Source organism: Diadema antillarum, unplaced genomic scaffold (genome assembly GCF_040938485.1).
Source record: "Diadema antillarum isolate AM-2024a unplaced genomic scaffold, OU_Dant_1.0 scf00000098, whole genome shotgun sequence".
In the NCBI taxonomy this organism is placed as follows: Eukaryota; Metazoa; Echinodermata; class Echinoidea; order Diadematoida; family Diadematidae; genus Diadema; species Diadema antillarum.
Window position 1 is genome coordinate 2,161,811 of NW_027270987.1, and position 72,089 is coordinate 2,233,899.

A 72,089-nucleotide genomic window follows, 5' to 3' on the forward strand; every position below is an offset into this window, starting at 1 on the left:
AGTTTTATTTGAACATATAGAAATATACATATATATATATATATATATATATATATATATATATATCGCATATAATTAAGAAAACCTGTGCCAAAGAATTTAAGGAAAGATATGTGATACTAACAGATGCCGTATACTGTATATATAATGCATATGAGTGTTGGGAGAGAAAATGAAGATCATACAATGAATCCCTCTCTAGGTCTTGAGGTTGATGAGAAAGGGGGATTGAAGGCATTGTTTACCATTTGCAGAAGAATAAAAAATCCAGCTTTAGTGCTTCAAAATAGTTCTAAAATGTGAGTTAGGGATTGAAATAACTAATGTAAAAATGTTAATCAGTGTGATCAAGTTTTAAGTATTGTTAAATATACAAAATGTTAACAATAGATAAAATAGAATATTCCCAGACTAAGCCGTCTACATTTATGGTTTAGTGAGAAAAATAGTGACATCTCCTTATATTTTAGGCTTTACTGCAAAATCTTCATAAGGTAGAATGTTTTGTGATACAACTGTTCTACACATATGCATCAAATGTGGTAAGTCGAACATTTTTGCAAATCACTGCTCCCAATGGTAAACAATACCTTTAAGATACACCATAGTGGTGAAAAACTGATATTACCGCAGTCGGCAAGGTGTCTTTGAAATCATTGCATTCTTCATTACGTGAGACAGATCTGGAATTCCGATAAGTGAGCAGGGAATCAAATCAAATCGTAAGTAATTCATCTCGACATGAGAACGATCACAATAATATCGGAAAGACACGATTCAGTAACATTGGTGTTGAGCGAGACTTATTCTCAAAATTGCGAATATAGGTCCCAACATGGCTATCTTTCGTAGTGGGTTAGCTACAAAAGCATCTCACTTGAAAATAGGCCTACTTCCTACAATAGGGATCTCACCTTATCAAAATTTCTTGATCGTGTTTTCCTCTTCAATGACCAAGGAATTGCCGGTCGAGACACATTCGTATTAAAACATGAGATGCGAGAATCGCTTAATTTGGTGATGAGACCATTGTTTAGGTCGAGTAGGGAACCCAAAGCAAGTCTTTTTACGTTGTACGGGGACGTTCCACCAATTAATTTCTATACACAAAATACCACAATGACGTAAATGTGCATTGCAGACACGACTTTACTACTTAGCCCCAGTCTGTTTCTTTGTAGGAAGCTGACAAAATTTGTATGCAAGCCATGCAGTCGTGCAAATTTACACAATTCTAAGACTTATCAGAATGTGCTCATAGACAATAGAGAAGATTACATTTTGGAACTACATATGGGTATAATATTTCCTTACACAACTCGTTTGCAGTGACCAACTTAATCGTTCGCAGTTACTCCCAGTTGATTATGATACTTGTTAGAAACACTTAATTGAAATTTCATAAGAAAACCAGAAAAATTTACTTTAGAGTCGCTATGTTTACAATCAAACGAAAGTTGACTTCAGAGAATACTATTTTGCAAGTACGGTTAATACGAATCCCTTAAAGATGGCCCTTCCCTTTTGCATTCCTTCCCAAATAGCACAGAACATGATATATTCCCCCAGAATGACAAGACTATTGTAAATCTATAACATTTCTGTGATATTTGAAGGTTGCTAGCCGTTAAGATTCAAATAATGCACCAAACGCTCACCGTAACGTATTCTGTGTACTAGGCACAGCTGCATACATTAATCCTCTTGTGGCTGTAATATGGTACTTATACTTCGAACAACAGATATGCATGTTAAAGCTGTCTGAAAAGAAGAATTCACTAGCTTCTCTTACTTTGTTATCAATGCCAAATAACAACACACCACTTACATGAACTGCATGTACAACTAAGTGCATCACACATGTCTGTAAAACTAGACTAGTAGTTTACATTTGTAATTTTTTCGTAGTACGAAAAAATTATTCGAATCTTAACGGCCAATCTAACTAAACAAATAAAGACCCTCTTGAGTTCAAAATTTACAGGATGTTTCCAAATAGTTTTTTCTTCAATACCCAAGTGTTCTCACCAATTTTTCAAAAATTTGCATGCAAAAGGGATTGGCTGTCTTTTAGACCAACAATCGAAAGGCTCAAAGATAATTTTTCTTCTCAGGTTTTCTCGACCTAAGGATTAGTCTTATCACTCGGACATAACCGTCTCCACAAGGTAAGCTATTAATCTTCACTGTCAATAATTTATTTATGCCTGTTATTTAACAAAATCATTTGGTTAAGTCCTGATGACGCGTTGCGCTGGAGCTATTTTCTATGTGTCAAATGAGATTTACATATATATGATCTATTGGATCTTCAATTCTTCTTGAACTGTTTGAATAAAGATACCGTGACGCCCATGACTACTTTTTCGTACTGTAGAGTATTTACTCGAGGTTGGTGGAATAGGGCTATAATTCATATTATATAGCGTCTATCGATCGGTAGCAACTATACGCGTAGGCCTAAACAGTGCTAAACGGATTATTTGTTTTTTACTCTATTTGTTTGATCTCCAAAGAAATCAAATTTCTTTGATCCTTTTTAATGAAAAGGAATCGTGAGGATCATTAAATTAATTGAAGGTAAGGTTTGATATATCTTTCCTGTCAAACCAAGCTGATGCAGAGTCCGGTTCGATTCTATTATCCCAACACTTCTTATCTTTCATCGGGTTCTTTTGATTAAACTTGATATATCACATGTCCAATGTGTCCAATATTTTTCTTTTTGTGAAAACTTTTTAACACTACAATATGAACAAGCGATAAAACAATGTGTTGTGTTCGCTTTAACTGGAAAAAGTCATCAGCTTTAATTCTATGTATTTTGCAAATGAAAATACTGTAGTTCAAAATAGGATATCTGTGTTAGTTTTCTGTTGTAATGTCTGAACCGCTAAATGGGATAGAATTCCTCATATGTATGACAATTGATACATTATCACGTGATCAAACACGTGGTGTCAGAGAAGAATGACTGCAGAATGAAACAAACACATCGGCTGCAAAATACCCACTTGTCATATCACCGAGGATTATGATTATCCCTAGCCAAAGGGTTCCACCACTTCCCCGGATATGCACTGATACATCAACGGGCCTGCGGCAGAGAAATAACAAACATGTGAGCAGTTTTATTCGCTGGCGATTTCACTTTAGAATCTGCCTAATTCCTTTAATCAAAAACAACAACAACAAACCAACACAAAAACAAACAAACAAATCATAAACAAAATGTCATTATTGTTTTTATTGGATGATCATCAATTCTTAACAAACCATACACAATACATTGATCTTTAACGTAATGGTTTCGTGTTTCTTTGAAGTTGATAACGTGTCTGTGTTTATTCCATTCTGAAGGTTTTTTTTTTGGGGGGGGGGGTGGTGAGAGAACACTAATAACAACACCATACAAAATGCTTATAAATGCCTCAATTTTTCTTATTCTTATACTTATCACCACGTGATTGTCCGATGCATAATGTTCCACCATTCTCATTCATTGTTATTTTCAGATTTTGTATTTGGAGAGCAAGAGTTCACTTTTGTCTTAGACGTCTGCGCTGCGGGAGACGTTCTATTAAAATGTGATTTCTGCATTTTCAATCGGAGATTGAAGCATAAAAGGAAGAATAGCACAAAGGCAATGATTTCCATCAGAGAGGCATTTATATCTCCCCTGACAACATCTGAAATCTGTTCAATCGATCACGGGGAAGGCAAAAATAGGGTTTGTTTCTATCAATTTACAAATGCTGACATGTTAAATGAGCGCGTGCGTCAGCATGTTTGTGAAATATTGGAGGCATGGGTACGACGAGTGATTGAGGGAATCAAAAGTTTCGAACTTACAAGCCTTGAAACAGGGTTCATAGTTGTATGAGAATTTGTAATAACAAGGCTCATTCTGATGATAATCAGAAGACAATGATTTTAGCATAATCATGCTAATAATAGCAATATCATAGTTCAAGCGGTAATGATAAAAATTTTATAGTAATATGCGTCATAAACACACCGACATATCTGTCAACAAAAAACACACCTACACATTTGCCTATAAACAGGCACTGGCATTTTGAAATCAGCAGTCCTGTTGTTTGTTTGGAATTGACCTTTGGTGTATATTATAGTTACTTCGGTAATATTCATAGAGTTGGGCTCTTGATAAACATGGATACTATCGTTCATTCATCAAATTTGAAACCTATCGTAGAAAGGATCATCAGTCTTCATACTTTCCCTGCACTCTTAATTCATATTATCATCGTGAATATCGACATGCCACAGATGATTATTCTCAAAGTAAAAATCTAAAGGCATGCATTTGCAATCCGGTAGTTTACTGGTTTCTCCCACATATCTTCAATTACATACTTTTACAAAGAAAAAAACTCCTCTTCATTAAAGAAACTCATCATCTAAATGCAAGTGACCTTCAAAAGGTATACAAGATCTGCGGTTTGCTTTAAAGAAAAAAATGATTCTAGCCAAGAAAATAACTTGTTGGATGCGGTCGATCGGGACCAATCCTTCTTGAAATGTGAATTGCAGTTAAATTGAATTTATTTCTCATATTCCACAACAAAATTCGATATATAACACTGAAAAAAAAAACCAACAACACACACACACCAAAACCATCCCAATACAGTACGGACCAGAGAAACTTATAACAAAAGCAGATGCAATGATACAACAACCTGTAATTAACATCAGTTATTAAGGTTAAATAAAGCCCGGTGCTTCTAAGTACTAGTCGAGTGGGTCCTTCGTGTATAGATTGAATAGTAAAGAACAAACTTCTTGTAACATGAATTATCCATAAAGATAAGGATAAAGATGTTAAATCCTTTCCTATAATTATACAATAACTGAAAGCTACCAACGACCAAAGGTGGAAAAAGAAAAAAAAAAAGAACTAGAAAGTACCACGATTTCGAAGATAACTGTGATGTATAAAAGAAGAAGAAAAAGCAAACAAACAAACAAACAAACCTGGTCGGGGAAGGGACTTTGTTTTTTTATGAACTCAAGAACGAGAGGATTATTCGCTTGAAAATTGTAAAATATATGCTGGACCTTTTGTGGGAAATATTTTGACAGTCAGAACATTACGCAAGTGTAGTAAGTGGCGGAAAGCGGTTGCGATTGCCATGGTAAAATACTGACTTCACGAAGTCTAACTACATCCTTACATTTTGTAATGATTTCAGATATTAATTTTCGACTAGCTTTAGTTTTCCAAAGTGTTGCTCCAGCCAGGACTCTGATAGTGCACTACCAGTTGTGGACCACTACCAATACAGGTTGCTGGATTAATAGAGATACAACTGTAGTGTATCAGCTGCCAATGTTGAATTCTGCTCACGGTGGTCGCTGGTTATTAAAGGCATTATTTACCATTTGCAGATAAAGCAAAATTCATCTTTAGTGATTCAAAACAGTTCTAAAATATGAGGTAGGAATCGAAACAACCAATGTGAAAAGTTGAATCAGTATAATCAATGTTGAGTATTGTTAAATATGCGAAAATGTGAATAATAGTTCTAATAAAAAAAATAATGTTTCTAGACTAAACCGTCTAAAGTTATGGTTTAGTATAATAGGGGAAATAGTGATATCTCCTTATAGTTTATGCTTTATTACAATTTTTTACATGGTAGGATGTTTCGTGATGCAATTGACCTACACATATGTATCAATATCTCGAACATCTTTTAAATCATTGCTTCCAATGGTAAAGCAGCTTTAAGCAGCACATCGTCCTATAGCGAATCTTATAACGTTTATTTTCTGAGAGGATGTCATAACGCTATAGTAAAGCCGGTTAGTATTAGTTGATATTATGTGTGAATGAAGTTGATCTTTGAAAATTGAATTGGAGTTGCGTATTACTGAAAACGGAAAATCATGACTTCAAAGGAGTGTATTACATTTTCTCTGTAGTTGTGGAGAGACAATGCTTTCATCTTTAACCCACTGGCATAATAAATGTTGATTAGAAACAAGTAGCACCAGTACTTCTCAACCTCTTCTAACCCGAGACCCACTTTGGCTCCTGCAATCTTTTTATTTTTCTACTTCTTCTTCTTCTTCTTTATTTGAGGCCCAGTTAGATCGAATATACGAATCTTTTTAGATTCATTTTTGTCGACATCGCGACCCAGCTGTGGGCCACGGCCGCACGAGCGAGATGAACACTCTAAATGTTCAAGGACCTCATGGACTGATATTACAAAATTTTGAACACGCAGAGTGAATCGACAGTAGCTATGATGACATGTTTTCACCGTGCAAGTCAAAGTCGACTACTTCGGAGCATTAAGTTGTTCTGTTTTTTTACTGCCTGGTTTTACTAAATATATTCAACATAGAAAGGATGGGACTGACAAATTAAAGGGCACTGGAAAACGCAGTATTGTTGTGTGTTGTTTTTTTTTTTTTCATATTGGATCTTGATACATAGCACAAAATGAAATTAGCCGGGAAATGAGAACTGCAAGACTTTATCACCTGAGAAGATTAAAACTGTAGAAGATTGGTAAAAGAAAAGAATGGAGACTGGTCAGCTCAAAGGGACTGGAGGAGGTACGGACTACGGGATTAAAACAAAACAAAACAAAACAAAAACAAAACAAACAAAAACCAAAAAATTAAATAAACTAGAATTGGATCAGGAAATATATCAGGATATATCAGGATCAAATAACCTATATCAGGGGCCCCTTGCATAAAAGTTACTATTATGGTAACTTTGCCATCCAATGGTAACTTCCATGGAATTCTTGATTTTGATTGGCTGTTGAGTGTTGTTGCCATGGTAGTTACCATTGGATGGCAAAGTTACCATAATAGTAACTTTTATGCAACGGGCCCCAGGAAATCGGGATGAAGAAGATACCATATAACAGACCTCCCAACCTTTCTGACTAAAAAATAGGGATGATTTGGCTCAAAAGTAGGAAAGAAAGAGCAGTTCTCGTGTGTAGTAAAATTATCCTGAAAAAAAAAGGAATCTCCTGTTGAAACAAGAGCTGGGAATGGTCAAAATTTAGATACTCCAAGTTCAGTATGCTTGGGAGGTCTGCATATAATGTTATTTGACTATACCTGTTACATTAATGTGAATATGATTTCACTTCACATTTATGTAAGATCGAGGTGGGCCAATTTTCACAAAATTCTTCATGTGCCATGTGCCAAGACGAAACGCGCAAATTCTCGGCACGTGCGTTTTTTCGGAATCGCTGTCATTGAAGTATGCTACGGACTCTGAACTCTCGCTTTCAACGGATTATGTGACATAGATGACTTGAAAAATAGACCAAGTACTAAATAAAAGGGCCAGTCATCATATCCGACCTTCAGGTTTAGCATAAGTGCTCGATGTGTGTTATAAAACAACAAAGAGGCATAGCTGCGTGGAATGTAGGAAATTGTGAAGAGATTAACGTGAATAAAAGAGGAAAGAAATAAAAAAATATGTAAACACAGCAGAAGATTGAAGGGAGATAAACCTAGATAAATAATCTTTGGAACGTTCATCTCCAAATGTACAAAATATTTTCCAGTCATCTCCTGGAATGCCGTGTTTATTCAACTGCAGAGCAACATCTACGGATTTTGTTTGCTTGTGTTTTCTCCGGATGATCGTTTGAAGAACCCCTCTTTGACAGTCCAGCGATAACACGCGAGATATTGGACCGTCAACTTAAAGAGCACCTTGCTGTTGACTAGTCCTGGAGAGATGGAGTGGCATATTTGCAATTTTTAACATACTCTGATACCGCTCTACTTGTAACATTGTTTTCAAAACTGTCAAGTGCTAGCAATTCCGGGAAATGTCGAGCAACCAGTGGCTTGTAAAGTGGGCAAGATTGCCACGGGGCTCCATACGAGGATGTTACGATTTGCCCCCCTTGTGTGGTTTATGGCATACTGGAAATTCAAGTGCGACAAAAACTGAGGAGGCAGGGCCATCTGTCCTGGCACCGTCAAGCCGTGGGTATACGGAACAAACGAACCAAAGTAGGCCCAAGGTTTGGTACACATGATAATTATATTTGCAAGTATTGCTTTGTTATGATTTGTAAGGATGATGAATATAACTATGCCCCCACACACAAACGCATACGCACAGACGAACACCATCAACTTCATCTATTTATCAAAAAAAAAAAAAAATCCCATTAATCAAGGACATAGTTTTCCATGAATATCACAATAACTTGATAATGAATTCGTAATAATTTACCAAAGTATTAAAGAAAGATTCATCCACAAATTTTGTTGATCTCCCACCGTGGTCATTGAGTTGTAATATAGACTGAAATTGCATCGCGGAGAATATTCCATGAAGGTGTTCTTCAAAACCTTTCACTCTGCAATCTGAAGGTCAGGCATAATTACAATCAATGACTAAAATTAAACCGTGAATATTGCTACCTGTGGAAATTTTATATTTTTTTTATTTGATCTGATTTACTTATTCACCGTAAATTCATGCAAAAAGAGTACAGTGGAAGTATGACAAGCAATATACAAACATATAATCAACAGAGTAGTACATAATTAAAAAAAAGTAGAGATATATTAAAAGGAAAAAGGAAGAAAGAAAATAAAACAAGCAATGAATATGTAAGAAAGGATCGTTCATTCAGCTCTGTCTACGAAGATATGGCTGTTCTTCCATGAGATCCTAACATGAAATTAATATTGGAATTAAAAAAAAAATCAAATTGTAAAACTTAATTCATCGTTGATAACAGAAAAAGTGTGTATTGGCTGAACTATAAAAGTATAAACTAATATTACAGAGGGATTATAAAACAATATCGAACACTGATTTGAACTTACTAGCAAATGAGGCAGGGCTAAAAAAAGATCTTTTTTTTAATTATAGAGGAAGAAGATTACTTCATTGCACGGCAACCCTATAATAGAATGTCCTTTAACTGTTTTCTGTCATAGGTTTTGGTAATGCTAAGTTACCGGTTGAACTGAGTGAATAATTAAATTGACAATATTGAAATTGATCTTTAAAATACATAGGTACATAAGCATTTAATGCCGTAAAAACCATGGTGTTGAAATGGCAAAAGCTCCGAGCTGCTAATGACTTCCAGCCTAGACGTGCATGCAGATCTCTGACTGACATGTGTCTATACGGACTTATGAATATTCCTAATTGAAGCATGTGTAATAACATTGTATGTTTAGCACTGGCTGCACCGTATATAATATCTCCTTAATCAAACATAGGAAGAATAATTGCATTATAATTTTTTTTTAGATTGGATGAATTGATTGTATGTCACAATCGGGATAACCGTACCAAATTACTTATTCGAGTGCACATTTTGTCAATATGGAGGTTCCATTTTAGACATGGATCTAAGATCATGCCAAGATATTTCGTGGATTGTACCTGAAGAATTCATTACATTTTTTAACATCATGTCAGAGCCGAAAAACACACAATCAGTTTTATCTTAATTAAAGGGACTGTTCAGTTCTGGTTGAGATGAGGATTCAGCTTGTAACGTCTTGCGAGATGTTAAGAAACCACTCTATAAATGTTAGAAAGCATACAATTCTAAGGGGAATCAAAAGTTTATTTGCTGAAAATCGGTTTTGAAATCATTGAGATATCTAAAAACAAGGAAAAACAAAGAGATCCAAATGAAAATTGTGCTTTTTTTGATATCTCAGCCATTTCAAGACCAATTTTCATCAAATAAACGCTGAATCCTTCTTGAAATTATATGCTCTTTCATATTTTATAAGAGTTTCCTCATTATCTCACTAAAAAAAATGCTATAAACCTGAATCCTCGCCTCAACCAGTACTGTATAGTCCCTCTAAGACTCAGCTTAGATTTACACAACCTAATCAAGATTTTCTGTAGCTCAGACTTCAAAACAGACTCGATCGTAGTGATGTCTGTATGTGAGAAATAAATTACAGTGTCATCAGCGTATAAATGTATTGGACAAAAATTTACACGCTGAACTATGTTATCAATATGATAAACAGGAGTGGGCCCAAAATCGACTCTTGCGGAATACCGTAATCTATATCTGTTTATACTGATGTTGATGAGTGAAGTGAGTGAAGAGTGTATACATTATTCGGCGATCAGTTACTGTAAGTATAACTAGTGAACCATAGCAAACAGCTCTCAGCTACACCTATAGAACATAGCTAAATTTGATACCACGTATTCTTGTTTCTTTGTTTGCTTGTTTTTTTTTATGCAAAACTTTGTAGACCCAATGATGAAAGCGAAAATAATGAAATGAATTGAAATTGAATTAAATAAATTGTGTTGCAAAGGTAGCAATAAGTAATGTATGAAATTAACGCTGTATCAAAAAGTAATTGTTGATGAGATAGGATGTCGCAAATGGAGGGAACTGCTAAAAAGCTTAGTTTATATATTGCAGTCCCCTCACAAACAGTCACACATACATACACACACACGCACACACACACACACACACACACACACATACACACACATCTACCCCATATTGTGTCTATGCTTCGCTTGCTACTCATTAAAGGGGAAACCCAGCCCACAAATAAGTTAGTCTGATAAAAAAGAGTAAAACCTTACGAATTCAAAGGTTTAAATTTTACTGAAATCGCATGAAAAATAAGGAAGTTATTCAAATTTGAAGTTTTGCTTATTTTTGCAAAACAGTTCTTGTACAGTGGATATGAATATGCAAATGCGTGAGCTGATCATGTCATAACCTCACAATTTTCCATTGATCGTGTACAAAAAATGACGAAAATTCAATATTTCTGTCATTGAAGTCTAAAACATGATGTTATTCCTGGTTGAATAACTTCAGAACAGTGATCAGTTAGATATATCAGGAATTGATCCTCGGGCATAATTGTGTTTGAATGAAAAACGGGAAATTCCAAAATTTCATGTACAAACTATATAACAAGATGTGAGGGGATGACATGCTCACTTTGTCATTTGCATATTCATATTGACCGTGAATTCAAGAACTGTTTCCTGAAAAATTAGCGAAACTTAAAGATGTCATAGCTTCCTTATTTTTCACCCGATTTCGCTCAAAATTTTACCATTGCACTCGTAATACTTTACGCTTTCTTATTAGTTTAACTTATCTTTGGACTGGATTTCCCCTTTAAAAGGGTTGGAACACCAAGATGCGCTGTGGATGTGCCGCATTCAGGAAAACGCAGAAGTAAGTTGGGGAAGAGAAGATGGCAACTTGAGGAGAGTGGGAACAGAGGAAATTCATTACAGAAGTTGACAAAATGATCTTTGCAGCTCAGAAAATGCTTTGGGCCAGTCAGGAAGAGACAATTTATGTGTGAATAGAGAAAAATTGTATATATCGACTGATATGTCAACAGAGATGATCCTCAGATGTTATGGATGAGCCTCTTCAAAACCTATTTACGTTGCAATTCCGAGCGCAGGCATGAATATACTCAATGACTACAAATCAAGTCATAAATCATGCTGCCGGCTGGGATTTTCTTGAATTGTTTGCAATGTACAGACATCTCTTCAATCGTTATGCATCGAGTATTGCATATGATTCGTATTTGTCTTTCGTACAAGGTGCAATCAACACTGATCATGATATGTGCATATTGGCAGTGAGTATAATAAGGGGGTCTAACTTTTACCTTTATGACCATGTATTGATTGTAGCAATGACCCCCCCCCCCCCCCCCCCCCCCCTTCCCTGCAGAGTAAGAAAAGCACAGTTTGCTTTGTGTCCATGTTCTGGTAAGTCTGTAAGCTATCCGGATTATACTTCAAATAGCTACAGAAGACGAGGGGACTATGTGGTTGTCACGGTGATTATTGGAATCAACTTAAACTCTCTAAATCTAGAATAAGATGTTAAGTGAGGATGTTGTAATATCGTTGCTGTTGTTGTTGTTGTCGTGTGTGTTTGTGTGCGTTTGCAGTTGTACCATCTTTTTAAAGTTTCATTAATAATTTTGTCATGACAGTTAGCTGTTGGTGATCAGCGAAATCAATTTGAAAGATTATATTACGCATGATATTTGCAGAGAAAAGATGGCAATCACTTATAAGTTCGCCTGTCTTGATAGTCACTTAATTTCTACTACATTGTATATGAAGGATAGACAGAGCTGGGTTGGTCTGTATGATTTCAGAATGAAATAGAAAATAGGCTATGTAAATAATTATGTGAAATTTGACCACAATAGTCATATTCGTCCGTTGAGTTTTTAAAGTTCTGTCAGTCGTTAAAACGTAGTACTAATTCTTCTATTATTCTGAATGCACATGACTTCAATTCAGTGTACTTCCATCTTTTGTTTTGCATTCGCTTATCAGTACTGAGCACAAACCCACAAACAAATATATATACCAGACAATCTGACTTCAAAACGATCAGTACAAGAGGCTCCAGGCAAAAGTGTACCAACATGAGCAAGCTGTATAGTTCTTGCGGAATGTATGTCGTGTATGTTAAAGGTGACAATGGCTAAAGGGAAACTACTGTGTGGGTGTGTGACGAATGAGAAGTTGCGAAGCTGATGAGAGGTAGCTTTAGGAATAGAGTGATAATGTTCAAAAATTATTGGTGTGGACATGATTGAGTGTAACAATCATCTAGCTCGCGCATGAAGTAAGCTGCCAGGTATATATTCACAATTCGCATGGAACATGCAGCATAGATACCCTATATCTCATAGCATTTCTGCCATTCCTTACCGATTATGATAAAACCATAACAACATGATTATAGAGAAAGGTCATGGGGAAAGCATTTTTTTTTCTTTTTTTGCTGTTGCTGTTGTTGTTGTTGTTCAAGGCACAACATCTATAATGATATCCGTTTTTTGAGGAATAAGTTGTGCTGGAGGTAAACGTTCGCGGAGTTCTGCATAACAAGAAATAGGTCAGCATTTCTTCCTTCCTTACCGGGATTCATGGATCGCTAATATTCCAAGATGCCGATAGGAAATTCTTCAGTCTACGGAAAATTGAATGGATAATATATTCTTTTCTTTTTAATCGTGGGGTGTTTTTCCTATAATATTTATCTATTTTGTCTTTTTTTTCAAATAAAGTGTTATTTTTTGCATATCTTGCAAATACCGCGGTTTTTACAGCAATAAGCTTCTGCTATTTTATGCCTCTCTCCGTCTTGCATAGTTTCACCTCCAGCGAGGAAACAACCTGCCATGAAAAATGAATGATGTCTTGTGGGACGATTATGTAGAGTTGAAGTCACGTTCACCACGTGTGGAAGATCCCGTAGTGCACCACGCTCTATAAAGCGATGGCTTGTCGTCTGCGGCTTTTTGCCATTTCCGGCATCACCATGTGATCACTGGTACATCTTTGTGCCAAGTGTCTTTTACTTGACGGGAGCTTCTTCATGAAAAAGTTACAGGCATATTTCTAGTTCCGGTAGCGTCTTCTCATGCTTTCCATATTTCATCAGGTCAGAATAACAAATCGATGCGCGCACAAGGTATAGTCCCCGAGGTTAAAAGGCAAGTCTTTGTATGGTGACAGCATAGAGTAGAATAGGAATCAGCTTTCCCTTTCACTCTATCTGTCTCTCTTCCTCTATCTTTCTTTCCATCAATCTGGGCGTCTGTCCTCACTATTCTTACTTGACATTCTTCCTTTTGAATGACTGAATGGGTGCTTTTGAGGAGGAAACGATGAATACGAACAACGGTTACCTCTGTTTTAGTCTCTTCGAATTGAGTTGGTCTCCCAAAGCATAAGACGTTGGACTCCGAACTCAACCATCCATCCATGCATCTATATTTCCCTGTCTAGTTATTCTTCTTCGTTTTTTCTGAGATAGCAGAGACATGATTTCTACTTTTGCTGACAAGTGTGATCGTTTCCTCCCATTCGAGCCTTTTCCCCACCCTCCACCCTCTACAGTCGTATTTAGATATAATTTCCACAGCTTTACCCATTTTTGAACATGATGGACGCCGCTGTTTGAGAAGACGAAGATGATAACCTGCGACGATACGTTGAGACATGTCCATGACTGAAAGAAAAAAGATCACACATTTGGTTTCGATGCTCATCTCTTAAACCATGTAGGGATGTAAAAAGTTTCAGAACATTAACTCACTCTGCGACAAAACGATTTTTCGGATCCAAACCAATGCCAACGCGGCGGTCAACCTGTTCTACCAGGATACCACTTGCTGCTGGATCTAGATGAGGATATATTTGTTTATGACTCTTTCTACGTTTTGCACGTGAAGGCAGTAGGGGAGCCCCTCAAACGCCCTTAAATCCAACTACGCCTACGTGATGTTATGTAGTCTCTTCCACCATCTTCCCCTATTTTACCGGGACGCCGACATCTTTGGCATAGATGCCACATCGAAGAGAATCGCTCGTGGCCTTAATCATAAATTGTCCTACATTACAAAGTAAAAGAGAACAGAACTGAACACAGAAGAACAAGATGGTACAAAACAACACCAACGATATGAACCCTCTGATGTGACGTCATAATTTACTCTTTATGATCACAAATTGGCAGTGATCTTTATGATCAGAAATTGGCACGGTACACCTTGGGAGGGGGTATTTCGATGACGAAATCATGAAAGCTTAACCTTATCCAATATGCTGATGGTGACTCAATGAAAGATTGAATATCCCTGAAAACGAATAGAAAATATACTAAAAACAAAAAGAGCAGCAGAATGTCGGTAAAGAGTTGATATGAGGAATAACAATCACCAGTCACTCTATAACTGGTACCTGGAAACATTTCAAAAAATACAAATTATTTCACAATACGTCACACAATACCATATGCCATTCTCAAACAACAGGAATTAGAATCGGAGAGCAACAAATAACTAGCATGTTACTGTATACAGTCCACCGTAATAGAACTCAATGTGGTCAGTTAGCTGCTATAGAGCTACAAATATAGAGTAAAATTACAATATATCCCAATCTCTGCGTAAATTAGGAGTGCTTTCTAAGCTACCAAAATTTCACGTTGACTTTATGTATATATATATATGCATATAGTATTTTATATATATATATATATAATCAAAATCAAAGAAATAGCAGTCAAAATACAATCAAAATAAGACAAAACTATGAAAGTTGTGGAATTCAAAGATGCACAAATTCTCACGATATAATTAATTATAATATGGGTTCAAGAATGTAGCCAATTGGAAGCGCTGAAATGAGTCACATGTGCGTGCATTAATTTTTACTATCATGCACGGCCTTGCAAAAAAGCGTAAAGTCACTGACGTCACAATGTTTACACTAGCAGTGCGCACTTAATCAGTTGTTACAAGTGCATCGCGCGCTACCATACGCGCTGTCAATCCTGTAAACAATTTCTCGTTCGGGCTGCCAGCCGGCCTTTCTTGTGCACAACAATCATGTGGCGTACGTATAGACGTCTACGCTAATACGTACAGTACTTACGTGTGCGGGATTTCCGAGTGCGACGTGCGTAAATGTTTGGGACGAACATCCTCGGACGTCTTGACCCACAAAGGTACGTGAAAAACGCTGACAAATGCTGTTAGTTTTTGAATTTTCGACCCATTTTATAAAACAAATGATGCACAGGATTATTTCGTGGCGTTAGTGGAGGCGTAGCTCACTCTCGGGTATTTACAATGTAGTGCAACATGCACTCGGCTTCGCCTCGTGCATGTTTCACAATTGTAAATACCCTCGAGTGCACTATACGCCTACACTAACGCACTCTATCCTGTGCATCATTTGTATAATGGCTCACATCGACATAATACAAGTGTCCCATGTACACTTGGTATTTTTCTTCTTTTTTACATGAACTTATGAAGAACGAATTGTATTTTTTACTTCAAATTGTTCTTAGCTGGCCAATTACTGACAAGCTAGGCTTCCATATACAAAGGAAATGAAGACAAAATTGATGCTGTCTTCACCGTCTCTTATTTGCACATCTTTGTGACAGGTTTTTTTTTTTTTTTTTTGAATCGTTATGAACAATAAAAATACCCATAGCATTGTACTTTTTGGCAAGGTTTTATTTTAGTGACATTACTGTACTCATTGCATTTACGTGGAACATGGAATGGAGGTGGGGTTTTTTTTCTCTATAAAAGTGCCGAACATAAAAGTACACAGGCAAGAACCAAATTTGGTTTGTCTGATTTTGTATCGCTGGCACTGATGGAAGAAACAGCTTGCAAAAGGTAAGGCGGCCCTCAGAGAACACCTCTGTCCTGCTATTTTTAGCTTCGAAGTGTGTCAAATGTTTTCTGATCACCTTGTCCCAAAAGGACCTGCAGGGTGCCACCAGCTTCTCCTTATGCCCATTTGATACACGCTTGATGACTTCGATACAGCGATGCCAATTATAATTACTAACTATATGATGCCAGAGGTTCTGAGAGTAATTTCAATTATCACTCTCCAGCTAAATCACATTACGCGCTGATCAGATTATCATAAGCTTTCTAAAGCCATTTTGCTGTATTCAAAATATGATATAATTACTGCATGTTATGCTTTTGACGGACCGTTCACTCTCTTAACTTTTCGCTGATGTCTGGATCTTCACCAGATTCAACAAATGCGATGGATTGCATGGTATTATTTTTCGAGTGGAATTTTCACTTCTCTAGCATAGTGAAAGAGCATTTTGACTTACCCTTTTCAGAAAGCAGGGGAATGATATTAAGCCTTAACATAATTATGTCAGTATACAAGTCGAGGGAATGTGTACTTCTCATCGAAACAAATGAAATTTTGTTGAATTTTCTTTAAACAAATTATTTTCTTTATATCGTACGTTCTTCATTTGTGACGTCACAAACTAAAGTAGTCTTCTCACTTAAGGATTGCTGCACTAAAAATTTAAAACATCCCTAATCTTTTTTATTTTCATCACATTTATGTCATGTGGTTTGCTAGAAATAATAGATAGTCTTATATCTATAAGATCCGCGGTTCCCTCTTTACCGTTTTTATGTCAATCATTTTTATGAGCTTTGCCCACTATTAATCTTTAAGTCCTTACACAATTATCATAATGGTATATAAACTGAAGAAGATCAGGTAGGAGTCCTGACTCAAATAAGCAATTTTGAAATAAAAGAAAAGGAGCGTGGGTATTCAACCTATATTTTCTTTTGGTATTCATCCTATATTTTCTTTAATCTTGCAATTACCACAATTTAGTTTGAAAAAAAGCTCTTCATTAGCTATCCATATGACAAGCTTGTGCAGTTTTCAGAGTTACTTTAGTCTACCTACATAATGGATTTACGCAGCTTTGCATTTTGATCGAATACGCTTGGTTTAAATCAAGGACTTGTGACAGGCTGTAATCAATCATGTAAGTACCCCCACAGCCACTTCACGATTTTCGTTTGTTTATTCATTTGTTGATTTATTCATGTATTCAGTCTTATTAAAAAACAGGGTAAAGCTCAAGGGCGTACTTTAAGACTACTCTTTTTACACAAAGAATTTGTATTCACATTTAAACCTTCAAGGACAAATACATTTCACGTTACATGATAATGGTAATGTGGTATAAATAATACTTATATAAAACTCGCTGGGGGAAACCGTAAAGAAAGAAAAAATAAAAAATAAAAGGAAAAAGTACATGTAGGGCCTACATCGATTAAGAAAAGGGAAAAAAGCAATACGTAACCGAAATATGATGAAATGGAGGGGGGGGGGCGGGGAGATGACTTCACCCCCATCATGCCTTTGCTGTCGTATTCTCTGAGAAAGAGATGACTAGGGGAGGACTGGCCTCGACTAGCATGCTTGCTATTGCTGGTTCTTTTTTACCCGCTGTAATGTTTTTTAAATGTTGATTATTTCCTGATTGTTATTTTTCATTTCATTTTATTTAATTATTTATGCACGGCAACAAGATTCAGCCAATGGCTGTCTTACAACATGTCCGTGCACGGATAAAACACATAGAAATATAGATGTTATTGTTAAGTAAATAATTTATATGTCATTTCTTTTCGTTTTATTTCATAATGGAACTTAGATTCAAATTAAAAAAAAAAATGTTTAGGTAAGAACATACTTAGGTTATCAAACTGTATGTAAGGTATTGTTTACTATAAATTTATATTTCAAAGAAAATTGTCAGTTGTTTTGGATAAAACTAACACAATTTAACAAAATTTAGATTTAGGCCATCTGAAGAACAATAAGACAAAATACATTATATCTATGAAGTCTTAATATGCAGTATACACCTGTAAAGTGAACGAATACAATTCAACAGTGATAGGGTCATAGATCGAAATTTGGCCTTGAGTCTTTGGAGAGATGTTGCAGTTCGAGCAACAGTCGGAACAAGTTAATTTGTTGAAAATAGTTTGAGCTATTGATGATAAATGGTTGGGTATGAAGCGAGGTTGTCGTGTGTACTGTTAAGGTCAGTAACTTGTCCTGTATACTGGTTACACTTCATAGTCAGGGTCAATGTCCTAATTCTTATCAGTATTCTCCCACACATATATCTTGTACAGATTGAATATCCTTTGTCCTAAAGTCATAAAGTGGAGGGCTTAGTTAGCCCCTATGTGTTAACGGAACCAAGACACACACGTAAAGCTCAGTGTTGGTGCCTAGAATAAAGCAGTAATTGTAGCCTTTTTCTCATCTACTATACTGACCATGCAAGAACCTATCCCTTGTCCTCCCCTAGTAGCTAGACATTATATGATGTCACCCCTTTGTAATAGTCTCAACTTTATGTCTCTTTGTCCTATTGTTGTAGCCATGCCTCCCTCCAATTACCACCCTATTGCCCGATTGTACCTGTATTAGTTTCTCATTTAATCTCTTCTATGACCATGGAAGTAGCCAACTGGTTAATTGTTTGTAGAATTGGCTGGGAATGATGCCAAGCTAAAACTCCTGTTTGGGAGTGAGTCTGAATTCGGTCCTCCTGAAGTCAAGACGCCAATAAATGTTCTCTCTGTAACTGCAATGATTTTATGTTGGTGTGATTGATTCATTGACTCTTGTTGGAAACGCAACAGTACTGACAGGTAGCATATGCAGTGCGTATCAAAAAAAAAAAAAGGTAATCCAACTTTGGAGGGCTACCATTTCATACATGTCAGGTATGGAGAGCACAATGTTGTGAGGAAAAGAACTCTTCTTCTTTCCATTGATACCTAAATATGTCGATGAAATGTCATGCATGACTGAGCACATACACTTTCACGACAATAATGACAAATTGCATTTTTTTTCAAAGTTTGAGTGTCACATGAGGTTTGCCCAAATGCGAAGTGAAAAGTGACATTCGCTAAAGAATGTGCAGGTGTTTCAATACGTTAATTACCGAAAGATCAACGACTTTATTGATCAAATTCAATTTCAACAGAATCTCGTTGGGAATAAGATCCTACGTAGCAAATTTCATTGGAACCAACCCAAATCAACATCCAATGTACATTAAAAGTATAAGAAAAGTGTATTTTCCACAGATTGTCAGCTATATTTCAAAGTGCCTTTCCTATTTTCAAAACTTTACTTTTTAATTTTATTTTAACTGAATCTGAATACGAGAACAACCTTTGTTAAATCAACACACAAACGATATTGTGTCTGTTCTTAAAGGTTGGTCTACAATTCAATAGATATATCATATCCACATTTAATTGCCTTACATGTAACAAAACAATTCAAACATGAATATCATTTTCCCCATTTTTCCATTTTCAATTCAATGAATCAAAATTAACAAACTTCCCTCTTAATCTAAATGATCATGAATGAAAATTATTGCTTTTTTAAACGAAAATTGATAAAAGAAAATACTTGTATCATCAATTAGTATTCGATTGTTTTTCCATAATGGTTGACAAGGTATTTTCGTGCATATCATAGATTGCCGCCTAGACTGGCTAGACCACGGCAGCAACACACCTTTCCGAACTATCATCTATTTGACCTTTCTCTTTTGACTTTCTCTCCAGATCGTTGAACTTTTTCTGATGGAAATCACAGTGTCTTGATCCAAGTGGAGACTCTTAGCTTTCTACGGACAGAGATTAAGGGACATGCTTATTGGCAGTAATGGACAGATCTGAGCCTCTTTGAAATTATTCCAACAACGCCGTGTGTCAGCCTGTTCAAAGAAAGCAATATCCTGCTTGACATTTTGACAGTTCTTTCACAAATTCTCCCCCTACTAAACGCTTGTTTGTATACGATCTTTGAAAGGAAAAAAAAATCGGACTCAAACTTTGGACGTTGTGACCACTGAATATAGACTGGTCAAGGCATATTGAGTGTGTGCGAGATTTCTTTGTATTCAGAGCAAGTGAACCTGATGCACATACAGGCCCGTAGCCAGGATTTTTCAAGGGGGGTGCGGTCACTAAAAAAACGGACCTTCGGTACCGATACCAATGATGACACACACACACACACACACACACACACACAATTATATATATATATATATATATTATATATATATATATATATATATGTACGTGTATATATTATATATATATATATATATATTCTTTGGACGACCGAACTACAAAAGTTGTATAAGAATTTGCGCGCGAAGCGCGCCGCAAATTGTGAATTTTGACTGTTTTAATGACGTTTTAAAGTCTCGAGGAAATTTGTATTTTTGTCTGTTGCATGCAATCGCGTTACGGCATTTCAGCTAGGAAATAGTAAAAACTCATTTTGCCAGGAAGTTGCAAAGTTTAATTGTGTTCGAGACTCTGCGCGCGTAGCGCGCCGCAAAATTGAGAATAGTGATTTTCCTGGTGTTGTTTTAACTTTTATTTTTTCTATTGTACAGTATGTCCCAAAAAAATTACAACGGGACCCCCCGCAATGATATTATCTTTAGAAATAGTGAATCAATCTAAATACAAATTCAGGGTATGAAACTATAACTCATTGCCCACATCTTACAGAAAACCCCATTCGATTTGCTTCAGTGGTCAAAGAGAAATGAGGAATTTTGTAGAGGATGTCGGGAATCTCTTTTGTCCAAGTTCTGTCTATTATTCACGCACTAGAGCATTGAATTGCTAAAATTGGAAAGATTATACTCATGACATGCTTTACAACAATCTACATTTCTCTGTGACCGCTTAACCAAATTGAATGGGGTTTTCTGCAAAATAGAGCTACGATGTTATATTTTAAGGCCCCGAAGTAGCACTTAGACAGGTCGATCATTTTGGATGTGATCAATTCGAAAATTTGATTGTGATTTTTGAGGGGCATACTGCAGTATGTCCCACAAAAATTACAATCAGATTTTCGCATTGATAACATCCAATATGATAATCTTTTTTTCAATGCTACTTCAGGGTCTTAAAATATAACATCTTAGCTCTATTTTGCAGAAATCTCCATTCGATTTGGTTAAGCGGTCACAGAGAAATGGGGATTGTAGTAAAGCATGTCATGAGTCTGATTCTTCCAAGTTTAGCACTTCGATGATTTTGTGTGTGAACAATACACAGAACTTGGACAAAAGAGATTCCCGACATCTACAAAATTCCTCATTTCTCTTTGACCACTGAAGCAAATCGAATGGGATTTTCTGTAAGATGTGGGCAATGAGTTATAGTTTCATACCCTGAAGTTGTATTTAGATTGATGCAATGTTTTTAAAGATATCATTGCGTAGGGCCCCGTTGTAATTTTTTTTTGGGACATACGGTATACCCGCCTTAGCAGGCCTGAAGCCAGGATTTTTAAAGGAAGGGGGGATTGCGTTGATTAACAAAACGGTCCTTTGATACTGTCCCGGGAGGGGTAGCGACAATTAAAAGGTGGACACCATGCTCATACATGGACTTTCAAAATGGCCCCTAAACGAGTAATGATCATATGATTTTTTCGGGCCTTAAAAACAAGTATTCCTTAAATGTTTCCTGCACCCTAAAGAAGTACTTCATCATGATTGAACAATATACCATTTTCCCAAATTTCGGCCTTTTTGATACCCTTTGATTATATACGCTCGTACATCACACTTTCCATCTAATCCGTGAGAAAAAACGACTCCTATTCCGCGTTTTCTTTAGCGAGTATGGTCACGGTGTCCACCTTTCAGTTGGAGTTTTCCATCCCATTGGATGCTGTTTGGAAGATGAAACATTCACTTTACTATACAGTATATCAGCCGTTGGTATGCGAGTTTGTCAAAAACGAAAATAAATAAGAAAATTTTTTAAACAAAATGAATTGTAAATGTGAACCATTTGTATTTTGCCTCCTTGTGGTAGGATATTTCCAGCATTTCCGAACTTTCAAATAATGATTTTAGATTTTATAATATTAAAGGTAGTAGATCCGATTCGCAAACATCTCCAATATCAGTCAAATGTCATATTAACCATCATGCTAAGAAGGTTTCCTTTGTGAAATTTGGAGGTCAGTGAAATTCAAAAATTAAACATCCGTTAGCCATTGGAAGAAGTTGAGTGCAAATTCAGACCTCAGGCTTAGTGCTCAGATGTTTTCCTATTTGATTTGATCTGTCTTACTGTGCACACTAAGATACATACTGGAATGGTTATTTCTTATTTATTAAATTATAGTAGCATATTTGGTTACTAGCTGTCTCTAAGCATTTTCGAATTTGGGCTGCAAAGAGATCCACTACCTTTAAGTTAGAAGAGAGATAAGTAAATAATGATAAAATAAACAAACAAAAAAGAATGAGTTTCTTTTGTAATACTATCTGACAAACTTTTTACTTTACCATTTTACTTCATAGCTCAGCACTTTCCTTTCTCTCTCATACCCTCTTACCCATTACATTTAGATGAAATACAGCTAAAATGAGTTTGCGTGCCTGCATAATACTCTTTGGAAATTATAAGTGAAAATGTTCTTAGGTTTTGGCTCACTTTAAAATGAGAACCAATAGAACTGTCACAACATGAGAAAATGTATAAGTAATAATCAACACTACATTTCCGAATTTGGCTTGCAAATAAATCCGCTATCTGTAAGTTAGAAAAGAGATTAGTAAATAATGATAAAATAAACAACAAAAAAGAATGAGTTTCTACCGCCGTATCCAGAACAGAGCCTGAAACGGTGCAGGCTCAAGAAATCGTTTGTACTATAATACGTCTTGAAGTACTGTGTGATACTGTTGACTCAGACTTCTACAAAGCTGTAAGTGAGAATTGTAATCCAATCCGACTCATTACCTGAGATATTTATGAAAATATATCAAAGAATGTAAATCAAATAACGATGCGTCACAATGCAGTCTAACGCTCTCACAATGCTATCATACATAGGGGTTTTCACTGACTGTTTTTACTCCGGAGCTCTTGCAATATTCAGGCTTTTGTAATACTATCTGACAAACTTTTTACTTTACCATTTTACTTCATAGCTCAGCACTTTCCATTCTCTCTCATACCCTCTTACCCATTACATTTAAATGAAATACAACTAAAATGAGTTTGCGTGCCTGCATAATACTCTTTGGAAATTATAAGTGAGAATGTTCTTAGGTTTTGGCTCACTTTAAAATGAGAACCAATAGAACTGTCACACTGCTGACAACGGCAGACAGTGAAGGTCAACGGCTCAAATTTTCGTTGGTAGTCTCGTCACGTGATAGTTCTGTATGGATTGTACACGTTCCCTATGACAGCAATTGTGAATGGGTAGTCTAGCTTTACTGCAAATTTGCGTCAGGACTGCTCAACCAATGGACAGGATTCTTATGTCACAAAAATGGGCAGAACCTCTACTTTCTGAAACCGTGCGCCCCAAGTTTGTGCGATCTTCCGTTCTCGAGATATCCCGTCTGGAAGAATTGCAAGACGGCAAAATATGCTCAAATTCGTCAAAGTTGGACTGTTCGCCATAAACAATTCTACTCATTAGGTACTTTTCTGATCTAATTTGCGTCACTGCTACAAATGTTACAATAAAGATATATGCACATAAATAATCCCTAAAGCGTCCACTTTCAGAATCCGGGCGCCCCAAGTTTGCTTCTTAAACAGTTTAAAAGTTATGGCAGATTTTGTGGAAAAATGCGTCGATTTTTGACCCGTTTTACGTGTTGTAGCGTTCGCGCGGAAGCGCGGCTTCGCAGATGACCGAAAGTTTTCAATAGCTCGCACAAATTGATACATAACATTTTGTGTTTGTGTGCATGGGGACGATCCGATGGTTCATACAACAAAAGGGTTTCGTACAATTATTTTTAACATTGTTAAACGTACTCTTCCACATTTACGTAGCATATAATGTGTCTTTATATTTATTTGGATTGTTATCTTGAGAATTGCTAAAAACCGTTATTATGAAAAAGTGGACCTTTCAGAATTTGGGGGGTGCGTACGCATCCGACGCACCCCCCCCCCCCCCCCTGGCTACGGGCCTGACATATAATGTCTATCAACGTGGTGCTACAAGGGGGTTCTTTTGTTGGAACCTAAATTAGCTAGGCTGAATAAAAAAACGACACACAATTCAATCACTTTATTTGACAAAGGGGATTTTCCTAACATGTTGCATCAGCGATATCTAAAAATCTAGAATGATTAATCGATCAATACTAAATCAACTCAAGAAGTGTATATACAAAAATCAAGTGAATTGAATTTTTTCTACATCTTTCCTTTATTTCATAAACTCCTGACATTAAGACACGTTATCTGAATATTCCTCTGACAACTCAAACTGCTTTCGTGACTGTCGCTTATCTATTCACCATATTTATATCACTGACTATATCAGAATCTGGTACATATCGTGTACGCAGAGTTCAGACTCCCACTCGGGGGAAAACAGGGGTAGTTCCTCAAACACACACACACACACACACACACACACACACACACACACACATTGTACATTTCCGATTTTCGAAATGTACGCTCATCGCTCACTGTAACTGTAATACTCCTACACACTATATCGATCCAATATTGATACACACTGTGTACATAACAAAGCTTTTTTTTTTTTTGCATGTTACCTTCTTTATTCAACACGAAAGCTTAATTGAAATAAAATGTAATTACCATGAAAATTAAACACAAAAATAAACAATAACACGTCATCAACTGAGTTTAATTTGGGTAATAAAATGTGATATGTTATGACGACAAAATTTAACTGAATAGTTTTTAAACAGTGAACGTCCCGATTTCAATTGGGATGTTAACCCGTTTAGGACGGTTTGATTTTGCTATAACACGCATTTCCCATAGGCACTTGCCCGAGTATAATTGGGACTCGTCCTCAACGGGTTAATTTCCATCTCACCAAGTCTTTCTCCGTCAAACTTCTCACTGATTGACCGCTGGTTTTTTTTAACAGTGATCTTTGCGTCCTGCGTCCACAGTTTGAAATTGAAACAGTTTGCTTTCCAGATCTCTTCGCTATCTATAGTAAAGCTTAAATCTAGGACAGTATCTTGTCAAACTTTCATTGACAAAGACTGTCCTGGCCTTACTAGATGCTATTCTCAACATAGAAACGAAAAATAGGACAAACTTCTGACATCTTTGTAAAAACAGTTGCCTTTTACTTGAGCTACAAAATATGAAGCTATGTGATTTTACCATCGCTTGAAACGCACTGATTTTGATTACATCGCGAAGACGTGATTGGTTTCGGACGACAGTTTGTGATATGTCACACTTTTGGGGCAGATTTTTGAACAGATTATTCTCGAAAATCAAAGTATTAAGTTAATGGTTCAGGCAATGTTGAATGCAATACTGCATCCCTTAACAGGTCAGAATCCAGAGAAGAATTGACACATTGATACTTGACACATTATGAAGACAATTCAGTAGGAGAAGGGTATCAGAGTGTATGCAGAGCGGGTGGCAACATGTATATGCCTTCACTTTCACGTTAACAAAATACGCTGCAATATATGAGACATTTCAAACAGCGACTCTATATGACTGCCAGGCCGTATAATGGTAATTGCCAAGTTCATCGGTTTGTCCCACAAATACATATTGGTGACGTTCCATTGCTGAGGGCTCCAGATGATAATAAGGATTTATGGGGTCGAGAAAATATCACTCTTGTGCCTGCTGGCATGGTCTTCCCATGACGGAGTGTTGTAGTTAGGATCTATCATACCCGGTAGAAGAGGACTACTTTCTGATCGATATGACCTTTAACTTCAGACTTGTGCCCTGCTGCCGTCTCATTTGCGCGATGAGTTACGTAATTAGGAGGAAAAACACCCGACAGGCGATCCATTAGCGGAAATATGAATTTCCCTTTTTATCTCGCTTGTACAACGTTCAGCATGTTACTCGTGATCTACTTGTAAAATTGTTTTATTTGGGGCTCCCTTTCTCTCTCAGGACCACCTTTTAAAGGAGGATTTGCCACCGGCCATTACAGGATTAATAAAATCTTATAGGGAACACTGTCCATCTATCCTGGACGAAGTTTGTGCTCCACGGAATTATTCCATCCATAAATCTCCGAAAGTGAGATTCATCTGATGGGTGAATAAGTTCAAAACATGTTCGAGAACACGACAAGAGAAGGGACTCGCGATGACAACAGTTGGAATGAAGAGTTAGACATCCAAGTGTCATGTACAGCGCTAAAACATGCGACGTGATTTATCAAGGTAAGGTCAAAGGAGGCTCATAGACTCTTATTGAAGTTGAGAAAAGGTTTGCTCGCAGAAAAGACAAAATCCCTCACCACTTCCGCTAACTAATTTTGTTTTTCAATCCATAACATTTCACACTTAAAGTGGAAATCCAGTCCAAATATAGATTAGTCTGATAGGAAAGGGAAAGAGTCAGATATTACGAGTTCAACGGTAAAATTTTGATCGAAATCGGATGAAAATAAAGAAGTTATGACATTTTAAAGTTTCGCTAATTTTTGAGGGAACAGCTCTTAAACGGTCAATATGGTATGCAAATGGCAAAGTGAGCACGTCATCCCCTCACAATTTGCCATAAATAGTTTATACATAAACGCAATTATGCCCGAGGCTCAAATCCTGATATATCTATCTGATCACTATTCTGAAGTTAATGAACCAGGTATAACATCATGTTTTAGACTTTAATGACAGAAATATTGAATTGTCGTCATTTTTTTGTACACGATCAATGGAAAATTGTGAGGTTATGACATGGTCAGCTCACTCATTTGCATATTCATATCCACTGTACAAGAACTGTTTTGCAGAAATTAGCAAAACTTCAAAATATCATAATTTCATTATTTTTCATCTGATTTCAGTCAAAGTTTTACCGTTGAACTCGTAAGATTTTAATTATTTTTTATCAGACTAACTTATTTTTGGACTTTATTTCCCCTTTAGGCAGACAAAGCGTTCTAGACGGACACGTAATTACCTGCTCTATCGAAGCAAATGTAGGATTCAAGTGCAATGACACTTTTTATTGAAATTGACCTTGATAAAGAGGATAAAATTAAAACTAAGTGACTATAACCACTAGCGGAAATTTCAATCATGTCGGACATTATAATGAGTAAAATACCAAATCTTGAACTTTAATGTGTATTCACAGAGTAGCATGACTGGTCGGAACCACGTTGGCAGGTTAGAAGGGGAATTGATGTCATGGCCTCACAATACAATGTGCTCAAATTGATTTCGACGTACCAAACCACACACACACAGACACACAGACACACACACACACACACACACACACACACATATATTGTGTGCAGGCCAATGGGAGACTGGTTTGGCGATGACACAAACACCAGTTTAGATATTATGCAAATGTAATTTCGACCTATACAATTTGTTGAAATTTGTAAAACTTACGTACAAAATATACTGATGTACTTGTATGCAATAGATAAAGCCTTTGAAGTGGCAGGAAAAAAAAAAACTTGTGTCGATAAATATCGTCAAAGTAAGATCATTCTTTTAGAATATGTATTTGAATATGGCCAAGATTCTTTTTCTCGGTTACTCTCAACAAATTTAATTTCCTATGCTCGTTCGCCTCCGGATTTGAAACAGACATCAGACAGGTTCTTCGATAAATGAATGACATTCCAATTACTAATACGACAGGCCCTGTGTCAGACTCTTCATTATTTAACTGAACAAAATTAAGGTTGCGGGATAAAGTTAGTTTTTTTAGTATTCTGTAAGGAAGCGAGGCGCGCAAACGATTCCATTAAGTGAATTCAGCCGTTGAAACTCTATCACTGTAATCTATCTAACTGTCAGCGCTATTTTCTTCTCAGTGATTTATGTACCCGCAGGAATGAATAAATGACCATTCCTTGCTTTCTTAACAGACAGACACCTGTTCATGGGAAATAGATACCCTTCTTCCATTATTTCTACAGATTAAGTTGCCGCACATCCTTAACTGGAAATGAAAAATTAAGTGATTGCTGAATGGTGTAGACATGGTTATTGCATGTATGCCAGTGTGACACGTCAAATCATTCAAAATGTGTTTGCATGATACTGTAAGCCCTGCTGAGATTTAATTACTAGTCTGTTGTTATTTTGTATACTTGTCGTAAAGTTCTGTTGTAAAGTTCCCCTACGTTTTGCAATATATCAACAAACTTCTTGTACTCGAAACCTCACCCTGAAGGTAACCCAATAGTGGCATTCAAATGAATGAATAAATAACAACAATGATATTAATAGTGATTGTGATAATAATAATAATAATAATAATAATAATAATAATAATAATAATAACAATAATAATGATAATAATAATAGTAACCAGTCAAAGTTACTGACAGTTATCTCCTTGAAGACGGTAATTTCAAAATTTGTAGACAATCGTTTCCAGGGTCCATGGAGATGATATTGCCCAGCCTTGAATATATTGGGATCTTCCTAGACTCGTGCAAACCGTTCAGTTAATAGAAAACCAAACCCAAATAGAAATTTGGATTGAGTGAAAGCAGCAACATTAGCAGAACACATCAGTGAAAGTTTGAGGAAAATCGGATAATCGATGCAAAAGTTATGAATTTTTAAAGTTTTGGTGTTGGAACCGCTGGATGAGGAGACTACTAGAGGTTTTGACTTCATGTGTGGACAACAATATAAAGTAAAATATAAAGGAAATTTTACACAAAAAAAAATCACTTTTCTAGCATAATGAAAGAGTACTTGACTCACCGCTCTCGGAAAGCAGGGGGAATAATTGCCATACCCTTAAAGGAATTGTATAGTTTTGGTTGAGACCTAACTTCAGGTTTCTAACATTCTTTGGTGACATAACGAGAAACCTCTTTTGAAATATGAAAGAGCATGTGATCCCAAAAGGAATTCACCGTTTATTTGATGAAAATTGGTTTGGAAATGGCTGAGATATCCCAAACAGAGTGATCATAATAAAAGGTGGGATCCACCATTTATTACGGTTTCTTTGTTTTATTTTGTTTTTGGATGTCTCAGCCATTCCCAAACCAATTTTCATCAAATAAACTTTGAATTCCTCTTATAGAAATCTCGCAGAAAGTTTAAAGCCTAATCCTCATCTCCACCAGTACTATACCATCCCTTTAACGTATGCCAGTATCGTGTTGATGGAATGTGTGATTTTCATGAAAAATGAATTTTTGTGGAATTCCCTTTATATTTTCTCTATATTGTTGTCCACACATGACATCATAACCCTTAGTAGTCTCCTCATCCAGCGGTTTCAACACCAAAACTTTAAAAATTCATAATTTTTGCATCGTTAGTCCGATTTTCTCAAACTTTCACTGATGTGTTCTACTCTGTTGCTGTTTTCACTCAATCCACATTTCTCTTTGAGTTTTGGTTTCCTTTGATTTGTCACTGATCAATTGCTATATTCCTTTCCAAGCTTCAAGATGAATTTTGAAGTATAGTACAGCGTATTTTTTTTTCATTGCAAAAAGATAAACCAAGTATATTTCTGTCGGACGACTCAGAGCTTTACCTTCCTTTTTCCTTCCTTTTATCCTTAGGTATATCTGCAATATACAATTTTTTTTAATTGTCATATTAACTTTAGTAATTTTCTATTATAAAATCAATTTGCGGATAGGATTTGCTGTGTGAAGTGTCCTGACATCTGTCATTTTCTGCTTACACTCAACATATTTCCCTGTCCCTCTTTAGAAGACAAAAAATAATTTAGATTCATGGCCTTTTAAAAGTCACTTGAAGATAAGGATTGCAACTTTGGGACATAATCCTACGCACTATTAATCTGTTTAATCTAAAATTAGATGCCTTCTGTTCCAGAATTCCGGCGATCTTATTCCGACGAGAACCGTCGACTACAAATGAAATTGGGTCTCTCTCTCTATCTCTGCTTCCACGGGGCGACGGGTTAAAATAGTGCACTGTACCGCGTCAGTCGGGCGTGAATCCCAATTAATTGGGGGAAATATTATGGTTTTACTTACTCATTCGGATGGAAGACCTTGCTTGTCGGATAGGTATCGCCCACACCGTGAGATGGGTTAATATAAGGCGACAGGCAATTAACGCATTTCCCTCACAGGTTGCCGCTCTTATAGGATTTCTTTTGAGTGCAGTTCTGTGCTCTTTCCCCCCCCCCCTCTCTCTCTCTCTCTCTCTCTCTGTTTAAACATAACCTTTAACGACAGTGAACTCCTTCTTGTTAATGCACTCTTTATGTAACACCTAACTACTCATGACCACACAAACAACGATAACATACTATGATACTCATTTGTTTTACCGCAAAACATGTTTCTACTTCCACAATTTGTCCTGACACACACACATAAAACTAAAACAGAAACAGCACGAAAACAGGTATCATTTTCTCTCGTCCACTCTCCCTCTCTCTCTCTCTCTCTCTCTCTCTCTCTCTCGTCTCCCCCTCTTTCTCCAAACAGTCACCTATTTATATCTACAAAACTCTTTTTTTTTTTTTTGGATGGCTAACTCTGTAAAATTTGCACAAAATTTGTGCGCCCTCGGAGAACAACGCCAACGCACGAGATTCAAAGAAGGTGGCGTGCTCGGGAGAACGACGCGAACACTGAATGTGAAGGCCCGTAGTATAACACGCGCTTCGCATGCGTTTGCGTCGTTCTCCCGTGCACACGACGAAATGTCATACCCATTGCACTACGACAAAAACGACATGTATTCCTTTCGTGCAATGTCATGTACCAGTATCATGTAGAAATGGAGGTAGCTCTTGTCCCTAAGAAATATCTTCCATAACAGCAGTTTAGGTGTTTTAATCCAGCAGTCACATCACTTGTCTGTATTCAAGGGTATTTTTTTTTTTTTTTTTTTTGCTGAAATGACGATTCTTTCCAAACAATAGACCTGAATCCCACGCCATGCAGGGCAAGATTAACATGTGACTTCAGACTGACGGTCTGATTTAATGAGGTCAGCATATGCGACAAATGAAAGAACATCAGGATTCATCATGATAAATATATCAAAGGACCAAGGAGGGAGGGAAAGAGGAAAAGAAGAAAACTTGACTTATTGATGCTGTCGGACGGTTACTACTGCCGAATATAGTTGTAGGTTGTCAAGTCAGCTCACCAACGACGGACAGGTATGACAATGGAGACCGTTAACGATTGGAGAGGTTTTTTTTTTTTTCTTTTTAGACAGCGATGGCAGAGCATCGGCAAGACTCAGATTTTCAGGAAACTGAAGAAAGTGGTACGGTACAAGGTTTATGTCATCATCAAACATGCCGGGGTCATAATGCCAACACAGAAAAATTTAAAGGGATTATATAGTTTTGGTTCAGATAGGGATACAGGTTTCCAACTCTTTTGTGTGTGTGTGTGTATGTTTGCGAGAAAATGAGAAAACTGTTATGAAATATGAAAGAACATGCAATTGATAGAGGAATTCACTGTTTATTCGATGAAAATTGGTCTTGAAATGGCTGAGATATCCAAAAAAGCAATCCTAATAAAATGCGACAGGCCTCGACTTTTTATTAGAATGTCTCTGTTTTACCTTATTTTTGGATATCTCAGTCATTTCATAATCGATTTTCATCAAATAATTTCAATTTCCCTTTGCAATTGTATGCTCTTTAACATTTCATAGAGTGGTTTCTAAATATCTCGCAAAACATTCAAAGCTATCCTCACCTCAACCAATACTGACAGTCCCTTTAAAGGACTCCACAGACACCATACAGACGACGGCAGGAGTCATTTTATCCAAGACGTCGAATTCCAAAAAGGTCTATCCAAGACAAGTATATAGGGCCTAATTGGAATCAAATCTATTTGTCATAATCCCGTGACAATATTGATTTAGATTAATTTTCAAATTGTGAAACTTCATCCAGGAGTTTCTCTTTGTTTGAAATGAGAGCGAGGTGAAATGAAAAGAAGTTGAATTATGCTTCCCACGTCTTTCAATCAGGGACCAATAAAATGCATTAGATTTCAGCGATAATGTCGCGGATTGAAAACAACGGGGTCATCCCTCGAGCAGACACCCACGAGTCATACGACCCACGAGCTAGGCGTTGGAGAAATGGTCCGTGAGTCTTACACCCATGAGTCATACGGCCCACGAGCTAGGCGTTGGAGAAATGGTCCGTGAGTCATACACCCATGAGTCATACGACCCACGAGCAAGGCGTTGGAGAAATGGTCCGTGAGTCATACACCCATGAGTCATACAGCCCACGAGCTAGGCGTTGGAGAAATGGTCCGTGAGTCATACGCCCATGAGTCATACAGCCCACGAGCTAGGCGTTGGAGAAATGGTCCGTGAGTCATACACCCATGAGTCATACGACCTACGAGCTAGGTGTTGGAGAAATGGTCCGTGAGTCATACACCCATGAGTCATACAGCCCACGAGCTAGACACCAAGAAAAACAGGCCCACGAGCTGGACACTGGGAAAATATTAAGGCCTGGTGTCTGGCTCGGTGACGGTATAGCTCGTGGGCCTTGTTCACTTATTGTCTAGTTTGTTGGCCGTATGGCTCATAATGGGCAGTATAACTCGTGGGCTGTATGACTCGCTGATGTCTAGCTCGTAACGTGCAAGCAAAATAAATTGGCTGGATTGTCTGTAGTTAACGGGAGAACCGTCAGATTCTACTTTCTTGAAGCCCACTTTTTTGTGAGTATGCGCGATTTAATTACAGATAGCAGAAATTATCTAGAATTTATGATGCTTGCTATCACGTTCATAGTTCCTATCCATGCAAAGATAATGCATCATTCTATATTAGGGTACAATATTGATCCGTTTATACCACTGACACTTGATAAGTCAGATGGAAATAATGATGAACAAAATGTAGACTTTTCATTCAACTTCCTATATGTTTCACCAGCATTTGTTATCCAAGGGTATAAAAACTGCAGATTTCATAATTCCACATTACAAAGAATGGAAGGACAGCTTATGCTTACTATTGCAGGTGTTCTTCGGAAGCCCTTCTGTGGGGGTCGATCTATAATGTGAGTTTCTTGTTTTGATTTCAAAGGAAGTTGCCGAGACAAAATCGACCTTAAACTCTATCCCTCAAACTTCGCGTTGCATGGAGCTCCATTGTTGTGGTTTGATGCTATAATATTTTTCCTTATGGTCATTTGTACAAACCATTAAATTGGTCAGTATTTCATACAGTAGAATAAATACTTTTAACAAACACTAATGTCCATTTTACCAAAATCATATCCCATGATTCGATATGCCTTCTTCGTTGGCCACGAAACAAATTGTAAAAATATGTCATTTTCCGCTTGAGGTGATCCTTGTCTATAGGCTGTGTTTATCATGGCTGTAGATAGAAGAGACAAATTGATAAAACAATAATGTCTCGGAACATGATCGCGCCACATTGAAGATGTTTCGTAACACTCGATTTTTTTCGTCCCTTCGCTTGTACCCTGGAGTGAGTGTCAAAGCGATATTTAACGAGGAGTTCGTCATCATATTTGAGCAAGGATGAATAATACACTGAATCGGCGTTACCATATGCCACTATCCGAACATTTACTGGTATATCATAGAAAGACCAAGGGATAGATCGTGGTGCATGGTGATGCGTTAAACACGGAGCTACTTATTAGTTTATACAATACATATGAAATCACTTTGCCTACCATGAAAAGGAGAAGTCTGTTGCACGCCTCATCAGAATTTTTTTTCGGATTTATTTTGTAAGTTTTTTTTTGTCTGCACATTCTTTTCTGCATTTATTTCAAAACAAAATGTTAAACAGCAATGTTATGGTTATGCATGTGCATGACATAGTAATCAGGTGATAAACAATGGTAAACAATGAATTATATGGTGTCGATTTGAAGCAAAAGCTTCTTTGATAAGATACAATAAGATACAATTTTAATCAGAGCAGAAGGTGAGACTGTCATAGAGACCTCTCCTCGAAGCGATAGAAGAATGCTGTTTCTTTCTAGAATGACATCAACATAAAAATGTGATAAACTTTATTTTAAAGACTATTTGATCAAGGTGTTCAAAATATTAGTGTGCGTGTATTATCAAACTTTACTGCTGGTTGCCTCACAGTGTGATTCACTGGTCATTGATGATGAAGTAGACAAAAAGAGAGAAACAAACTTATCTTTTGGGGCTTGTAAGTTAAAATGAACAATAAAAGAAGCCACATAGAAGTATTTTATCTATTCATTTCTTGTTTTGTAGTTGTGTGTTTTTCATTCTTCGATGTACAAGGACGTTCGAGCTCCTGATTTTTTATTTAAGTTTATTTTATGTTTTCATTTTTAATTCGTTATTTCTATCTTCATTCTTTGTGACTATGGCGTATACGTGTGGACATTGTAGGGGCAGTGCCTTTAAGGACTATATCAAATCAGTGAGATTCTCCAGTAAGGGGAAAAAAAGGAATCAAATCAATGAACTTGAAGGTAACCGACCAGAGAGTGAGAAATGAACAGCATTGCCCTGAGAGACACTGGTTGTCCTGACAGTAGATAACAAGTGACGTTTCCTAATCCTACATCCTTCTCAAATTACCCAATCTCCACCACTAATTCAGCAAAGCTGGCTACGCAGTTTTCAGTGTCTATTCATCTGTCATTCTCTATATACCACACCCCTCTCCCTCTCCCCCTTCTTCCCTTTCTCTCTCCCTCTCATTCTATGTACTATTCAATTTATTCCTCTTTCTCTCTCTCTCTCTCCCTATCTTTCTGTGCTGTAATTTGAGATATTATTACATACTTTCATAGTGGCCTAATAGTGCTGAATATTCTGCTTGAACGCATACAGCTTTGGTTCAGACGAGGTTTCCAAAAATAACATACACAGTAATGACTATGATATAACACTCATGTGCGCCATGTAGACAATGCATGGGTACATGATAATGTAAACAAAACCAAGAAACTTCATTAAGAAGAGTGCCTTTTTTCTGTGTCGAAATGCATGGTTTTAGATAAAGAAATAAATGGCATGAACGCAGGAAACCAAAGAGGTATCACCACACACACACATACACACAAATCCCATAGAGTGGCAAAAGTAATCACCAACTTACTGCTGGGTAAGTTTAATGAGTGAATACTTTGTTTATCAACATATAACAGTTGGTAGGCCCTACGTTGCACTATAAACCCTGTGTCAATTTGTATTAGGCCCTATATCAACTGCTTCTCAAATGTATGGTATCTAGGCCTTTTTCAGCGACATAGTAGTAATGCTGCTAAAAATACTATTAAAATATTTATTATAACTTTAATCTTTAGTACAATTATTGTTATTGACATTATTTTTATTGCTGTAGTTATTGACAGAACAACTATTATTATCATCACTATTATTATTGTTATTATTATAATTATCATCATCATCATCATTATCATTTTCATTGTCAAAGTGGGTTGTCCCACATCATTTATAAATGATTACAAGAGACATGGCTAGTGTAGTGCATGTCCAGCAGTATACTACACTTCAATAAACTCCACCCATTATGAACTACTGAGAGTATTTTTAGTGTTTCTGGTTTTTGCGCCACACATTTTATTTTGGGGTGTTTTTTTTTTTCAATAACATTATATTTCTAGTGTGTGGGATATATCATGCTATGCACCAATTTGAAAAGGAGATATTGCAAATTTTCAGTAACATAATTTCCCTTTTGATAGATTACATACATCCTTATGATATTCTACGCCATACACAAATTATCACATTGACAAAGTGCTATAATTACGTTAAAATATGACAAATTATGATATTTTTCAAATTTTACTTGATGGTCACCAAAATTTCCTACCTAATTTTGTAGATATCTTCGAATACCAGTACAGTAATTTCAGGTAATCATCTCCTTTCGCTGCTGAGAAATCTCATAATTGTGAGTCATCTTTGTGATGTCCGTGTAGTCCCAAATTATGATTTTTCTGGGGCATTTTGTGTTTTAAAAAAACCCGCATATTTTGACACTTGTAGCTCTGTTAAATTTCATTTCTATGGTGAAACTTATTTTTTCTGCATTGTCTGATAAAATCAAATATGTTGAAATAAACAACATGGGTTGTTAGATTAAATACATGTTCATAATAACAAAGACACAAAATGTAGCTTAGGGCAAGAAAACTAGTTGTGTCGCAAGTACGCTTTACGTAATAGACTGTTAATCACGTGTAACACTAACCTACACTCTTTCACACTGAATATTCACAGTTACAAACTCTGCTCAAACAACTACTCTGTTTGTATCTTTGTTGTTGTTGTTGTTGTTGTTATTGTTAACTTCATCCTTTTGCGAGCGAGATTTATATCGAAAGAAAACTGAGAGGTAAAGGACGGCTTTAATAATCAAGTATTAAAATAGATGATTCTAGAGAACATGCAAAAATCTAATGCAAACCGCAGTTAAGTTTAAAGTGTCTGAAATTTTGAACTTTATCGACCATCGATTGCTATAAGAATGTTATGGTTATGGCACCAGAGACTATACGCGTAACCATAGAGGCATGGGGCTGCTCCCCGCAGCCTGTAAACAGTGGTCCCTGGAGTTCTGGCTCCATCTTCCGTTCTCCAAATTGGCCAGATTAAGATGTCATGATTCACAACTCCGCCCGGATCTTTCCCGCGTGTTTTGGGTCTCGCTTCTGCCCTCGACGCTTTGTTTTGAGTGTTCATCAATGTCCAATTTCCGAGATGTAAGAGGCGTTACATCTAATGCTTTGCGTAAATGTTTATTTCCCGTTGAAACATGATACGGGAGAAATTCTAGTGCGATTTTTCAATCCTCTAATCGCCCACTGCCCAATCTCCGAAACAAGATATTGAATTTCATTCTTTTTTTTTTATTCCTTTACCCTTTGCTCTGTGTTGATATTACTTTTCTTCTCCAATATTCCAGGGATTATATTTCGTGATAACAATTTTAAAGTAAAACAAAACGAATGAAAATACAACGCAGAAAAATAAAGATATCTACTGATTGCGTTCTCTTAGTAAGTAGGGACCTACTTTCCATGACTGTTCGTCCTTGGGTTGTTAAATGTTTCCGTCTGTATCTATATGTGTAATTCTCTCTCTCTCTCCCTCTCCCTCTCCGTTCTCTCTTTCTCTCGATATATACTATGTGTATATATATATATATATATATATATATATGTAATTATATAAAATGAGTAAAGAGTATGACTTACTTAAATTTGCGATTCATTTCTCTTCAAGCTGCATAAGATTATGATGATAAACAGAATTGCATAGTGATGTAGCAGTTCATATACTTCTCGGTAAAGGTTATTGGAAACTAGTTGCGAGCGCAAACCATTCTATTTTCCTCAGACTCTATATCGCCGGAATTCGAGAAAGTGGTACATTATTGAAACCATGGTTTAAACCATAGACAATTTGTATGGAGAGCCAAGTGCCGCATGGCCTATTTCCGTACGAAATCAGTCTTTTCGTCGAAGAAATTACCATTTCGTTTAAAATATGAAATGTTCATTTCGTTAACGAAATGATTATTTCGTTGACGAAATGTTGTCATTTTACGAAATTATAATTTCGTTATAAGGAAATGACTGATTTCGTAACGAAATAGGCCATGCGACACTTGGCGCTCCATACAAATTGTCCATTTAAACCATGGTTTCAATGTACCACCTTCGTCAATTCGGGCTGATGGGGGTCGGGGTCAGCACTAAAAGGGATATTATAGTTTGGTTGAGATGGGGAATTAAGATTTTAACATTTTGTGAGATAACTAGAAACCATGACTCATGAAATATTAAAGAGCATATAATTCTAAGAAGAAGTCAAACTTTATTAGATGAAAATCGGTTCTGAAATGGCTGATATATCCAAAAGCAACGCAAAACAAAGTGGTCATAACAAAAGGTGGGTCCCATCTTTTATTACGATTTCTTTTCTTCTTTTTTTTTTTGATAGCTCAGCCATTTCAAAACTGATTTTCATCAAATTAACTTTGACTTCCTCCTAAAATTGTATGCTCTTTGATATTACATAAGAGTTTCTAATTATCTAACAAATTGGTGGAAACCTGAAGCCCCATCTCAACCAAAACTATACCATCCCTTTAATGTCGGTCAGTCTCACTTTCCGCTGTGACAGGGGGTTGGAGCCTCTCACTCACCCAACTCACTGTTTCTGACGAGCATTCGACGAAAAAAAGAAGGCTCCCTCTAACGTCATAATTTTGTCATGCGACTAAAAAGTGCGTATTAATTAATTGTATGTTGTGACGTGTACATTTCATCCGTATCCATTGTAAGTAGGCGTGTGTAGATGATATTCAGCTCTCTGCCTTGTCCAACTTTCCCTTCCGATTGATCCGGTCTCCTGCACAAATCAGCATTCCAAGTTTTTTGGCGGAAGCGACTTATCAAAGCGATGGTAGTAGGTGCCAGTTAACTACACCTACTTCCACCGCTTGCCATATTCTCTCCCCCCCCCCCCCCCCCGCTCCTCTCCATCTCCTCCCTCTCTTCCTCGTTCTTTTCAGTCTTCTACTTCCAGGACGAAATGCACATACCATTGGAACAGAAATCATTCTTGCGAATATTACAGGTCATTGCTTTAACATGATCATCACTATATCTATATCGTGATCATCAATGGTTAATGACATGAAAGTCTGTTGCAGATATACTGGCCGAGACATCCAATCAACAACCTCAGTAACATTCCATTAAAACAGCAGGCCGAGGAACACAGCGGTACTGAGAAAATTTATACATATTTTGGAGTGTCGAAAAACCCAGATGTCTCGCTAGACATGTTTGCAAATGTAGCACTTGACCCCTCCCTCTTCCCATTCCCCTGCGCCTTACAGTTATAATCCTTTCCTTCCTTCTTCGCGCCTCTGAATGTTCCCGAACTCGCACACCAACATAAACACGCACACGCACACACACACACACACACACACACACACACACACACACACACACACCCTCGCAAAAGTGACAAGCACCTACTCATTCATTCACTCTTTCACCACTCATCCCCCCCCCCCCCCCGCTCCCTTTCCTCTCTTAAGACGACGGGGAGAAGATAGAGTACCGTCTGCCTTGGAACGTTGGTGTAACGAAGTATGAAGTTTACACGAATTACTTCCCCTTCCTCTGAAGACGCCAAGTGGAGTGTGTTTTGCACGCGATGTTGTCTTTAATATCAAAGAAGAGTGGTGACGAGGGTTAGTCTACCGCTGTCAGACTCTGCGGTGAATGATAAAGGTGCGTTTAAGTGAAGATAAGTGCACGTGTACCTTTAATTGTGATATTAACAGAAAAATACCGGTCCCCATATCAAAGACAAAAACAAAAGAATCTGCTATTGTGCCTGACTTATTTCTAATTTATCATTATATCACAAGAGAATGTTTTCTTTCAATTCTGAACAGTAATCTGCAGTCTAGACTGTCGGTCGGGAAACATAACAATGAAAACGAAACGAATACACTTCTTTTCCTTCGGAATTTGATAGCTAAATCTAGTATTTCGAGACGGTAATAACAAGAACTAAAGTAATGATAATTATAACAATCATAATAATAGTATTAATGATGATGATAATGATGATGATGATATTAATGATGATGATAATGATGATGATGATGATCATCATCATCATCATTATCATCATCATCATCATCATCAACGCATATAGTCTTATTTACCACGGGTAACCTCGTTTGGCCAGTGTTAACACTGTTGCCATTGGTAACCTTCCCCCCTTTTTTTTGGGGGGGGGGGGGGGCCTGGTAGCCACATACACCTAGGTCACGTCCATGCAGGGACTAAATCTCGGCTAGATTCGAACCCACAAGCTGGTGGTTACAATTTAATAGCCCTATCCACTACGTCCAGTCAGGGAGGTGAGACTTCCCTGGTCCAGTATGATACAGGAATCCTGTACCAGGGAGGTGATGCGTCTCACCTCCCTGCTTGTACAGACGGATTATTGAACTGTACAATTTGTGAAAAAAAAAAATTGGATCATTTCAAGCTCTCACATGATGGTCGGATTTGTGATTACAGGTGTACATTCGTTGCTTCAGTCACGGTTTTTCTGTCGCTTGAATGCTGTACGACGGTTTTTTTTTAAATGATTGTAATCATTGCATTTGCAATAAAAGTAGAGTTATAGGATAGGAGTATCATTCGTATATTAGAGTAAGATAGATCGGTATACAGACAGATAGAAAAATGATATGAAAGTAGAAAGGGGTAATGGTAGGGATTTGGGACTTAAAACGACAGTACAGTGATAGCAGTGGCAGTAATAGTTCAGTTAATAGTTGTAGTAGTAGTAGTAGTAGTAGTAGTAGTAGTAGTAGTAGTAGTAGAAGTAGTTGTAGTAGTAGTAGTGTAGCAGCAGTATAGTAGTAGTAGTAGTAGTAGTAGTAGTAGTAGTAGTAGTAGTAGTAGTAGAAGAAGTTGTAATAGTAGTAGTAGTAGTAGTAATAATAATAATAATAATAGTAGTAGTACTAGTGATAGAAGTAGTAGTGACACTCGCGAATGGCTATAGGGGTCCTATTACAATAAGTAAATGTGAGAAGCCAGAAATGAACATGCACTTTCCTTCATTTTTGTGGACGCTTCATCTTCCTCATTCAATCTTCCAAGAAGTATCGCTCTTCCTTTTCCTTTTTGACTTGTTTATTCCGGTATTTTTTTTTTGATACTTCGAAATCTAAAATGTATATTATCCTCATACTTAGGCTTGGAGATATCTAATGAATTCTGTCCGCTTTTTGAGACAGATGGTTAACGGTTTTGAGCATGGCTACGAGCGGAATGACTTTGTGAATGGAAATTGAATCTCGTAATTTCATCATGACGTGGAAGATGGTTTTCCTCATTCAAATAACGAAGCTTCTTCCTTATCACTTCAAGCACGTCGAACAACCAATCATAACTCGTATGTCTTACGCCCAATGCTCTTATCACTTTTAATGCTACCATAAGCAAGTCCAAGAATGCCTAATTTTCCAATATGCTTCCGACGCACATCGTAAATTAAATGAGACCGCACTATAATAGGCCGTGCAATGCTCAAAATTGTTGATTGAACTTATTTTGAACTTCACGTAGATATATGCAATTGGTTTGGTGTCAATTTCTGTCATCCGGAAATACCCAAATCTTACTTTGACACTTTTCGTTTTATACATAGTTCTCTAACGAATCCATGCAGTGACCGCGTAAATTGATATTCCGGATAGCAATATTCAACGTGAATTTTGATTTTATCCACATTATCACATGTTAATTGCATTTTCGTAACGTATTACTGAAAGTTGTATATTATCACGACTGGTAAATCTCTAATCAAAGGATAAATCCTTTTCATGCATTTTGAAAAAGCCGGAATTCTGTCGGGGAGACGGGCTGCCCAGTTTGATAACCTCTGCCCGGAGATTGATAAAAAGTTGCTTTAGCGTCAGTGGCATCTGATGGAAGATTGAAGAGTGAGGGTGATTTTTACGTAGATGCATCACGGAGACCCCTCCCGTCTCTACGAATGGCTTATCAGTGGTATAGCGAGGCCGCGGCTCAGTGGTAGCGAGGCTGTAGCTCAGTGGACAAGACAAGCAATGACAAGTGGTTCGAGTTCCCGGCAAAGACGGCTGTGCCCCAAGGCAAGATACTTTATCCTCATCTCCTAGCTCTGCAGTCGGGAATGTGGTTACTTGCTTACTGGTAATCGTTGCTTACCCACTACTTGACAGTCATATACACCAATGATAATTTACATTCAAATATGCACGAAACACGCTTTTAAATATTTGTGGAAAAGGTAAATACCAAAATGCAGCAAACAGAACACGAAAAAATGTCACGAAAAGATTTTACCCTACTTGCTCAAATGATTATCAACACCAGAGGAGGGTGGAAAGACATACTAATGATGTCTTCAGGTTAAAAATGTGCACTATCCCAGTACGCCATTCTAGAGTTACCAGTGGTCTGCAATGACCCCTGATTGCCTGAACCACAGATTTTCAAAACATGGATTAATCTTTTCATAAAAAGAGCAGTTGAAAGCAGCCATGGAAAGTGCGAATTTTGAAACTTGTAAGTGTTGTATGAATGACTTTTTCGATTTAGTTGAAAACACTTATCTGTGCATTTCGATATCATGCATCTTGTTCAATCATACGTGAACAATTATGTGTTCATTAAGACCTATTTCCAAAATACCTGTTACAAATAAGTTTAAAGAGAAAAGGTAGTCTGCAATGACCTGTGTCTGCACATACTCAGATTGTAACTAAAAATTGGCTTATTTAAAGTAGTTTTCATTTTTTCTGATAGTGACTCTCCAGCCAATTTACATCATGATGGATGATGATATTATTCAAATGCTTCCTAAAATAGAAAAGAGTTCTTTTGATAGTCAGTTTAGATTAAACACTATTGGGTTGATGGGGGTGAATACCTCTACAATACTACAACACTTCCTCTGCAAGATACTAGTACACTTAATTTTGAAGATAGACACATTTCTTTTAAGACTGGGGGGACTTCATGAAATTTGTTTCGGCGTAAATTAATAAAACACATGACATTTCCGGGCGGAGCATTAAAACTGTATTTACGTATTTCTTGAGGTTCTCTGCGTAGTGTTTGAGTAGACCCCCCCCCAAAAAAAAAAAAAAAACCCAAACAAGCAAGAAACAAAACAACAACAAAAAACCCCAAAGCAAACAAAAAACAAGAAACAAAACGCTCGCACACACACACACACACACACACACACAAAGGACTGAAATTAAATAAGTTGGCTTGCTTAGATACGAACACTAAATACAAGAAATCTTTGTTCTATTTTGTTTTTTGTTCTTCTCAACACGTGTGTCTACTGAGGATTATACTGACGGGTGTGAGACCTGAAGCAGACAGCGTACAGCCCATGTGTATGAAGATGGCGCTATTTCAAAATAAAGACCAAGGAGCTATAACCGCCCTATTACCCACACACGTTTTAAAAGCCCGGTCACACAGCGCTTTGCGGCTTAATCACGGCCAAAACCCGTCAAAAAGTGGTATCCCGTGAAGCAGATGATGTTGTTCGCGTTGATGTCGAGTTTAAGACGAGCTACGGTCGATTATAGACGTGGCAGGACGCGGGGAAAAATCGGAACGTCGTCGGACGCGGCAAAAAGTTTTGAACTGCTCAAAGTTTTATTCCGCGGAAAACCACGGGCGGCACACGTGGTAAAGACGTGCAACACACGTGAAACACACGTGAAACACACGTGAAACACACGTGATAATCCGTGTTCAGGCAGTGATTAGAACTTGGGGAGACGCGGTAAGACGCGAAAGTTTACCGGTCTGTCACGGGCAGAGCACGGTCATCTGACGCGTGTTACGCGTTGGTATCACGGCAAAGAGCGTGTGTTTAGCGGCTTATCACTGACAAATGGATTTTCCGCGTACATATACGTGGCTGGAGGTGGTTAGCCGTGCTTAGGCAGTGCTTAAGCAGTGGAACAGCCGCCAGCGGCCATACCCCGTACAAAGCACGGCCAAACTAAAATTCACAAAAAAAATTACCACTTACGACCACGTCCACCGGACTTTTTGTACGTGATTTAGACGTTGAGTGCTGTGTGACCGGGGCTTAAGACTGGCTGAAGCCCCGGTCACACAGCACTCCGAGTCTAAATCACGTACAAAAAGTTATGAAAATCTGGTGGACGTGGTCGTAAGTGGTAATTTTTTGGTCAATTTTGGTTTGGCCGTGCTTTGTACGGGGTATGGCCGTTGGCGGCTGTTCAACTGCTGAAGCACTGCCTAAGCACGGCTTTCCACGTCCAGCCAGTGTATGTACGCGGAAAAATCTATTTGTCGGTGATAAGCCGCTAAACACACGCTATTTCCCGTGATACCAACGCGTATAACACGCGTCAGATGACCGTACTCTGCCCGTGACATACCGATAAACTTTCGCGTCTTACCCACGTCTTACCGCGTCTCCCCAAGTTGTAATCACTGCCGGAACACGGATTATCACGTGTGTTTCACGTGTTTTGCACGTCTTTACCACGTGTGCCGCCCGTGGTTGTCCGCGGAATAAAGTTTTGAGCAGTTCAAACCTTTTTACCGCGTCCGACGCCGTTCCGATTTTTCCCCGCGTCCTACCACGTCTATAAATCGACCGTAGCTCGTCTTAAACTCGACATCAACGCGGACAACATCGTCTGCTTCACGGGAGACCACTTTTTGACGTGTTTTGGCCGTGATTAAGCCGCAAAGCGCTGTGTGACAGGGTTTTACAGAAAAGAAATTACAGCGAAAACATTCAGCTACCTTGTATACTCATACCGGAATACGATGTACTTCAAGTACTTATCGCAAATATCAATACAACTTCAATCATTTCCTTAAAGAAAAAGAGAGAATAAAACAAACGCAAGAGGAAATCAATATTGTCACAGTATTTCTTTTTTATTTGAACATAACAAGTGCAAAATAATAAACAGACTACTTATTCCTGCACACTCACAGGAACGTCTGATTTTGTTTCTAAAATGAGTGCAAGATGGTTTTATCAAAACGTAAAATTGATGGAAACATCCTTTTAACGATTTAAACGAGTAACGAGTAAGATTTCTCACTTATCATAATATACATACATATACATATATATATATATATATTTTTTTTTTTTTTGGGGGGGGGGGGGGGAGGGTGTCGCCTGCACATACAATACTTCATGTGTGCATTCTTAAAGGAATTTTCCGATACATTTTGCAAACTGGGTACATGTGTATTAAAATTTCCGTTTTGTCTATAAATCTTTGTGATCATTTCGTGATTCATTATGAAAACAAGAAAGTGTGTGCTGAGAATGTATGTACACTACAAGCTGTAATATCAGTTCCTCCTTTGGTATTGGCTTGTATCGAGCACACAGACACTCCCTTTCTAATGAAGGAATGCTGAACCAGACATAGTACATAGGATATTCGAAAAATACGATAAACAAAATTATGTGTATTTGTAAACTCCTGTCAATTTTCAAAACGTGACATCCCATAAGTTTTTCCTGCATTTAAATTATCAATAGACATAAAACCAATGTATATTCAGTCACACACACACACACACACACACACATACACATAGGCACACACATTAGCTCATGTACAGTAGATTATCATCATTAACCACGTGTCTTTCGAGACAGAAGAGTCTTTGCAATGAAGATAAATCGTACGTGTCGAGCATAAATCATATTTCTATCATTTAAGTATGCTGATCTTCGATGCCTTCAATATCTTCATTGTACTGTTACACACAAGTCAAGTTTTCTGTTCACCACTTTCCGCAGCTTGAAGAAAGACAAAGATGAAAAATAACACACAACCATAACATCATCACCTCCTACCTTCAAGGATAACATCGAGTATTTCATTAGCAGAGTATCCAAAAAGTTCGTAATCCATCTTGTAGTAGTCTACGAGACGATGTATGAGATTTGTCGGCACCTTGGCGTACGCTTCTACCAGCCGGTCACGTGACCTGGAACTGTGCACTTCCGGAAAGGTGACTACGGAAGAGAGATTGAAGTGATTGATGACGTAGGGACCATCATATTGGAGAGTCTCGTAATGTCCGAGAAAGGTGTAGTCAATTTGACAGGGTGACGTAAATCTACTCACTGGCAGCCAGTGGTCAGTTTGTTGAGTCATCGTGGCTTTTGGACCATTGTCCGTGATGAACCGGATGAATTCGTCAAACCGGATGGGAGCTTTGAAAGGATATGTTAGTTTGTCCGTTGATGCGTTACGATAGCGTTTCACCATGACGCTGCCAAATTTTCTCTCCCAGCTGGCTCGCTCTGGACCCAAAACAAACTTATCTAAGTAAGCAGACAACGCTCTTTCCAGCGGTTCTCGCGCAAACAGGACCTTGGCGTAGTTTCGCCATCTTCTCATGACGTCGTAGGCATCGTGTATCGTGTTCATCTTCAGAAAACGACCCGGTTTGGCGCGCTTGTCGTCCTGGTACAGAGCCGACATGATGGACTTCCAAGTGGTACAGGACACTTTTGGCGCGAAACAGAAGAGCAGACGATACTTATCGCTGGCCAGGAAATGCACGGTGGTTTCCCAGGCTACGGGCGGGAGATTCCTGCTCTGACCCAGGCGGTTGCACGCTTGGTTGAGAATCTGCCTGCGCCTGACTTGTACAGCGTCGATGTCGTACACATCATCGCCTTCGATATCGTGCCCATCGTTGACTTCGATATCGTGTCCATCATCGACTTTGATGTCTTCTGCCTGAAAGCCAGAGTGACGAAAAGATTCTGCTATCGCATTTTCTCAACAAAAAGTACATTCGAATTATCTTGACTAAGTGGTATAACAGTGACTGCATTGACTAGAAAATGAATATATACACAAACGTTGATAGAAATAGTAGACCATATGGGCAATTCCACGGTAACTAGGACACAGGTGCCAAAAATTCAAAATGATATTTGTTTCAAACACCATACATTTTCAGACAGTACTTGAGTTGAAGTTTTAAGAATCATTATGTTTTTCAATAAAAGTGGCCATTTTGATTTTCAAAATGGCTGCCAAAATATGCCTATAACTCAATGGTGAAAAGAGTGGATTGTGGCATAACTTACTCTATGTATATCCACTTTATTAGTACTCTAAACAACAATCTTTTATATGTATGCAGTTACCAGAGAAGTCTTTTACCACACGATAGAAAAAAAAATCCGGTTGCTTTAAAGAATTTGCTAAAAACTTTTAATTACTTTGACAATGATGGATGTAACGTCAGTTACCAAAAACAAGGAGTTTTTAACTTTATTCATCAAAGAAAGTGAGCTTTATGATGTAACTTGGGATTTCTAATGTATGCCCATATGCCTTCATTTCAATACCAGAAATAAGGATACTTGGCATACTGGAGAGTCAAACTGATCACTACAAAATGTGTAACGTCAGTTACCCAAACGTCATACACGAGTATGTAACGTCAGTTACCATGACAGTAATTATAACTGAGGCAAAATTTTTGACTCTTGGCCATTTTAATACATCTGGGAAGTCAACTTACAACAAAGAGCAGCAATTCCTTTCATAGGGAATGATGTCATTACCATGGCATGTCCATGGATATATTTTTTTCATTTTATTTTATTTCTAAATTTATTTATTCACTCATTTACCATGATTATCTTTTTTTTTGGGGGGGGGGAGGGGGCTTGAGCTTTCAATTTTTGATTCAGCACAAGTGTAAGGCTAAATCATCTGGAAGTTTAGTTTGCCACATGCAGTATATGCACTCAAATTAGTACATTCCCAGTCCTACGGGATGATAAAGCTACCAAAGTTTGTAGGCCTAATCAGTGACATGATTGTTTGTTTTTTATAGAAAAGGTGGTTAACATGCAAACTTGTGCACAGCTTTATACCAACAGTTACAATCTTCACCAATGTTTGCTTTTGCCAGCATTTTTCTTTTTTTTTCTGGAAACTTAATAGTCAAGTTTCCACCTCAAGGCAAATGCACAAACAGATATTTCTTCTCTTGCACTTAAATGTGTGGTGTAGTTAACATGGCGCATCTGTATTATGGTACGTAAGGCATGTACTCATTACTGTTTGAAACTTAACACTGATGTTGCTCAAAGTGAGAGGGGATTCTAGGGTTAAAAAAAAATTGTTCATACAGTGTGTATTTGTTGATTACTTTATTCTATTCATGCAGGGACATTATACAATACATGATAATTATGAACAGGAAGATTTTTTTTTTAATCTTAGAATTCTTTCGTTGCAAAGTCCAATTTCTTGGTATCTGGAATGTATTTGCAAGCCGTGATATATCAGTGTAAAGGAAAAGAAAAACAGTTGAATTACTTCAAGCAAGGAATAAACCAATAATGCTCTTTTGACCAAAAAAGCATTTATTTTTCTTCTGCACAGAGAAATGTTAAAAGTGCTACACTTTTCATTTAAATCCATTGATGATGGAGACCTTTTTTTTTTTATTTATGGCCCTAACAACGCTTTGAAGGAGGAGTAAAATAAAGAAAAGAAGAAGAAATATATCACAATACATTTCATACATATTTATGCATATTTATGAGTTGATAAGTGTGTTTTCCCCATGACCTGAAATATATTTTGATATTTTTTTCAAGCACAAAAATATCCATGTTTTGTGTAGTTTGGTACTGCAAGGTATTATGGGGGGAGCACTCTAGATATAGAAACTTTCCTGTTCAATAAATAAAACAAACAAACAAACAAAAAACCCTTAGTCATGTCAATATACATGTATTTATACTTGGAACTGCTTAATCTATTAATGGCTATGTGTAATCATAAATGTTGAATTAGAATTCAATCTTCAGACAAATGTCGAGAAATATCCTCTTGTGCATTTACTTTTGATATTTTTGCCCAACTGTGCTATGCCATGGGGGGGGGGGGGGGGTTGCCCCCAAAGGGCCCAACCCATTTGTGTCTTTAGATTTTGTTTTAATTTGTTGCTAAGTAGTTGCCTGGGATTGTTACTGGTATATTGCAGCAGTATAATAACCTGTTAAATAAATTAGTTGTCTGTAAACCCCATGGCAAAGTATGTGTAACGTCAGTTACGTAACGTCAGTTACTGACATGTTTACCTTTAAGTTTTCATAGAACACAAAGAAAATGGACTAATGTTTCATTTCATTTGTGTATTTATGACTGATGAACCAAGGTATGACTCCATATCAAACAAATCATTCTGAATGGTCAGAATTATGAAAAATCACAAAGCTATTCCCAATCATGATTTTTCATGTGTAAACCCTATGGCAAATGTAAGCGTAACGTCAGTTACGTAACGTCAGTTACCGTCATGCCTTCACTGAAACTGGCATGGTGCTAAAAGGAGACAACTAAAGTGCACATTATTTTGCACACCTGTTCCTAAGAACCTAAGTGTATAGCCATATTAAACACATAAAGGTTAAAAGTCAGGGACATGAGATATTTCCATTTAAATCTACACCATAATTTCCCATGTCCTTTTTCCGTAACGTCAGTTACCGACACATTTTCACTTGCTATGTGATAAGAAATGCAGTTTGAGAGAAAAACTTTCCACCTATTTCTTCATTCCCATGAACTTATTCATCAATGCCAATTGCAAGCCCCAGGTGCTTTCATTCACAAAACTACAAGGTAAACAATTTCATGAAAATCCTTACGCGTAACGTCAGTTACCGTGGAATTGCCCATATACTGAATATTCATCGAAGTTGACTACACAATACACACACCTAAATTTCATATGGCTAACCATGTCCAAACATTCAGTAATGATTCTTACAGCTGAACTTGAAATTACCTTGAATATAAGTGGTAAAAAAGAATAAATAATTGCTCAAACTAAAACCGATAATTTAAAGAAAACCACACATTCGTACATTACTCTAATCACAATTATATTCACAATTCACGGGAGTGGGGGAGGGGAGCGAAACTGCTACGGTCACTTTATAAAAACAACCCTGTTATTATATCTCCTCATTGAAAAAAAAAATACACAGAAATACGCGGTTTAGGCTATTCGATGGTGTATCCTCCATTTGACATAGTGAAAATTGAGGTCTCACCGGCTTGCTTATTGAATCAAACTATTGACAGTTAATTTTGGATGTTGAAGCTTTAGTCGTGGTATGGTTGATGACCCCTGTTGTTGTTGCTGATGATGATGATGCTGCTGTTGCTGCTGCTGTTGTTGTTGTTGTTGTTGTTGTTGAAAAGCTCTTGAAAAAAAAGCACGCCGGAACAATGCTTATCTCAATGGAACTCTCCAAAGGAGAATGTAAAAAAGAGGAAAGGAACCCGGTCCCACAACAGCAAGCGATGCGGCCGGTTCTTTGTGGAAATACGGAATGACTGGAAAATATCAGCTCTGTAGTAGATTCAAAAGATCATATTATTACACGTGAGCTACTGCAAAATACTGTAGAAGAATAATCAAAATCAAAACTATACAGACACATTCTATGATTATGTTTTCTCTTGGTGAGTCACGATGACGTCATGATTAGTTTGTGTGATAAGCTCTGACTCGGGTTGAATCGGGATCTCAAGATTCTGCTCTGTTAGGCACTGTCGGACACCCTACCCAGTACGAGATTCTTGAAAGCGTTCTGAAAGTGAGGATGTTTCAGGCCGTACAAGATCGGATTTATCGCACTGTTGCCCAGCAGGATCACCGTACTAAAGACGGTGCTGTAGCTGCTACCGGTTATAATGAAATTCACTCCTGATGGTAGAAAGCAAAGGATGAAGACTCCGACAACCATGAAGAGATTCTTGGTGATCTCTACGTCTCTGCGGGTAAAGGCGCTAGCGAGGGTTGCAGCCGCGGCAGCATGTTCACTATACTTCTCTCGAAATTGTCGATTGTGTCGACGGACAAAGATCATGATGAGTGCGTAGACGACCAGAGTTATGACCAGCAACACGAAGATCAGGATCCCATGCATCAAGACGTTGTAGTGCACCATTGGGTTCTCATCCGTCAGAGAACACATCTTGTAGAATTTTGAGTATCCGAGTTCACCGATCTCAAAGGCAGTAGGCAGAGTGGCGATAGTGATAGACAGCACCCAGATCCCAACGGATACGAAGGTAATTCGACGCGGTGTATGAATGCCCCGATGACCACGGACAGACCTGGTGATGACGTACCATCGCACCAGCGATATCGTCGTCATTGTCGACGTGCTGCAAACAATGCAGGAGTAAAGCAGACCCGCAGATACGGTGCAGAAGATGTCGGGAAGCGGGTAACGCCCGGAGCGAACAAAGAGCCCGGCACTAACGAATGGAATGGACAGGCTGGTCACGAAATCTGCTACGGCTAGGTTGACGACGAGGATGTTGGTGGTCGTACGCAGTCGTTGGGATAGGAACACAGACACTACAACGAGCGCATTGCCACCCATGCCCAATGGGGCGATTACGAGCAAGACTGTGCCAGAGACGAGACCTACCACTCTGGGTATGCTGCAATTATCACAAGAATCTAACGGTGTGGTTGATGTTCGATTTTCGATATCCAGCGTCATCAATATAATTTCCGTAGAGTTGTCGGTTATCGCCATATTCCTTTCTTATCCTTTTAGCGCCTCCATTTACCAAGTCTGACTTTAAGCATATAAACAGTTAGAGGAAATCACATGATATAGAAGGAGTGACTCTGAAGTAGATTCCGTACCGTTGATGCTCGATAAGAATGAATTATGATTATCTCTTCCGTCGAAGCACGTTTTGGAAGTTCTTATTGCGATGGTCGCAGAGAAGTGTGGCTAAATATGTGTTTTCTGTGCACTATGATAAACGTGCGCATTAAATGGCAATTTATGTGATGGCTGTATTTAATGCAAGGGGGAAAACTCTCATGACATCCTCCATGATAATATCACTACGGTGGTAATGGAGCGGTTAGATATGGATCACTAATAAAACAGGTCCTTTCAAGTTTGACAGGTATTGTAACTCTTCAAAATGCTTGTCGCTGTCACATTGCAATTGACTCTCCCCGCTACCGGAGAACACTTGCGGTAATGTAAATCTACTTCTACTGAGTCACTTCACCACTGGAGCTGTATTTAAAAAAAAGGAAAGAATAAAATCCAGAATCATGCGAAAAGGCAGAAAAGTGGACAAATTACATTTGTTTTTCAAAGCCAGCGTTATCAATGCAGGTACATGTACATGTAGTTTGACATGCATGATGCATTGCAAGGAAGTATGGACAAGAGGCCATTCATCGCAAAAACTGCTCAAATGGAGTGAAAGTTTGACAAGATGAAATGATCGTGAGTGCTGCCTCCAATAAAACTTCATGACACTTTCTCTGGAGAAAAGCATAACTAAACTCATGGCCTTTAGATGACTATCAAAAAAGAGTATGGTCATGTTTTTCAGGGTGCCAAATTGGTGTAAATGATGCAAGCTGAACGTGTCAATTACAAATGTTAGTGACTAAAAATGGGTCTGAATTATGCGAAGTAGACGTGCCAACTAGAAGCGTCGGTGTTTATCATTCAAAAAAGAAAAGAAATTCATTGTACAGTGTTCCTTGTCTGATGCTTACTCTGATAGGGAAAATAAAAAGAATAACTCCCTCGCATCTGCGCCTTCTCTTATGCTTTAATCAACCACGTCAGAATGGAGTCCCATATCAACAGAAAACAGACCTTGCTATGGTGGGGACGGGAATATACATGCAGCATCGCTCACATCCGATATACACTGTACATCAGATGTAAATTGGTCTTTTATCCGGGTCTTTTATACAATTATTTTAAGAAGATGTGACAGGTTGGTTTTGATTGATTTCCACTTTGCAACCACAGGCAAAAGCAAAAAGGCTATTTCAAAATTCAAAGAAAAAGAAATAAAACATACGAGCTGATAATTATGAACTTGATAGTCTTGCCAAAATGAAGCGCCATGTCTATCCAGGATAAATCCACGCCCATTGTCACTTTTTTTCCCCTTTACTCTCGGTGCATATAACAGAACTGGCATCATGTTCAAGTCCGATGAACACCCTGACATGGACCTAGTCCATTGCAGTCAATTCGTAGTGTCTCTTATTTCTTGACAGATCGAGCATAATCATTAAAAAAAAAACTATACTGCTGAGACGAAGAATATGAGGAATCAAACCAGAAAACAAATAGAATATCGGACGGGTTCTTCCATGGAAAGAGACACCGGGAAAAACCACTGTCGAGCGAGGAGACACTATAGGGGTGTTTCCATCAAGTTTAAACTCAATAATACAAGGTCACAAGTCAAGTGTTTTATCAAACAGACTGTTGACTTTAAACCTCCATGCGCACACTATTTTGTAACCAGGGAGGCGGCCCACCTCTCTGCGGTAACTACATGCTCTGTTTATTTGTCATGTTCTCTTAATTCAGCAATTCCCTCTCATATTTCATTTGTAAATTTGGGAACGATGGGAAGGGGCACTAGTATATCGCTTCTGTAGTTTTGGGAAAGAAATACTATATGCTGTTATTTGGACACAATTTGTTTCTTTTTTGTTTTCTTTTTCATAATTCAATCACTTTCATTTCAAACTACAGTCAAACTCCATCTATGAACCAAATGGACATACAATGTAAATGTCATAAAGATCCAATGGAGTTAACCCCCTTTTGATTCTCGTGAAACTCGCGAAAACACATTCATTGCAAATATCAATTCAATGTGCTCTTACTGTGACCATGTCATTTCCCGCTACGATAAGTACTGGACTCAAATTTGTCATTCCCATACGCCGGTTGCGATTTATCATGATGATGAACTACCTCTCACCTGTTGCATCACCTTCTCCTCTTGACCTTGGTTCCCCCGGTCCCCATCTTCATAGAGGTCCGGTGCGCTGACAGGGTCCTTGCCAAGGTTTTCTATTTTCAAAAAGGAAAATAATAATAATAATGATGATAATAATAATAACAATAATGGACGATATAAATGGGCTCGATGATAACTCATTTCTCTGGTGACCCGTTCAGGCCACTAAAACCTCTGTGGCCCGAAATAAACGGAAACATACAATCCATTTTAAATCTTACGAGCCTGATCGGGCCACCAAAAGATAGCCCTCTCTGGGAAATTTGGTGGCCCATCATCAATCTTCAGCTGCCCTGGGCAACCGGGCTACCTTTAATGTCTATTGTGACATCATCCTCATGTAACACTGTTGTTGAATTTACTATTACTTCCTGCACTTACAACAGCATAATCATGAAGCCACTATACAACGTGAAGTTCCATACTATCATCAGACTTACAGTGTACAGTAAGTATTGTAGGGCCTACGGTGATGGTTATTCTGTATTGCCAGGCAGAAATATTATGCCAGGAGTCGAAAAGATTGCCGGTAATTTACGTCATTTTTCTATCGGGAAGAGCCAAGGAGATAATATTGCATTATACAGAAACTGCCTGGTGTTTCATGTGAATGTATGGTATACAACAGCGACCCAACGCTTTCTGTTTGATCTTGCATTTACTCAACCAATGGATGCCTGATACCTACCCAACATGTGAAGATATGTGACATTTAAAGGGACCTTACGTTCTTTTTATTTGCAAACCATTTTGCGTTTGTTCGACTGAGAACCAGGCCCTCACAGGATTGTCATCAATTTATAATTCCAGTAAATCAACCATCGTACGCATTTACATGAAGAAAGAAATTAATAACAATGAAGCTGGGAATCAAAGAAGGGGGCATGTTATCCTTGTGTGAACGAAACCAAGTGGTCGTCGTGGAAAGATGAAGCATGTTATGGGCGCACGTCACGAGACCAACATCCTAGAGTCACACAGCCCACGAGTCATAACCTCACAAGTCATACAGCCCATGAGTTATACAGCTCATAAGTCATACAGCCCACGAGTTATACAGCTCACAAGTCATACAGCCCACGAGTCATACAGCTCACAAGTCATACAGCCCATGAGTTATACAGCTCATGAGTCATACAGTCCATTAGTTCGACACTATATATAAGCTAACAAGGCCCACAAGAACTACACATTAAGCCAGTGTTGTATCTGTCGAACTTGTGGGCTGTTTTTACCTAGTGTCGAATTCATGGGCTTTATTTGCTTAATGTCGAACTCATGGGCTGTATGACTCGTGAGCTGTATGACTCATGGACCTGTTTTCAATGTCGAACTCGTGGGCTGTATGACTCGTGGGTGTCGGTCTAGTGGGATGACCCCGCATGTTAATTTACCCCAGTGGTGGATCCAGGCGGGGGCGCACCGGGCGCCCCCCCCCCCCCTCCCTTTAAGATGTCAACAACTTACGATCACTGGTGCTGCTGCTCTTGAAGGTGAAGATGAGAACTGAAGATGTGATGACAATGAGCAAAATGGACGTAACACGCTGCGCTGACATTCGGCTCATGGCATTTAACAGGAACTATCTGCTTGCACTGCCAAATCTACAACTCGTTTACGTTTACGTGAACATCTGGCTGCCTTGTTGATACATGTACGTCATTAGAAGCGGGTCCCTGTCATGGTTGTAGAAAATAGTACGAGGACAGTCAGAGGTGCCAAATTTTCCCCGCGTATTGGTCTTCTTTGAAGGTTGTACCCTGAGAAAGAGTTCCTTGTGGGACGGCCAGCCAAATTATAATACACTGCCCTACCCTTGCTAGTTTATACGCACGCACATTTTGGTAAGAGGTACACTGTAGTGGAGTTTTGGGTGGTTGTCCTGAAAGGAACTCAATAGTCGTACCATCTACATACTAACATAACACAACATCACAATGTCATGACATAGCATCACAAAGCATAACATAACATAGGCTAACATACCGAACAAATGGCGATTCTACTGCCCCATAGTCAGATCTGGCTACCTTTTCTGAGTGACTGCAGAACGCTACATTCAGGTTGGCCTGATAAATTGCTGTGTGATACACGCTCCACAGCTCTCGATCAATAACATTATAGCCGCGTTCATGAATGCAAGAGGGTTGAAAGCGGTTGTTACGTCATCGTATCTTCATTGTAGCATCTCGAGGGATCTAACAATGCAGGGAATACAGCGACAGGTTTCTGCCCAAAACTACATTGAGCAATGCTACTGCAGCTGAGCGACATATTGATTTATCATTATGATATTCAAACTTTATGCATACCCCAGTGGCGTATCTAGGGAAAACGGCGCCCGGGGCAAGCGCGAAAATTACGCCCCTAATTTCTGAAAAAGTGTTCAATCCTAACCCCATCCCGGTAAGGACTTTTTTTGTTTGTTTGTTTGTTTTTATTTCCGTCTTCATATAAAAATACACACATTACAAGTTGCATATACATTGCATATACGTCCAGAAGAAACGGGGGATTGCCTGTTCAGTCATATTTTCAAAATATGTCTGTTCTTCCACATGGTCCCGATATAATACGCTTGAAACAAAGTCCACATGATATGATTTTTCAAGCACTTAAAGGGGTCTTTTGAGAGTGATTTAAATGTAATAAATTTTGATAAATTGTGGCGAGCGAGCGCAGCGAGCGAGCCGAAAATTTTTGCATTTCGGCTTACAAAACATAGAATTTTTGTCACTTTTTGCTTATCAAATCTTACAATTCTAATCAAGCTATAGTGACGAGCTTATAAATAACGATTTATGCCAACAAACTGAGGACTTGAAAAAATACTCTAAATTAGTACGAGCGAGTGAGCCAAAATTTGTATATTTCCGCGTCATCATCACGTTTTGTTCTTATCTTTTTTTATTTGTTTTTTTGCGCCCCCCCCCCCCGTATGTTCGAAACCGTTGGCGTCGTCTTTTGATCCAATCGGCGATCGCTTCAGAACGAATGAAATTGCAGCCGCTGCTCCGTGTAACATTTTTCCTGCTAAATATAAAATGACATGTGTGAACACAATAGACATTATCATTTTGTCCGCGTCATCGTCACGTTTTGTTCTTATCTTTCTCTTTTTTTTTCTTAAATAGATTTTGGCGAGCGAGCGTAGCGAGCGAGCCGAAAATTTTTGTATTTCAGCTTACAAAACATGGAACTTTTGTCATTTTTTGCGTATCAAATCTTTTTTTGCGTATCAAATTCTAATCAAGATATAATGACGACCTTATAGATGACAATTTATACCAACAAACTGAGGACTTGAAAAAATATTCTAAATTAGTACGAGCGAGTGAGCCGAAATTTGTATATTTTCACGTCATCATTACGTTTTGTTATTATCTTGTTTGATTTTTTGTGTTTTTTTGCCCCCCCCCCCCCCGTATGTTCGAAACCATTGGCGCCTTCTTTTGATCCAATTGGCTATCGCTTCGGAACGAAAGAAATTGCAGCCGCTGCTCCGTGAAACATTTTGCCTGCTAAATATAAAATGACATGTATGAACACAATGGACATTGTCATTTTGTCCACGTTATCATCACGTTTTGTTCTTACCTTCTTTCTCTATATAGATTTTGGCGAGCGAGCGCAGCGAGCGAGCCGAAAATTTTTGTATTTCAGCTTAAAGAACATGGAATTCTTGTGCGAACACAATAAACCTTGTCATTGTCCGCGTCATCATCATGTTTTGTTTTTATCTTGTTTGATTTGGTTTTCTGCCCCCCCCCCCTTTCCGGGCGAGTTTTTTTTTTTCTTCTTCTTCTTCTTCTTCTTCTTTTCTTTTTTTCTTTTTTTTTTCTTCTTCGTTTTTTTTTCCCTTCTTCTTCTTCTTTTTTTTTTTCGTTTTTTTTTGCGCCCCAAGGAGTGGCGCCCGGGGCACGTGCCCCCCTTGCCCCCCCCTAGATACGCCACTGCCAGTGGCGTATCTAGGGAAAACGGCGCCCGGGGCAAGCGCGAAAATTACGCCCCTAATTTCTGAAAAAGTGTTCAATCCTAACCCCATCCCGGTAAGGACTTTTTTTGTTTGTTTGTTTGTTTTTATTTCCGTCTTCATATAAAAATACACACATTACAAGTTGCATATACATTGCATATACGTCCAGAAGAAACGGGGGATTGCCTGTTCAGTCATATTTTCAAAATATGTCTGTTCTTCCACATGGTCCCGATATAATACGCTTGAAACAAAGTCCACATGATATGATTTTTCAAGCACTTAAAGGGGTCTTTTGAGAGTGATTTAAATGTAATAAATTTTGATAAATTGTGGCGAGCGAGCGCAGCGAGCGAGCCGAAAATTTTTGCATTTCGGCTTACAAAACATAGAATTTTTGTCACTTTTTGCTTATCAAATCTTACAATTCTAATCAAGCTATAGTGACGAGCTTATAAATAACGATTTATGCCAACAAACTGAGGACTTGAAAAAATACTCTAAATTAGTACGAGCGAGTGAGCCAAAATTTGTATATTTCCGCGTCATCATCACGTTTTGTTCTTATCTTTTTTTATTTGTTTTTTTGCGCCCCCCCCCGTATGTTCGAAACCGTTGGCGTCGTCTTTTGATCCAATCGGCGATCGCTTCAGAACGAATGAAATTGCAGCCGCTGCTCCGTGTAACATTTTTCCTGCTAAATATAAAATGACATGTGTGAACACAATAGACATTATCATTTTGTCCGCGTCATCGTCACGTTTTGTTCTTATCTTTCTCTTTTTTTTTCTTAAATAGATTTTGGCGAGCGAGCGTAGCGAGCGAGCCGAAAATTTTTGTATTTCAGCTTACAAAACATGGAACTTTTGTCATTTTTTGCGTATCAAATCTTTTTTTGCGTATCAAATTCTAATCAAGATATAATGACGACCTTATAGATGACAATTTATACCAACAAACTGAGGACTTGAAAAAATATTCTAAATTAGTACGAGCGAGTGAGCCGAAATTTGTATATTTTCACGTCATCATTACGTTTTGTTATTATCTTGTTTGATTTTTTGTGTTTTTTTGCCCCCCCCCCCCGTATGTTCGAAACCATTGGCGCCTTCTTTTGATCCAATTGGCTATCGCTTCGGAACGAAAGAAATTGCAGCCGCTGCTCCGTGAAACATTTTGCCTGCTAAATATAAAATGACATGTATGAACACAATGGACATTGTCATTTTGTCCACGTTATCATCACGTTTTGTTCTTACCTTCTTTCTCTATATAGATTTTGGCGAGCGAGCGCAGCGAGCGAGCCGAAAATTTTTGTATTTCAGCTTAAAGAACATGGAATTCTTGTGCGAACACAATAAACCTTGTCATTGTCCGCGTCATCATCATGTTTTGTTTTTATCTTGTTTGATTTGGTTTTCTGCCCCCCCCCCCTTTCCGGGCGAGTTTTTTTTTTTCTTCTTCTTCTTCTTCTTTTCTTTTTTTCTTTTTTTTTTCTTCTTCGTTTTTTTTTCCCTTCTTCTTCTTCTTTTTTTTTTCGTTTTTTTTTGCGCCCCAAGGAGTGGCGCCCGGGGCACGTGCCCCCCTTGCCCCCCCCCCCCCCCTAGATACGCCACTGGTCAGCACGGCTTCTTTATAGCACGTACGTCTCTGTTCAAGAAGCTATTACATACCTGAAGGGTTAAAAATACCGTTTCTCCACTTGTGGTAACACATGATGCACAGATTGCAAGAACAGTTCTGTGTAGTCTTACATCTCTCGTCTAGCTGGTCAAGATAACTTCTAAAGATGGCCCAAGGTATAGGGCCTATACTCTTAATAAAGGGGCAATATAAAATCATAATTATGCAATGCAAATACATGTTGACTTGTGTTGATGCGTTGACACCAAGCTTGATCATCACTTGTTTGGCCAAATTGAATACGTGACATATAGTTTGTGGTAATTTTCTACTAATTTTCTTCAGATACTTGGATAGGCCCACATACACACATACACACACACAAAACCCTTCCAAACCAAGATACTGTCAATGGCATCATCCGTCAGTCACTGCATGGTTCAGTACTGATATGATTAACAAAAGACATTGGAAGCACCCTCCCCTAAACTGCATGGGCATAATTTACATGTTTCCCTATAATGTCTTGATTATCAGTAACATATAATGGAACATATTGTACAAGAATTGTTCAGTCTCTAGAGGAATGTGCTTTGTATTTTTTCTAATAATATTTAGTAATTGACAGATGATGGCACTTGCAGAATCTTGGGTTGGAAGGGTTTGTGAGTGTGTGCGTGTGTGTGTGTGTGTGTGAACGTATCCAAGTAATATGACAAAGATATCAAAAGATACTGTAAAGTATATGGCACGTATTTATAAAGTTATTCATTCGGCCACATAATATGTTATACGTGATGATCAGGATATTCCAAATCAAACACATACGTTGAGTTAAAGGACAAGTTCACCTTCATTAACATAAGGATTGAGAGAATGTAGCAATATTAGTAGAACACATCATTGAAAGTTTGACGAAAATCGGACAATCCGTTCAAAAGTTATGAATTTTTGAAGTTTTTGTGCAGTAACCGCTGGATGAGAAGACTACTGCAGTGTGTGAATAACTTAGATGTCACATGCGTACAACAATGTAAGGAAAATATAAAGAGAATTTCACAAAATTTCATCTTTTGAAAAAAGTACACATTCCCCCGACTCGTTACCGACAAATGTTATGGGTAATATTATTCCCCCTGCCTTTAGAAAGAGGCAAGTCAAGTGCTCTTTTATTATGCGAAAAAAAGTGAAAATATGTTGAATTTTCTTTACATTTTCTTTATACTGTTGTACGCATATGACTCACAAGCTGTAGTAGTCTCCTCATCCAGCGGTTCCAACACAAAAATTTTAAAAATTCATAACTTTTGCATCGATTGTCCAATTTTCCTCAAACTTTCACTGATGTGTTCTACTAATATTGCTGCATTCTCTCAATCCTTATGTTTATGAAGGTGAACTTGTCCTTTAACAAGCATAATATATCGTTACATATTTGCATGCACAAGTACATTTTGTATAATTATTGTTATGCCTATCACCAGACTATACTGAAAGGCAAGAAATTGTGTTTTTTGAAGGATGGTGTTAAAGCTGAAGTTGTTGTTAAAGTGAGGGCGTAATACAAGGAAGTCTTTCCGAATTTACAAACATTTTATACATAATTAATATTTTCATATTCCTGAATTTGTGATATGAAGACCCCTATGATTCGTAGGCATGCAGAAGTCATCATGTACACGCTTACAACCTGAAATGGATGTCAGGGAGTTTATTTATTATGGAGCCTTCCTGGCTGGCTGGACGGTGTGTCTGCAACGCATCCGCATTTCACTTCTCACAGTTGTCCATATGCATGAAATAGAAGCGGGTTGTTGAGCGGCAAGGGAACACGACAACGTAATACTTACTTGCTGGTATGTGTCGTCTCATGATCGTGTACTGTTCATCTCATGCACGGTGTGGTAGTTCTTGGTGTGCTATTTAGCATGTGAGTCGTGGCTCTGTCAAAATACAGCACAGTCTAGTTTATTATATTCGTGGTCTACAATTATACCCATCGCATACACATTAGTCCTATGTCAACTTTTCTTCTTCGGTGAGGGTTACGCCCATGCAGGTACCAATACGGATGCACGGTGTCTCAGCTGGCAGAGTTTCGTTACCAGCAATGCATGGTGGATTTACAGTACAGCAAGAAAATTTGACCCCGTGACCGCAGTACGTGGATACTAGTACACCGATTTTTTCCCCAAAATATTGTGAGAAGTAAATCCCACTTCTCTGCTCAGTGAAGTAATGCTTACCAGAATCTCGAAATGCCGGGAGCCATAATGCCTTGTGCCTATTTAATACTGCGCGGTAAAGCGGATTAACGATCGTGAGAATTGAAGCTCTGGTATTATACAGTGACCACCTTGAAAATCAACTGAACGTCAGCATTGGCGAGACAATTTCCATGGGACGCATGATTTCCATTTAGATGAAATAATTAAACATAACTCTCGTTTGAATGTAATTTCCGTCCTCAAAAGTTGTAGAAAGTTTATTTAATGCTTGAAAATGACCCACCTTCAGATGCGGGGGCAACTCTTCTTGCAAAGTTATCTTATACCCCACACGCGATCTCAATCGCACTCTTCCCGCGCAACCTACATAGGTAAACCCACATCAAACAGCAGATAACAACAGACAAACACACGCTCTGGTAATATAGGTTTTCACGGCCAATTTCATTGTTTTGTCACTCAATTTCATATCAGGAGCATCCATTTTCGTCAAATTTGCTCAGGCATCGAGATACTGTCAATAAAAAACTTTTTTCTTCGTTCAAATTGACTAATTTGACAACCGATTTCGAATCTGCGCATTTCCCTGATTCATGGAATGGGCATACATTTTCGGCAATGGTTATTCAACTTCGTCTCTACCTGTCGCCAGCTCTCCTTCCGAGCATTCTGTCGCAGATGGGCAAACAAGTTCATAGAAGTATCATTCATGAAATCCATTAAAACGTACAATATTTGTACTGCGTTTTAAATTAAATGTTAAAAACGCCCACATGACTTGTGAATCACACAATGATGCAAATAAGTATGTAAAATGAAGATCACAAAGCAGTATCGATCACAATTATGATAGATATGTCAAATGAAAATTGTAAAACAATGATTTATGATTATCTTAGTTTTAAAAAAAAGATGTCATTTCATAGAGATAAAGAAAGTGCCATTTTATGACATGACGAAAGGAAGAGTTTGTATTGAAGTTTACATAACATGTATAGCAAAATAAAAGATATGGATGTTCAAATGAACAAATAACCCTCGTGATGATGAAATTCAAGATAAAAAGTAAAAGTCTCATTCAATAATAGCATTACAAAATTGAATGCTCAATTGTGAAATTCGTTTGCTCAAAAACGAAATTGAAAGTGCTTTCAAGTGCTTATCGAGCCCATCGTGCACAAACTTGGAAATCCATGCCCAAACACGAATGCTTACATCCGAATTTGAACTTGTGACCATTAATTTGGGTGCCTAAAAATGGATCCGAAAGCATTAAACGTTAAATCGTTTGACCAATAAACATACGAATTTGAATGCGCATAATATGAAAATGAATGACAAACTTGGCCGGGAAAAACTATACAGGCCCTTGTCGAGCCGATATTTGTAACAACGCAGGGATTTGTAGACACGTCTCGCCGGGATTTGTAACACCGCTGGGAATTGTAAAAACATCTTGCAGGGATTTGTAGAAACGTCTCATCGGGATTTGTAGAAACGTCTTGTCAGGATTTGTAAGAACGCCGGGAAATGTAAAAATCTCGAAAATTGCACCAACGGGAATGTAAAAGACGTCTCGCCGGGAAATGTAAAACGTTCAGTTTTGCCAGGAAATGTAAAAACGCTGAAAATGAAAAATGAAAATGTGAAAGGTTCATGAGCAGTTTATTTGTTAGACATTGAGTTCATCTATATATACAGTCGGTACGTAATACAGTTGAAGTACATGATTTTTACATTTTTACAAGTTGTTGCTGTTGGTTTTTTTTTGACATGTTATCAAACACATTTTCTTTGAACGTGAATGAATTAAGTAGACTTGATATAGCTGAATTACGCGTAAATATAGGGCCTACCAATACTAATTTCGATATTGAACAAAGTATCAAAAATACAATATTGTGATATAATGTAGTTTGGAGTCATTAAGGTTTGCTTTGGGTTCTTACACTAACTGGCGTTGTCTGAGAAAACACTTATATTAACGATTATCATGACACATGCGTGATGACAATGTTTCTGTGTAAAACAAACACACCGACAAAGGAAAGCAATAAGATAGTGATAAGAAGTAATTGACATCATATACCAAACGGCAACGTTGAAGAAACATCCGCAAGACGCAATGTTTGATGCACATTGTTACGTGGCCGGCAGCCTTCGCGCACTGCAGGCAGACCAGAATTTGTTCAAATGTCCCTATCTCATTCCTAGTCAATCAGATGGGTCTGACGTCGACAGTAATCATTGTTGACGTCACTATGTTAATACGAGCACTATTTCGAAGCACTATAGCTGGGTTTTTGTTTCCTCTGCTGGTTATCTAGCGCTGTCGATGATTTGCTCATTCAATTTAATGTGCACTATAATTCTGTGGTCTGCGTTCTACTTATTGCAGAATTGAATCACGTTTTGATGGGAGATATACATAACTGCAAACAATGTAGTGGTCTCATTTTATACCCAGCTATTTATTTCACTTTTGAAATGCAGGCTTGGCGAATGTCCTCAATTACGTGATGCGTCATTCGATCTGGGCATGCTATAATACCGACGTGTACGTTCAGGAAATCAAAATGACTTACGTACGACCTAGCACAATGCTCACTTCGCTTTAACGAGGAGTGAAATCGGACAAACGAAACTGTCAAGGTTTCATCGAAACTTAGACTGAAAATAAGATAACCATGAAATTTCTATATTTTCCAAATTTCCACAAATCAGCAAGACATTAGTCGCAACCACCGTAAAACTGATTTTAAGAGGTGATCAGCTGTTAGTCTCCCAGTGTATGCAACGCTTCACTCAATTTCATTCTCCATTGAATTGATGAAAATTCTACCAATCTAGCTGGATATCTGATTTACTCTCGATCTTTATCAAAGTCAATCTGAATGGGGTGTGGAATCGTACGCTCAGTAAATATAATTCGCTGCACTTTAAGGGATCGTATACACTTTTGATTCTCCGAATGAGAAACCTCTTACGAAAATATGAAAGAGTGATCGCTTCTAATACTGACCGCTTTGTTTTACGGTGTTTTTGGATATATCAGCCATTTGAAAACCGACTTTCACCAAATAAACATTGAATTCCTCTTAGAATTGTGTGCTCTTTAACATTATATGATTTTTTCATGAAGTGTTTTCTAAGTATCGTGCAAAATGTTAAAAGCTGAATCCTCATCTCAACCAATACTGTATCACCTCTTTAAAGTGGCAACAAGAGCCCTTCATTGGTGGCAGTTATATTATTGGCACGCCCTGAACGAATTACAAGGAAAAAGAATGAAAGTTGGCTGCACAATTACCAGTACACGTCACGCACTCAAACGAACCGGTTCCAAACTTACCATTTGGTGATGAGAAATGCGAAGATAATATTTGAATTTCCTTTAATTATTCAAGAGTACATAGTGGGGTCGTTCAGTTGACGAATAGCTGGAAATCGCGATTGATATAAAGATAAGATAATTCAAATTATTACAAATCATGAACAGGAATCAAATCGTTTGGTTGTAGGCGGTGCCAGCTTTCTTACAAGATACCATTGTCATTGTAAAGTATAAATGACATTCTTTTGCATACTTTCATATCATCGTCTAAAAAACTGTGACGTGCATACGATATCTTCATAAGGTTAGAGAGGTTTATAAGGTTTTTCCATCGTTAATGGAAAAAAGGTGCAGCGATGAACCAATCCATCCCGTTTCAAACTGATATACATGTATGTGATTGTCCTTGATCGTAACGTTTCGTGAAAACATGTATGTGAGCCTTACGAAATTCAATAACATTCTCTTTGATATTTCTTCCACATTTCGATAAAACATCTCTACCTACTTGAGTTTACTCTATGATATCTTTATGGGGGCGAACTTGCATATGAAACCTGGAGTGGCTTTATGCCCTAGGTGCAATGGCACGAGCCTGCAAGTTTCCCACATCCAAACAATCCATAGCACTAGACACTTAATACATCTACGTGTTTCAAAGTTGGCGCGGGAAGTCCAGTTCGACTACTTAGTCGTACATTCACACAGCCACTAATGGTAGTGATTATTTGGTCGCAATTTAAGTCTTGAAGCAAAAACCGGGTTTTATATATACATATATATGTGGACAAAATAATCGCGACTATTATATAAATGAGATTCAAATCGCGCTCCGCTCAGCACTTAAAGATCGACAAAACACACGGCAACAATCCAACACCTAAAGAACTCGGGGAGGGAGGTGGAGGAGTGGCCATCATCCCAATTATACTATGCTGGACTTTGCTCGCAGACTGGCGAGCTCGCAGGAGCACTTTCTTCGCTGATTGGCGCGGATGTCTATAATTGACTATTGTCAATAATAGAGATTACCTAATCCTCCCAACCCCTTTTGTGTCTATCGTGGCGTTCCTGATGAACTGAGGCACATTGCGACGCCTGAGTGGGCTTGCGAACCCTACAACTATCATACTGGTTAATTAACATAACTGGTTGCGGGACTTAAAGTTGCACAAAACTTTCATTTGCCCCTGTGCTACTCTATCATCTGAGTGCGGTAAATCTTTCCAGGTCACTTTTCTACAAATGACTGAATGCTGATAAAAATCTTGACAAGCGACGCTGTATAAGTGCCTGGTAGGCTTAACGGCTATGATTTGTCAGAATATCTCGTCAACTGCTTTGCCTTCATGTAGTGAAGCTTAAATCCAGATCTATCACGCCTATCTTTCTTGATGTATCATATTCTTACAGCAGAAAGTCATAGAAGTTATTGGGCAAGAGAAACGAGATGATAATATAGGGAATAGAGGACTACTAGAGGGAAGAGATAAGGAGGTACGCCTAGTACCTCCTTGGAAGAGATGGTAGCGAGACTGGCAGTGGGAGAGCCGAGGGTAAGAGAAAGACAGTTAAAATGCAGGGGGGGGGGGGCTGCTGAAACTACTCATAGCTAGCCAGTGGAGTAAAATTGAGGCAAAAAGGAATTGCGGTTTCGATTCCAGAAGAATCTTAGTCAGAGTCAAGATGACAAAAATGAAAAGTACACATACACTTATATCGACCACAGGCATATGAAGTGTATGATACCACAGGTTTACCACATGTTTACCACAGGTTTACTGCAGGTTGCCCACCCTCGAGTTTAAGAATCATCACTAGCCTTACAATGCCATCCCTTTGTGTTTGCTCATTAATATTTCATTGCTTTAATTCCCCTCTTTACCCAATTGGCTCCCTGCTTTTGACACCTATGCCCTGCTTTTGACACATACAAAATAACATGAGGTTTGCATTTTCTGATCAAGACACATTGCATTTTGAAAGACTACCTATTCATGTTCAAACTTGTATATCATTTGAATATTCCAAGAAACAGTGTAAGTGTCTAAGCTTTGCTTTTTAAACTTGATCTCGCCGTCAACTTTTTTTTTAATCCTCCTTTTGACACAATATACTTTGCTGTATCGGTTATTATCCTAGGGATATGTGTGGGAGATGGTAATGAATGGATCACAAACAATAATTGATCCTACAACCCTCTGTGATGGTTTAACTGGTTTTAATTTATATTCCAGAAGTTCTTCAAACATGTTTTATGAATGTGTAATGCATGTTCTATATTCTTACCTTTGTACTGTATTGTTATGGAATGTAATATTTCATTGTTTCATGTATATGTAATACAGAGCTCTCTTCCAAAGCAACTTTTTTAATGTACTGAAGAGACTACCCGGAATAAGGAACACAGTATAAATAATATCTCTTTCCCACACTATTACAAACTGGCATATGGTTGGTTCATGGAAGATATGTACATAATGTAAAATGGTAAGAACAGTTTGACAAAATGCTGGTCATGAATCTGTAAGTGAATTCTATCTATTAGTATTTAAAATGCTGATTAAAATATGATGTGTTTGTATCAGATTGACAGTGTACTGAGCAACAGATATAAACAGATGAATTTTGATGCTAACGTAAAGAACACACAACACTTGAGTTTGGGTTTTAAATAATCTGTTCATTAAGAGCAAGCACATGTATTTATACTTTATTCATAGTCATCATCATGCTTACAAAATGAAGAAGTTTCTGATTTAACAGGTTGCATACACACGAGACGCGTACTTCCTAATGTTTCAAAACTCTGTCTGCTACCCTGGAACATTGCATGTCCAATACTATGATATGTCAGTCACACAGTACAACCACTCTTTTACATGTATATGTTTCAAAAAGAGCACAAAGCACAACCACAAAATTACAAAAATCTTTTGTGCATGGAGCCATACCAGTTGTCTAAAAGCAATGACTGGAAGTTGGTTTCGTTGTACAACACATGTCAATTAATCCTTTGTGTGCTTTTGAGTGCTGATTGGCACAGAAAAGCCCATAGCATTCTACACACACTGTCCAAAGTCCCTGGCACAGATAGGGTTAAAATGACGTGATATCAACCATCTACTCAAAATCTCTTGTACTCTAATGAGCACAGCATCTATGATATGCCATTTGAGAGCATGAAGGTGATATCAACATGTTTAGTAAACTGACAATAAAATGTGTCACAAACTTCTCCTTCCCAGTGCACTGATAAGATCATTGGTCATTGAATTGCAAGTGCGTGATGTGGGTGTAGTCAATCCTCCTGCTGGATACATGATCTGTAGAAGCTAAAAAGCTGACAACTCCTGAACCTGAAGAGTACTTAAAACTTCTTTAAGCACCTTTCAGATCTCTAAGGTAATCTATTCTGTAATTAGAGAGTGGGAGAGCTGACTCTACAGGTAGGAATTTCATGCCACAAAGCCACAAGATGCTTTATAATTCTATTTCGAAATTGCTACTTGCACTACATGTAAAGTGGACTCCCATTATAACGAAGTCCTTGGCCTGGCAGTTTCCTTTCGTTACATCGAAAAATTTGTTATTACCGAACAAATAAACTATAAAAATACAGAGAACAGATAACGGTGAGGCCTGAATTTTTACTTGGTTGTAACCGGAATTTCGTTACAACGGTGTTCGTCATAACAGGAGTGCACTGTAATAACAGAGTGGGAGAGCTGACTCTAGATTTCTTAAAGGTAGGAATTTCATGCAACAAAGCCACAAGATATCTTTATTTTGAATTTGCTACTTGCACTACATGTATTTATTCCCAGACGTTTCGTATCAGAATAATACCTTGTGCAACAGCCAAAAAATTAATATGAGTAGATATGTCACCTTTTCATGAATGCCATTCTATGCCTCATCATATTCACACTTCAATTTCATGTTTAAAAAAAAGAGCTAAAAAAATGCAAACACCTGTAGCCCATGTGAACCTCAAGCCAACTTCATTATTGACAAAGGTTTAGAAGTGTTCTCCAAACTTTGTGATCATCACGGTACTTTTTTATAAAGTTGCACAATCAAGACATCTCTATTGGTAATTGCGAACTTCACTCCACGCATGAGTCAAGCTCACGGTGACTTGCAACTTGGCCACTCTTGTGTGTATTGCAATACAGTGGATTCCCGTTATAACAAATTCCTTGGGACCGGCAGTTTTCTTTCATTTTATCAAAATTTCATTATAAACGAACATATAAACAATAAAAATACATCTAATAGAGCGGATAATGTTGCAGCCTGAATTTTTACTTCGTTGTAACCAGAATTTCGTTATAACCATGTTCGTTATAACGGGAGTACACTGTATTGCTCTAATAATGCACATGCAGGCCTGTCAACAGTTCATGCATGTCCTCTATTGTAGCACAACACAATGGACTGACAAGCTCGTTCCAAGTTCTACCAGGCTCTATGCCAGTCAGTGGCACAACTTTTTTGTCTTGGAAAATGATGTGATGTAGACACTACAAGGACAACTCATCACCAGTAGCCAGTGAATAATGCAATTATGTTCTCTGAAATCATACCATCTTCCTTTCTTCAATACATCGTATCGAAATGAATGCATCTGTAATGCATCTTCATCAACCTATCAGCTATCACATACAAAACGTATCAGTGTTTTGGACAGAAGTCCTATTGATAGTCAGAGCACTGTCACATTTGCATAAATTACTAGCCATTTTCACATATAATTAGCCATTTTTTTTTACAACAAAACAGCTACAAAATCTCTTCTACGTTCAAATGAAAATTGTATCTTTTTTTTTCAAGCTTGAAGAAATTTGTGAACAGGAATAAATAAATTAATATCATAGAGTGTGAAGAGATTTGAAGTGTTCTTAATAACGCATTTTGCTATGAACATTATAAAAAGTAACAAAAAATCTGTACAGGAAATTAAAATACATGTACAATTCCATTGCACAAAAGCTTGCTTTGCCAATAAATCAAACATACACATTGTACTAGGTAAAAGCTGTCAGGTTGTCAATGACAATCATTGCCATATTCTGTAAATATATGTGATTGGTAACAGTCATACGTAGCTTGATATTAAGTACAGGGGTTACATTGTATAAAATGTCACTGATAAGTACACTGACTGTTTGCCATGTGAATACATAACTTTACAAGACGGATATTCTCCATTGCATCTCACTTTCCGGAAGGACTGCACATAAATTAATGTGATGGCATTACATCTATTCTGACACTTTATAGGGAAGACTTAATCAACATCGCTTTACTCAATTTTACAGCAGAGTTTACCGTTCCGATTAGTCCCATGTGTAGCAATTTTCACAATGTTAAAGGGTATTCAATGCGCAAACATGAACTAAACTATAATTGACATTCGCAATGAATATGAGTTGAATATGTAAACAACTGATTTTTGAAAATGTTATCCACACATTGTCTTTTTAAAAACTAATGGTATCTCTAATATGAATGAGTCACCTATAACAGGGTCTTTAAAGCACCTCAAAATAATCGAATTGGTCACTTAGTGTCTGCTGCATATACTCCCATGTTTGCTGATTCTATTAAAGAGACTGGAGCAAGGACATACATGTAAGGTGGCTATGAATGGCTGTGTACTCACAGAAAACTGAATGTACAAGCATATATGTACATGTATGTCTGTCCAGAGATGATATCATATCCTGGCTGATCTGTGTGAAATTTGTGTCATTCATAAAAATATAGCAATTGTTTGAATCACTTGCTCAACATTGTCCTGCTGTCCTTGCTTGCATACCACTTAATCCAGCATACAAGATTTAACAAACAAAACAAATCTGGTTAGCCACAAAGATTTTTCAACCTAATGTGTGCATGATAGCAATCTTAGATTCAGTTAAGTTAACAACCATACATTTAGCATGTGGACTTACACTTTACTATCTGTGAACAACTAATATATCTTCTCATGGACCTCAGAAAAGGGAAATAAATTTTGGCACCATTGAGCGCAATTTCAGTTCAATCTACATGATTTTCAATCATCTCCATCCACTGCTAAACATCTAAAGACAGTCTTCTATGACTAAATATTTATCACAAGAAAAAAAAATGGTTCAATGATATCATATGAAAGGCAAGGATTGACATCAGCATACAATATTTCATGCAATAAAAAAAAGGTACCTACTGCCTCATTTAGAGCTAACAATAAATATTTGGAATGAGCAAACATTATGCATACTGCACACTCATTTCCAAGCACAAACACGATGTGAAGTGCCACATAAATTGACACAGGTATTTGGTTCTACTTACTCACTGAAGTTTAGATGTATTTGTGGTGTACCAAGAGAGAAATTCCACAATTCTGCCTATAGATACACCAGGCAATGAGCTTTTCAATCTAATACATTGTACAGGTACTCAGTCCATTATTAACAGCATCACGGACAGAACTATAAAAAATATTTAAAAAAAACAATGGCATTTGAAGAACATTTGATTGTCACACACCTCAAAAGTGTCGAATTGAAAGCATAAAGCAGAGACACTCAGACAGTTAAATAACTTATAAAAGTGTCCAGTTGTTATAAGCCAGCCATGATGCGAGCACGAGAAAAGCTTACAGTGCCAAGTAATACCCAATTCTTGTAAGTAATACATTCAGTTTCTCTCTCTCTCTCTCTCTCCATCCCCATCTACCCCCCCCCCCCCATTTCTCCCTCCCTCTCACTCTCCTACGGCACTTCTTCTTCTCTTCTTCATTCATTCCTCCCTTGTGTTTTCCATTGAAATCTTATTTCACACACACATTACTAAAAAAAGTCCTTTCCCTCACGAGTAACTGTAAATGCACAAATTTTCATGGTGTATTAATTTTCAAGCATTTTGTGCTACTTTTGGCTATCACGAATTCTAACACCAGCGAAAATATCTTCACAACTTTCTCTGCACATACTGAATGCGTTGACAATTGTGCAGCG

At 37.8% G+C, this 72,089-nt stretch overlaps 1 protein-coding gene across 1 annotated transcript; it reads right to left on the reverse strand.

Annotated features, from left to right (window-relative positions):
• Positions 1-45,832: 45,832 nt before the first annotated feature.
• Positions 45,833-55,473, reverse strand: LOC139718656 (carbohydrate sulfotransferase 14-like). The gene is made up of 3 exons (XM_071630113.1): positions 55,383-55,473; positions 53,877-53,968; positions 45,833-46,793 (listed from the first exon to the last, which is right to left on the reverse strand). The coding sequence occupies exons 1-3, from the start codon at positions 55,471-55,473 to the stop codon at positions 45,888-45,890; spliced, it is 1,089 nt and encodes a 362-aa protein (XP_071486214.1). The 3' UTR covers positions 45,833-45,887.
• Positions 55,474-72,089: the final 16,616 nt, after the last annotated feature.

Excerpts from the sequence above, each read along its gene's own strand:
- LOC139718656 (XM_071630113.1), bottom strand. The coding sequence starts at position 55,473 with ATGTCAGCGCAGCGTGTTACGTCCATTTTGCTCATTGTCATCACATCT. Across the intron at positions 53,969-55,382 it reads GAGCAGCAGCACCAGTGATC|AAAACCTTGGCAAGGACCCT; the intron begins GTAAGTTGTTGA and ends TTTTGAAAATAG. Across the intron at positions 46,794-53,876 it reads AGGAGAAGGTGATGCAACAG|GCAGAAGACATCAAAGTCGA; the intron begins GTGAGAGGTAGT and ends TCTGGCTTTCAG.